This window comes from Monodon monoceros, unplaced genomic scaffold (genome assembly GCF_005190385.1).
Source record: "Monodon monoceros isolate NGI ecotype Baffin Bay Population unplaced genomic scaffold, NGI_Narwhal_1 Super_Scaffold_2, whole genome shotgun sequence".
NCBI lineage: Eukaryota > Metazoa > Chordata > Mammalia > Artiodactyla > Monodontidae > Monodon > Monodon monoceros.
This window is the reverse complement of record NW_021703776.1, coordinates 11865100-11937188: the sequence shown is the minus strand read 5'-3', so window position 1 is coordinate 11937188 and position 72089 is coordinate 11865100.

Sequence of the window (72089 nt, the reverse complement as noted above, 5' to 3'; positions counted from 1 at the left end):
AATCTCAGGTAAGAAGCAAGAAGATTGGTGCCTGGTGGTCAACAAGGGAGGACCCAGGAGGGAAAGCAAGTTAGGAAGTGGGGTAGAGGGGTGGGTGCAGAGAGAGATTTATGACCGCCCACCCAGAGGCCTTAACACCTGTCCTCAGAGCTGACATTCATTGATCATGGACTCTGTGCTGAGCACCGTGGTAAGTGCTTTTCTGCAATAGCTTATCTAATGTTCATAGTAACCTGTTAGACTGGCCCCCTGATGATCCCCATTTCACAAATGAGAGTGGTTAAGAAACGTGTTCTTTAATGTGAACTGGTGCAGCCACTGGGCAGAACAGTGTGGAGGTTGCTTAGAAAACTGAAAATAGAGCTCCCATACGATCCAGCAATCCCACTCCTGGGCACACAGCCAGAGAGAACCATAAATCGAAGGGATGCATGCACCCCAATGTTCATTGCAGCACTATTTACAATGGCCAGGTCATGGGCAACTTAGGGGTCCCTCAACAGAGGAATGGACCGAGAGGATGTGGTACATATGTGTGGTGGAATATTAGCCATAAAGGGCAACGATTTAGTGCCATTTGCAGCAACATGGATGGACCTGGAGACTGTCATACTGAGTGAAGTCAGTCGGGCAGAGAAGGACAAGTATATGATATTGCTTATATGTGGAATCTAAAAAAATGGTTCAAATAAACTTATTTACAAAACAGAAATAGAGTCACAGATATAGAAAACAATCTATAGTTACCCAGGGGGGAAAGGCAGGGGGTGGATAAATTGGGAGATTGGGATTGACATATACACACTACTATATATAAAATAGATAACTAACAAAGACCTACTATATAGCACAGGGGACTCTACTCAATACTCTGTAATGACTTGTATGGGAAAAGAATCTAAAAAGGGTGGATATATGTATAACTGATTCACTTTGCTGTACAGCAGAAAGTAACACAACATTGTAAGTTAACTCTAATAAAAGTTTAAAAAAGAAAAAAGAAAAAAAAGAAAGAAATGTGTTCTTGGTCATTAAGTGGCAAGGCCACGATTCAGATTCAAGCAGTCAAACTCTGGAGCCCAACCTTGTACCACTGTATTATCTGGGTGTCACTTCCGTCAACCTACTTTTTTTTATTAGACTGAACCAGTGACAGCTCTCTACTGCTCTCCTCCCGCCCTCCTTCTCCTTTTCTCTCCATCTGTTAGGATGCCCTAGTAAAGGAAAGTCTACTCACCTAACCCAAGGCCCTTTTCCAGGAGGAGCCAGGACACTGGCATGTCCCCTGCTAAGCCTATATTTCTGATCGAGGTGGAGAGTAAGACCTTTCCATACACAAGGCAAGATGTACCTCATCTCTCCAAGTGTGGTTACCTGGGGACCACTCTCGTTTACAAGTAGCACTAGCTTTGCAAACAATTCTGCCCATTGGCACCTACAGCCTCGGCTACCAGCTGCCATGACCATTGGAAGACCTGCCCCCTAAGCAGCCACCCTCCCCCTCTATACCCCTTAGAAAACAGCAGACACGTGGAGGGAGGTTCTGTGAAAATCAGAGAGCCATCGCCAGGCTGGAACCCGAGGACCAGCCCCACCACTATGCCTGGCTTTCTTCTTAGGGGACAAAATGTCCCCACCTTCCCAACACCCACCAAGATGTATCTTGGCAAAGCTTGTGGTTGGCTATCCAAAGGCCCCGTAAGAGAACATTTTCCTTATTGAAGTCACTACAGTTTGATGTTTGTTCCTTAGCTTTCTTGGCTCTTCAGGGAAATACATTTTTGAAAATTACTATTTGTCTTTATTTTTATTGTTTGGTAAGTACCTTCAGGATGGATGCATGTTACCTAATCTCAGAGACTGATGCATATATAAAACAAAATAGAAATATACCGTTTTACATTTAAATGTGTCATGGCCAACAGGTCATTACATCTAGAATGGACTTGCCAAGGTAGAGCCCATGGATTCCTGTCTCCCTGACTCACCTGGTTCTGATTCATATTTTTTCTCTTATTTTTCCTTTAAACTCAACTTTGCTTTTTTTCTAATTACAAAAATATGGTAGAAGAATCTAAGAAACATATATTAGTGGGAAAAAATGAGGAAGAAAATAGTGATCTTTTATAATCCCACCATCCTGCAATAACCACAGTTAACATCTTCCAGACATTTTAATATGTACACTTGTATGCGTAAGCCAGGTGTCAGCAGGGTCTCTCTGCTCCTTGTGATCTAGATAAGAGGCCTTGGTCCTTCATTTCATTGCTTTCCTCGGGATTTTGGCAACTTCCCGGGGTCTCACATTCTAATGATCACCTGTGACTCTAACTTCCTGCTTCTTCTCAATTCCATTCTCCACTCTTTAGCTTACAGCTATTCCTTTATTTTGCTTTGCCCATAGACCCAAATGTGGAAATAAGGCTCTTTCCTTGACTGGTGAGTAACAACAAATTATCCAAACAAGGATTTGTTTGATGCGTAGCTGACTTCAAGTTCAGGATGTGAAGGCCATTACACTTGAATATTAGACATGCTTTTCCTTAGGGATCATCGGTTTTTAAGCCATGTTACTCAGCCATGCACTTTCTCCCCTCTTCCCAATCTCTTTTTGCTTTCTCCCTCTCACAAACAGAAATCATATTCTTCACTTTTTTTTTTCCCTCTAACAAAACAGTTCAGTTGACTAAAGACCTTTCCCACAAACTTAACTTCAGGAATTCCCTTTCTATACACAAAGTCTCCCCCAAAGCTTCGACACTGACATTATCAAAGGGGCTGGAGTTATTGGATAAGGGCCGTTCACATCCCCAGATGTGGCATGAAGTTTCCACTGAGATACAGATATGCAACGCATGGCAAAGACAAGGGAGTGAAAATAAGACATTCCACATGGTGGGGGTTTCAAAGGGGATGTTAAAAAAATGAGTTTCATAGTTCTTAGGCCCCTTCCTCACATCAAGTATATAAAGAGACAAGCATGGAGATCGAGAATGGTTTTAGAAGGACTTCAATGAATAGAGCAGTTAGGGAGCTATAAGAATCCACATCCCAATATGGGGCCTGGGATGCTTTCCATTCCACGTCAAGTTCTTGATTAAAAGAGAAAAGCTTCTGGGGCTTCCCTGGTGGCACAGTGGTTGGGAGTCCGCCTGCCAATGCAGGGGACACGGGTTCGTGCCCTGGTCCGGGAAGATCCCACATGCCGCGGAGCGGCTGAGCCCGTGAGCCATGGCCACTGAGCCTGTGCGACCGGAGCCTGTGCTCCACAACGGGAGAGGCCACAACAGTGAGAGGCCCGCGTACCGCAAAAAAATTTAAAAAAAACAAAAAAGAGAAAAGCTTCAAGGACCACTCAGAATTGATTTGATATATGTTCTCCTCTGTGGGGGGAGATGCACTAGGCTGATGTCTGACTTTTGCTTGGAAAACTGAAAAGCGGAGCTGGGCACTTGGCTGAGCCTACCCGCCCTCAGAGAAAAGGAAGGTGGATGTTTCTTATGGACCAGATGTGGCCTCATAGTCAGGGAAAGCTGGTCAGACCATCTTTAATGCAGCCCAAGAGGATTTCCTGGGGGCCTTGGGACTTGATAAAGTCTCTGTCTAGGGGGCTGCTGTGAAGAGAGTGGCTAAGTGGTAGGAACACATGACAGAATCAAGAGAAATGCAATTAAGCAAGTCCAGTGGTGGGTCTCAAGAAAGGCCAGCAAAGGGCCAACCAGAGAAAGACAGCTTCGACCTCCAAACAGGCTCCAGGAGAAGGGCTCCTCTCATTACAGAACCAGTCAAAAGCTTTCCTGTTCCCTCCTCCTGCCCTCCCTGACCAAAACCCTGAACAGTTCAGGAAGATGGGGGGAAAGTGAGGAGACAGAGTGGAGAATGAGTAAGAACCACCAGCCCTTTCAGACTTTTTGCCTGCAGAGGGTCCGAGTTAGATAGAGAAGTTTTATATTAAAACCAGGTGCTAAAACAAAAACAAAAACCAGGTGTTAAGATTTGAGAATTACGTGCTAAGAATGGTTAAAACAAAACATGGGGGGGGGGGGCTTCCGGACTTCTCTGGTGGCACAGTGGTTGAGAGTCCGCCTGCCGATGCACGGGACGCGGGTTCGTGCCCTGCTCTGGGAAGATCCCACATGCCGCGGAGCGGCTGGCCCCGTGAGCCATGGCCGCTGAGCCTGCGCGTCCGGAGCCTGTGCTCCGCAACGGGAGAGGCCACAACAGTGAGAGGCCCACATACCGTAAAAAAAACCAACCAAACAAACAAAAACCATGGGGCTCCCTAAGTTTCCATCTGGAGAATTCCCCCTACCTAATAAAGTCGGAAGAAGCTGTGGAAGACAAAAATAAAGATGCTAACTGAAGAATTTCCCTGGGTTTCATGCACTATATTGTAACATGATTTTGAAATTACTAACAATTACAAATAATTGTGAACAAGTATTAACAATTCTTTAACCAGCATCATTGACCTTTGGTTATTTTTTATTTTTCTCCATAAACAACACTGATGTGATTACTTTGTATATCTTTAAGGATCTCTTTAGCACAACGTGCCAGGTTACTGGATCGAGGTTAAGATCCATGATGAAAACTTTAGCAATAAATTGCCGAATCACAACAATTTACATGTCATCCACGCATGCACCTGTCATAGATACATTGGAACCTTCAAGTTCTGCCGTCTTAAAGTGACTTTGCTCTCCTGACCCTGATCCCTTGTGGGTTGATTTACAATGTGACTCTCAAAGGACTAAATTGTCACCCAGTTTTTGAGCTGGTCTTCCCTTCATTCTTGTTCCTATACTTACGAATGCATTTCAGAGATCCAACCTGTTCATGTATTAGCAGCTGCCTTAACGCTGTTTTTGTAGTTTTCAGGATTACAAGAGAGAACTGAAAACGCACCATTATTTGTATATCTTGGATAGATCCCCTATACTTGGGGTGGGAAAACAAATTCTGCAGATCAAATTTTCCAACCTCATGTTTTCCTCTGAGAAAGATGTGACTGCTTCTCTTGACCTCACAACCTCAGCTAAAGCTGTAATTAGGGTTGATTCAGTAAATATAGCTTCTGACTGAGGGGGTGTTATTGGTAATGGTTCTTGTCTTGAACGGTGCAAGGAATAGAACTGCTATGGGTTTTCTGGGGGCTTTGGCTATAGGAAAACAAACACATCTCTTAACAATCTGAAGGAATATTTCAAAACAGGATTTCAATGAGCAGTAATCTCCTCTGTCTATATTTGGCTATGAAGTACCTTCCCATGAAATATAATTCCTAGCTGGCTGTCACTTGTCATTCTCCCTGTGTTCAATATTCACCAACATAAGAGTCCTATTTTGCCAACTCCCAGCACTTAATTTTCATTCTCATTCGTTTTACCATTTCTCTTAGAGTGAAAATAACACTCAATTGTCAAGGGGATTGAATGGATTGTAAATAACAAATGTTATCTTACTCCCTGGAACTTATCTCAGGTTATGTTATGGATTTACCAGGTCCCACAGAATATCAAATATATGAGTCTTAAAGGGGAAAAGTCTCCATACTAGTATATGAAAAAATTCCTAAATTCCAGAAGGGTGAATGAACAGATGGACACTTTTGGGACATGTGTGTGTGTCATTTTTGTTTTACATTTCTTTGGCTCTGCAAGAGAACGCATTTTCTACAAAGTATGGTAGCTGAAGTGAAGGATAATATTAAACTAAACCTGGAAACAAGAAATGAGAAGTAAATAGTTTAGCAAAAGTGTGGTTCCATATGTTAATTTTGAAAAGTTTCGTTATCGAAACACAGGTTTAAAACAACGTGGCCTTGGATTAACACACAAAAGGTAAAAGTGACTGATGCAATGGAGAACACTTTTCTTACCTGGAGGTGTAGATGCCATTCTGACACACTCACATATGTATTTCGAGGTTTTCGTCATTATGAAAATTCAATGTTTTAATAAGCTTCTATAAAAGTAATTATAGGTTGGCGATTTTTTTCCCTGAGCAGTGATTTCTCACTTAGAAAATAGAGCACCGAGTGGTTCTAGCAACGTGGGGCACTGAACTATTGCACCTTTCGCCACAACATAAGAATTCTGGATAAGTTATAACAACACAGCAGTTTCTAAAACATATCAAGGGGAGCAAATAAATATTAAAATGAATCTCTAGTTGCCAGAAATGAAAAGAGAACTCCCGGCCAGCACAGACCTAACGTAGAGGCAGCCTGATGTGGTAGTGGGGTAATAAGATTTAGAAAGGTGTCCTACCATTCATGGGCGGAAATACTGGTGCTCATACCCTGACAGGAAACGTGGACTTTGGCCCCATGAGGCATGGTGCTTGAATTGAGATTGGCATTGAACCCTAGAAGGTTACTGACTCTGTGAAAGACCTTCACAGAAAAACCACCAGGACCAACCTGGCATGCTGCACCTAGCTTGCTCTGCCCAGGGCTCAGGGAAGAACAGAAAAAGAAATAAGTGTCCAGCCTGCCACATGCACAGTGACAATCAAATGAACTTGTAGCTGGTGCAGAATCTCAACTCAGAAATTAACGTGAAAGCTGCTCTCGCCCAGGTGAAGTGCTTGGGTATCTTAAAAACACAAAACCATTAAGGACTCAGGGCTAAAGAGACTTACAGAGAAAAAAAGAGATGCCCTCTATTCTTCCCCCTCAGATAGGTTTTTAAAACTGTGCTGTTGTTATAGTTTATCCAAAATTTTTGTATGTTTGTAGTTGAAGGTGAGTCTGCAATAGTTTGGGTCTACACGTTGCTAGAATCAGACAACGAGTTACTTTCTATGTAAGAAATCACCATTCAGGAGGAAACATGCCAATCTGAAAAATGTCAAGATGCACTTGGAAGAAAAACATTGCACATAATACAAATAATTACTCACCACAGGAAGGTCAACAGGGACAGTCAAAAGAGGATGAATGTCTCCTGTCCCTCCAAGAACCAGAAGAAATAGAACAATCTGAAAGAAACCAGAAAACAAGATTATCTAAAATTATTAGATATTTTATTTAAAAGAAATAGAAAACATGATGAAAGACATGACGCTGTGTAAAAGAACAATCTAATTAAACAAAAGAACTAACTGAGCTTCTTTCTACAAAGAGAAAAAAATACAATAAAAAAATTCGAAGGATAGACTAAAGACCACATTAAATATAGTAGAAAAGAGAATCAACAAACAAAAATATAAAATATGGGAAATTACTTGTAATGCAGCATCTGGAAATACCTGAAAGGTAAAAGAGAAGTTAAGCAATAAGCAGGATAGATGTAGGCAGTCTAAAATATGTCAAATTAAAATTTCAGAATGGAGGACTTCCCTGGCAGTCCAGTGGTTAAGACTCCATGCTTCTAATGCAGGGGTTGTGGGTCTGATCCCACAGTTGGGGAACTAAGATCCCACATGCCATGCGACATGGTCAAAAATTAAAAATAAAAATAAAATAAAATACTAGAATGTGGAAAATTTTTTTTAAATTTCAGAAAGAAAAAATAGAGTGAAGAGAGGCAACATTCAAAAGGATGGCAGAGGATTTCCCAGAATTTGTGAAACACATCAATTCTCACATGTAGGAATCCCAGTGAATCCTAAACAGCACAGATTAAAAGAAAATCCTCCCTTAGACACATTGTAGTGGAGCTATGGAGCAGCAAAGACAAGGAGAAGGTCTGAAGAATAGCTAGAAAGTAAAAATGAGGGCTTCCCTGGTGGCGCAGTGGTTGAGAGTCCGCCTGCCGATGCAGGGGACACGGGTTCGTGCCCCGGTCCGGGAAGATCCCACATGCCGCGGAGCGGCTGGGCCCGTGAGCCATGGCCGCTAAGCCTGCGCGCCCGGAGCCTGTGCTCCGCAACGGGAGGGGCCGCGGCAGTGAGAGGCCCACGTACCGCAAAAAAAAAAAAAAAAAGTAACGGTAAGGGAAATAAATAGAAAACACAAATCATCCCATATATCAGCATTCATAGTAAATATAAAATAAACTTACCAATTGATACAGACTCTCAAACTGAATTTTATTTTAACAATTCAAATACAACTTATGATAGTTACTAATGCTGTTCACTAAATATTTCTTACTCTCCTTCTGAACTCATGGTTTGGATTTCACTTGCCTGCTCCCTAGGAATGAGAGGAAGGTGCTGGTTACGACCTGTAAAGCATACGCTGGAGGGATGTGTGCCACACTGGGGTGGAAACCTTCACATCCAGTGCGTGATGTTATCACTTTCCCCCCTTCTTCTGCTACAACCATTAGCATTGATTAGGAGAGTGACTGCTCTGAACCCCAGGGGAAGGATGAAATGGAACAGAGCTCCCCATGGTGCCTTGTGAGACTTGCAGCTTGAAAGAGAGAGATACATCTTTGTTGTTTTAAGCTGTTGTAATGTTAGAACTGTTTATTACCACGGCATAACATAACCCATCCTCACTGATATATGTGAGAGAAAGGTGTAAAATGTAAAGAAATATAATTTGAAAGGAAAGAGATGAGACAAGAGATAGAGGAAAGCATTAATCAAAAGAAAACCAGCATATTGATATTACTGTTAGGTAAAACAGTCTTTAAGACAACAAACAATTATTAAGGGGAAAGAAGAAAAATAGAAAATATATTCTTATATCAGAATAAAAGGAACAATCTGCCGGGAAGATAATCATCCTGAATCTTTAAAGTTCTAACAGCGCAGCCCCAAAACATATGAAGTCAAAATGGACAACAGAATTACAAGGAGAGATGGACAAAGCCACAATAATATGTCGATCATTGCAATCTTATTTCTCTTTGCCAGGTACAGGTGGATGGCTGTCTATTTCACCTGCAACTGAGCAATGGCATGTAAAGAGCAATCCCTACCAGGGCTTCTGGGAAAGGATAGGTTTTTCCTAATAAAAATCAAGGGATGCCTTTTAAGTCTCCACCCCTCGTTCTGTCTTTGAATGGGACTTCATGAGAAAGTGATGGTTGGAAGTAGAACTAGCCGTTTTCCTTCAGACTTATTATTATATGGCATTTTATAAAACCCCATTTCTTCTGTCAGTATCAGTGCAGCCCAAAACATCCTAACAATACAAAGATGAACTTGCCTTATTTGGTATCGGTAACCATGATCAAGTTATGACAATTAAAACAGCAGCGTATTAGTGAAGAAACACACAAGCTGACCAATGAAAGACAACCTACACATACGTGAAATTGATATATGACAGAAATGGCATTACAAGTAAGTGGAGGCAGAATGTGCGATTAAATAGATAATCCTGAGAAAACTCCATTTGGAAAAAAAAATGTTAGAAATACTAACTCAGAAATATTACATCCTACCTAACAGAAATATTACCTATTTCTGTAATACAGAAAATTACACTCCAGGAGGATTAAAGACATAAATATGGAGAGTAAATTTTGAAATATTTCAAAGACTATATTGGAGAGATGCTAAATTTTCTCTTATGTGTACTTTACCACAATTTAAAAAAAAATACATGCTTATGGACAAATACTTAATAATCCATATAAAATTATGAAGTTAAGTTTAAACAAAAGAACACATTGGAGAGTATCTTTATACACATGAATTAGAGAAGAATTCCCAAAACAAGAAACATAAACCACAAATGGTAAAAGCAAAGAATGATACATTTAGTGACATTCAAATTAAAATCCTCTGTGTAACACAAGGCAATCCAAAGTGAAAAAGCAAACCACAGACCATGAAAAGATATTTGCTACACTTACAACCAACAAAGAATCCATATTCAGCATATAAAGAACTCCCTCACAGTAGTAAAAGAGAGAAAACAATCCACTTTTTACAAAAGTGACAAAGGATACAAATAAGTGTTTAGCAGAAGAGAAAACCCTAGTGACCAATAAATATATGGAAATACATATCAATCCCATCAGTGGCAGGGAAATGGAGACTCAGTCAGCAATGAAGTGTCTCTTCACACCCACTGGCTGGACCAAAAAATAATGTCTCATCATAACAAGTGTGGGTGAGGATGTGAGGCTTGGGAACTCTCAGATCTGATGTGGGGAGTAAATGGGAACAGCCTCTGATGGATATCACCAAGCTGCTCCCAACTTGCCGATGTTCAGACTCTACCACTAGATACAGATCCTTGAGAAATGTACCTGCTCGCACGAAGACCCAAAGAGCAGGACCCTCACTGCACATTGTTCACAATAACAAAAAATCGGAAGGAAACAGAAAGACTCACACATGAGGCATCAATAAATTTTCCTTCATATGTATAGGGGCTTACTAAACAGCAGTTAGAATGAATACTCCTTGATCTACTGTATCAACATAGATCTATTCTACGTTGAGGGAATAACAAAACAACTTGCAAATATATGATTTTGGTAAATTAAACAGAAAAAGAAAATAATAGTATACATCTACTTAAGTGTCCAAACATAAAACTTTTTTTTTTTTTTTTTTTTGTGGTACACGGGCCTCTCACTGTTGTGGCCTCTCCCGTTGAGGAGCACAGGCTCCGGACGCACAGGCTCAGCGGCCATGGCTCACGGGCCCAGCCGCTCTGAGGCATGTGGGATGTTCCCGGACCGGGGCACGAACCCATGTCCCCTGCATTGGCAGGCGGACTCTCAACCACTGCGCCACCAGGGAAGCCCAAAACATAAAACTTTTGATGGGAAAGTTATAAAAACTTCAAGACTGTGGTTAATTCTGGGTAAAAGAGAAAGGAGTATATGGAATATTTCAAATATATCTGCAAGATCTCCTTCTTAAAACAAAGATATGGATCTGAAAGAAATAGGTCAGATGCCATCATTTATTCAATCTAAGGTTAAATATACTTGGAGGTCTGTATATTCTATTTGAAATGTAATTCTTTTGCATGTTTAAGAGAATCAACGCATAAAAATTTTTAAATGAAACATTAATAACAAATTATAAAATAAACAAAAAGTTAAATATACAATGAGGTATAAAAAAAGGTGAAAACATTTAATACTATGGTTGTAAGACATCCATTCTGTTTTAGAATGGAAGGACGAGAAAGGAAGATGTATTAGGTCTCTACCCTGAGTCTACCTATGTGCCCGCAGCTTCTGGAAAAGTTCCTTGCCAGGTTATCAGAGACTCAGGTGCAGCTGAGCTCAGGCTCTCTGAACAGGTGTGCATTTGTAAGTCTGGAAGCAGGTGGTAGCGGTGGAGGGTGGACCCCAAGAAAGGCAGCAGAGGACGGGGCCCTTCAGTGCTGACCCCTCAGCAGGCCAGGCCACCTCCTACAACATCCAGGCTGGGCCTTCATCTGGGTTTAAAGGTCTCAAGAAGCGAACAAGCTCTAGTCTCTGTGCGCTGCTTTTGTCAACTTGGCCTGACATACCCATGTGGCCAGGGCTGGCTTCCTGGGCCCCCTGACCTGCATGGTCACACTCTGTCCCGCACTGAGAAGGGCCCCGTGCTTGGTTTCATGCTCTGCCGTTGCCGTCTTAACAAAGGCCCCTGCATTTTCATTTTGCACTGAGCCCTTCGTATCACGTAGCCGAGGCTGCTCGTGGCACCAACAGAGTGGTGACGGCCTGTGTCTAAAGGCCTTCGTTCCTCTCCTGGTCACCACTGCTACTGACACTCACATGGCATCTCCCGTTTACATTACTTGCCAGGTCTCTGCGGGTCTCTGCACTGGCTGCCTCTATGTTACAGCTTTGATCTTTCAGATCCATCTCTGTAGCACTAAAGAGGGTTTGGAGAAAAGCTGCCCTTCAGCCACGGAGCTCTGGGAAACTTTGGTGTCTGGGGCAAAAGACCACATTCAGTTTGATTTTGACATGCTAATTCTGTCTATCTTCAGTGAAACTCACGACAAGAACTTAAAGTAAAAGTCGAAGAAGAGATACAGTTATGGTATCTCAGAAGTGATTATTTGGGGTGCATTTAGGTAAATACGATCTGATTGTATTTACACAGCATTAACACACACACCTAGGTGGAAAGTCACATACCATCCGTATCCACGTCAAAGGCACCTTCCTAATGCTGGCTTTCAAAGATACTGAGTATCTGATTCTTAGGTTTTATACTTGAAAAGTGTTTTTATTTTTAAAAGATCAATATTATTTCCAGAACCCAGCAGAGGTTCACTTTTGGAGCTGAAGCAATTCTGGAAAAAGAAGTTCAGGCCTTCCACCTAGGGCCTTAAAGGGCTGGTCCTCTAAAAATCTCCGGGCTTCATCCTTTGCCACTGCCTTCCGTAGACTTCTCGGGGAATTTTAAGGCAAGAATCCCAGGGAAAGGAGGAAAGGATGGCTCTGGGTGCCATGAGTGGAGGAACCAGTTCTAGAAGGAAGACCTCTCCTGGGGCCGGGCTGAGGATGGGCCCAGGGCTTTGGTGCTCCCAGTCTTGGTGGCTCTGTCGTGCTCGTGAGCAGAAAAATGCTTATCCTGCCTTGTGGCTGCCTAGGTTTGAAGCTTGTATTATATTGGGGGGAGGGGGAGTTCCCCTTTGCAGATTCATTAATTCCTGGGTACATATAACATTCTGTGGTATAAGAAGCATGCCTGGAATGGAAGGGACAAATATACAGGAAGTTTGTCTGTGCATTTTGCACACACTGTGCTCTGTGGTTATGAGGGAATCGGGGGCATTCAGGGCAATGGCAACGTCACTCTTGACATGCCGCAGGGCACCTGGGGAATATAACGCAGTTGTCTCCCGTGGAGACGTCTCGAACTCCCACTGGGAAAACATTAGAAGAAAATAGACATAACAGGGACATATTTGATTTTTTTAATGTCATCTAAAGACCACAGAGAGTCTGCGATATGAAAGACTGACATTCCTCCTTGGTCTGCTTACGCTGAGTAGATACACATTATCACATGTGGAACTCAAGCATCTGGAACATGTATATGTTATCACTGAATCACGTTGCTGTACACCTGAAACTAACATGACATTGTGAATCAACTGTACTCCAATAGAAAATAAAAAGTTAAAAAAAAGGCAGATTGAAAAAAAAAAGAGTCTGGAACAGCACAGTTGTCATCACAGTGCTGCCACGCCTTCTGCCCCTTTGCAAGGCAATTCACCTCTCCAAGTCTCACTTTCCACATCTGTGGACACGGGGGTGATATTGGGATCTTCATCATAAGGTTTCGGGGATGAGATGAGAACCTGCATGAAAAACGCTTAGCTCTGAACCTGGCACTCGGGAAGCCTTTGGTGGATGACTAGGGCACAGGCTGTCAGGCAGGGGCCTCGCATGTCTGGACCCTTTCTCCTGCCCCTAAATTCAGTGTGGAGGGTACCTATGTTACAGCAGTAGACCTAGAAGCCAAGAGAAAGGAGGTAAGCTTTAGTTCCTCTGAGGCTGAGAGCCTAGATATGTGGGGAAAACTAGCATGGAACAAAGGAAGCAGGGGAGGTCTAAGAAAGGCCTCAAGAAAAGAAAAGCATTAGGATTTCCTGTTTCTGTTGAACACTAAATAATCCCCGAGAGGACTAAACTCATCACGGGCCATCCTGGGTTACTAATGTGGAAATCAATATGTCTAATCCACTCAGCTCTCCAGCTTTGGAGACAGGCACCCACAGTGTGCTCTGGCTGGGTGCCTTAGGCCTGTCCCTTCACCTCCTGTAAGCCCAGGTCTTCTCACGTATAGCATCGTGTTCACTCGTGCGTCACTTGTGGGCTTATTGAAGTGCTGAATGTTCAGTCCTCGGTAGTGGTAGCCTGTATTCTCCTTAGCTTGTCCCCAGAGAAGCTCTATGCTCAGAGGACACAGCAGCACCACAGTCACACTTTCGGCGCGTCTCTCAGACGATGGATCAAAGGGTTAGCTTTTCTGATTGTTCGCAGCCCGTTTCTGTCAGCCTTTCCTCTTGCCCTCCTCCCCTGGGGTCCCCAGAGACGTGGGAGCCCCCATGAAGACTCCTCAGCCAGCCAGCCAGCCTCCATGCCGTGTCATGACCTGAAAACCCAGTCATCTGAAGACTCTGACGTGAGCATGAGTCACCTCTCTCAAAATGTTACACTTATGAGGACAGTGCTATTTGTTAGCACAGACAATGGGGTCATGTCTCCTTGAAAATTCCTAGTCACATGTTAGAACACCCCCAAGTCAGAGGGGAGAGCTTGCATCCAGATTCTGCAGGGGACTTATCGACCCTTACTCGACCCTTATCGAGTAAGCAGTGTTAGGCTGACACTGAGTGAATGGACGTCCATGAAACTGTCCCTTAGCTTGTGAAGCCCCTGCCTCTGCCAGGTCCACCACGAGCATCTGAAGCTGCTTACCTCCTCAGTATCCAGGTGTCTTTTCTTCCTTACTAAAGCTTCCCAATGTTATTCAAGGAGACAGTGTTCCAGATTTTTAAAACAAGAGCTACCTTTATCACATTCCCTTGCAACTGAGGCGGCTATTACAGGCAGTTCTCACCAGTGAGAAGCAGAGGATTTCTGGGGATTCAGGGGAAGTTGCGTTTTCCTGACAGAAGTGGCACCTTTCCTCCTTGTGCTTTCCCTTTTCCTCTTTTGGCCTGGAATACAGAGGGAAGGTGAGGATACAACCCCCGTAAGGACGAGGCTGCATTCTAAGGAGGGCAGGTCAGAAAGACAGAAGGAGCCTTGGATTTTAAAAAGGTGGCAGCCCCTACCTGCAGCTGTGTCATTGGATGAGGAAGAGAAACTGGTTAAGCCACAGCAGACTTTGTGTTCCATGAGGAGCTCAATTTCTAAATGACCCAGGGCTTCATCTCCAGGCTTCTGAAGTGAGTGCGTTTGAATGGGGGAGCGTCTAGTCATTCAATATTCCAGGCCCACTTAATCCCACCACGGTGGGGACATCCTACTAATACATGTTCGGAAGTTGCAGGAACTCAGATCAACAAGTACAGACCTTTCCCCCCTCACCCTTCCTGTCGCATCTGCCTTTGCCAGCATTCCTTCCCCCATTCACTCTTACCAGACTAGCTCCCTCTTTTGGCCTTTGGGTGATGAGGTATGGCCACTTGAACTTCTCCAGTTGGCCTTTTGTGGAGAACTGGATGTGAGAAGCTCACATACAGAGCAGCAACTCTATCATCCACACACGTGCGTACATCTCCCAGCTGAGACCAACTCGTAGAGCATTCCTTGTCCTGGAATTGCCAAGTCTGTATGATTTACAAACTTCTTGTATAGCCCTGTGAGGCCAAATGCTGTATCTTAGCAGGTTTTTTCGTGTGTGTGTGTGTGTGTGTGTGTGTGTATGTGTGTGTGTGTGTGTGTGTGTACACAGAGGAATAACCTGGGAAACAATTAAAATGCTTATTTCGATTTCCCACTCCTGGAAATTTTGATTCAGTGAGTGGAGCCCAGGATTTAAACTGTTGACACGCACCACGTGTTTCAGCTGCAGGCGGTCCCTGGATCAGACTTTAGGGAACTCTGACCCATGGTGGGCCTGTGATGGCTCTGTGTGAATAAGCTGGTCCTCGCCTGAGAACAAGGTTTTAGGAACAGGAAACTGAAATCGAGCCAGGGCGGGGGCACGGCTGGGGGTTGCGAATAAGGAATGTGGGAAAAGAAAATGGGCAGGAGGGAGGGGAATGAGAATACTAAAATGAAAGGATGAAACTGTCAGAAGACAAAGTGTCCATCCCCACAGAGGTTTGGACCTGTCATTCCTGTCCTTGTACCTTCCAGGGCAGGATGTTAGTACCGAATTGTCTGCTTAGCTTAAGGGCTGCAGACTTATCATCATAGGTGTTAAACCAATAGAACACAAGAGACAGAAGCAATTTAATGATACTATTCATTTTGCTTAAAGCATTTACATTAGGCTATATTGACAGGGTCCAGCTTCTCACTCAGAATCAAATCACGTGCATTCAGGAGACTGAGTGTAAGTGTATGCAAGGGAGAGGGGGTGTGGCGTGTCTTGATTCGTGTCATATTTGTGCAGTCGACAGAATTCTTATTTTAGAGAAAGATGAGACAGACTTAGAACAGTTCATTACCTCTGGGCCACAGGCTCTTTTTTCTTGGGTCAAACCAGCAAGAGTTTTAAGCCAAGTGTGAGCTCTGAGAAAACAAGGTTCACAGCAGGGTGCTTGGACCCAGGACCACAACCCGGGCTGGAGCTGGAGGAGCCAGAGAGCTCAGAGCCCCACCAAAGCCGAGCTAATGAGGATTAATTGGACCTTCCTGGGCACCAAGCGGAGGGTAATTGGGTCCCTGGACGAGCTGACCTTTTTGTTGACTCACCATTTAACGGGAGCTTAAACGGTGCCACATTTGGAGCAGCAGACACATTCTTCTGTGTGTCCATCGATCCTTCTTCCCTGTTTTTCTTTCTTCCCTCTTCCTTCCGTCTGCCCTTCTTCTGGCCTTTTTGGGGGAGGCAGAGTGGCCGGTTAGTGGACTTGTTCTGCCAGCGGAAGACAAGCATTACTTGTTGTCTGGCCCTCTCTCTGTGGATGCTGGGGGGCATCCCTTAATGGGGCCCCGGCCACAGCAATGGAGCTAAGAGACTGAATAGCGTGGCTCTGCCCCTGGTTGGTGGCTGCAGTTTCCCTCTCCCCCGCTCTCAGCTTGGCTTGCCAAGTGCCTACCTCCCTGCTCGTGCCTGGGGGCAGTGGCCCTGCTTCTGCACCTCGGTGGCTTTTTTTTTTTTTGCCACGAGCTGCCTGCTGGGCTATCTCAGTCTTTCCCTTCAGCCAGTAGAGGGCTGAAGTCCCCACCTACGCAGGCCGAGGCTGATTTTGCATTTTTTTTTTTTTAATTGGGGTATAGCTGCTTTACAATGTTGTGTTAGTTTCTGCTGTACAACGAAGTGAATCAGCTACACGTATACATATCTCCCCTCCCTCTTGCACCTCCCTCCTCCCCCATCCCATCCATCGAAGTCACCACAGAGCACGGAGCTGGGAACCCTGCACTCTACAGCAGTTTTGCCTGGACCTCTTAAGGCTGCCGTTTTCCTGTTGCTGAGAGGACAAAGTTTCTGAAATGATACCTCTGGCTATTGAGTGCAACCAGGTGGCCTCCGGGGATCCAAATAAGAGGAAGAGCAGGTGGATTCAGCTTTGCTCTTTCAGGCTTTAACACGACCATTCATATTGCATCCCGCCTACTCCTACAGCAGGGTACCCCGACCTCTCATCCAGGAACCACTGCCCCCCTCCCTTCTTCTTTTTTTTCTTTAAGATTTTTTTTTGTGTGTGTGGACCATTTTTAAAGTCTTTATTGAATTTCTTGCAATATTGCTTGTTTTATGTTTTGGTCTTTGAACTGCAAGTCATGTGGGATCTTAGCTCCCCGACCAGGTATCAAACTCGCACCCCCTGCATTGATTGGAAGGCAAAGTCTTAACCACTGGACCTCCAGGGAAGTCCCCCGCTAGTTTCTTAAATAACATGCAAAATACCACACGGGGTGTGTGCTAGTACCCACAGGGTGACATAGAGAGGCTCCATCGTTTTCATTATACTCTCCAAGTGCTGTATGAGACCCGAAAGTTTAAGACCCCCCCAATCTGGACTCTAATCTCTGTGCTCTCAAAGGGGGTTCATACTTTATTATGCACACGACAGGTGATTTGTAAGATATACCAATGGATATTTTTTTACTTTAACATCTTACAAAAGAATAAATAACCACTGACCAAAACAGCAATTTTGTGGATTTTTTAAATTTGAAGCTAGATTATTTTTAAAGAGTTGGCATAAATAAATATAGCCCTCAGATAATTATGCAGGTGCATGCTGGTATATCAAAAAATCAGGAAGAGGGCAGCTTCTTGATGCTTGAGAACTCACTCTAGCCCACTTGGGCTTTTTGTGGCTCCACATGCTACACTGTTCCTGGCCCTAAGCCTCCCCTCACAGGACTGCCCCTGCCTGCGGTCCCAGCCCCAAGGGCAGTCCACACAACACCGACTCACCACTGACACTCAGATCCGGCCACTTCCTCTCTGAATCTTTTCTGACCTTCAGGAAGGGCAACCTTTTGCCCTCGGTGCCCCTGGGTACAAACACCGTCTTCCCGCACGCCGCCTACCACAGAGAAGTGGACATCTTTGTGGTACATGTTTGCTCTGAGGCTGAAAGCTCCTCCAGGGAGGAATCAGGTCTCCTTCACATAGGGATCTTTGCTGACTTGCCTGATGTCAGGCTCATTATAGATGCTCGAAGAAATACATGTCTGTGGAATGAATGAACGAATGAATGAATGAGTGCGTGGGTGAACAAGTGATGGATGAACAGCTCATGTCCACCTCATCAGGAGGGTAATCACATTAAAGCCCCTTTCTAGAAAGTTTTTGTAAATATCAAACCTTTTGTGACAATTTATGTTAGCAATCTCTCTACATCAGGAAAAAAGTAATATTTAAGAGCGTGCTGTTATGAGACAGACAGACCTGGGTTCTAAATCTGGTTCTGACAAACCAGTTTGATGATATGAGGCAAGTTTCTTAACAAACCCTCAGTTTCCTTATTTGTAAACTGGAGGTAACATCCACAACAATTCATACTGGGAAAATTTAAACAGCCCATATATATAAAGCTATTAACACAGTACTGGGCACACAGAATGTGTTTGAAAAAATTATCTACTTAAATTGTTTTTCTTAGCATGCCCATTCCTGTCTTCATCCACGGAATGGCTGCTGTCATCCCGTGTAAGCTCTTGGCAGCATTTATGGCATTGGCTGGCCCTGTTCATTCCTGAAGACTCTCCTCTGTCTTGGTTTCCATGGCTTTGCCTCTCTTTTTACTGCTTCAGCCACTCTCCCGTTTTCTCTGTCCGTCTTCGGGCTCTTCCTGTGGCCCCGGGGTTCTATCTACAGCTGCTTTTCTCACCACATGCCTGCCCAGGACAATCTCACTCACTCTCACACATACCCCAGCTGTCACCAACCTGCCCATGCTCCTGAATCTCGCCCCCAGCTCTCTTCCAATCCCAGGTCCTTATTTCTAGCTAATCTATTCCCACGTGTACCTCGAGCTTGCCGTATTCAGAGCAGAATTCATTCCTTTCACCTCTGACCAAAGCCTGTTGGCCTCCATCTAGATCTAACTCCCAGACTGTGACTTAGATGCCTGTGCAAACCGTGCTTTACGGTTTTGTAACCCTGGACACGTAACTGTCTCTCGTTGCCTCGGTTTCCTCACTCATAACGTGGAAAGACTAATTCTGTAAGACCTGAAACCCACCTGTTGTGTGTGGATGAACAGAGGTAAAGTATGTAAAATTGGAGGCACAAAGGAAGCCCCTTCACTTGGGAATGACTTCTTCCCCTTGCCAGCCAAGGGCATTCATCTTTATCCTTTTTCTCCAGTCTGTCCTGACTCCCTGAAGCAGACTCATTTTTCCCCACAGAGACACCCCCTTCCTTGAAGCATGGATTCCGTACCTTCACAGATCTCCCTGTGCAGGCTGCCTTCCCCTCTACATCGTGAGCTCCTGAATTCACACTGAATCTCTGAATTTTCACATCAGGCGTTCAACAAACCGGACACACTTAGGCATTCGAAAAACGTTAGGTGAAATGCATTGGGTAGAATGCAGCTTTTTAAAAATGACAAAATAGGGGAAAGGGAGGTGGTGAGATGAATTGAGAGATTGGGATTGACATATATACACTATTGATACTATGTATGAAATAGATAAGTAATGAGAACAGACTGTATAGCACAGGGGACTCTACTTAATCCTCGGTGCTGACCTAAATGGGAAGGAAATCCAAAGGTGAGGGGATATATGTATACATATAGCAGATTCCCTTTGCAGCACAGTAGAAACTAACACAACATTGTAAAGCAACTAGACTCCAATAAAAATTAATTAAAAATGACAAAATACACATTTTCAATAAGATTCTAGAAAGAAGACAATACAGTCCATGTTCTTAGATCTTTTTTTTTTTTTTTTTGCTTCAAAGTGCTGAATTCCAAAAAATTGAGTTTGCTGACAGGGGAACAGTGCAAATTTCTTAACCAACCTGGGAAAGTTCACTAATTAAGAGGGCTATTTCAACTGCAATCCCAGGAAGCTTTCTGGAGTTGGCTTCGGTGTTCTTGGCAAATCTCTAGGCAGGCCCTCCCATCCAATGCGGAATTGGTGGAAATGCCTTTGTTATCCGTTCACTGCCGTGTGTGCACTTTTTTTTTTTTTTTGGAAAGATAGGTTGGAGGCTCCCTCCAACTTTTCTTGAGAAAAGCTGAAAAGATGGAAACTTCTTAAGTAATTGATTTAGCTTCCCTGAAGCTCCTGGTTCTTGGCAGGTCAGATATTGGAAACTGCAATAAGATTCCTTTTTCTGTTGTGTTTTCAACATTTGGTTCTTAATCCATATAAAAGTGCAGTTGCTATGAAGGAATGTTGTCGGGTCACTCAGAACACAGGAAAGGAAAAGAATTATCTTATAATCCATACACACCCTGCAAGGGAGGCGAACGGTTCTTCTTATCCTTGTATTTTTCTTCCCAAGAAATCCTGAACTGGGGGGCGAGAGGGAAGGGTTGGGAGAAGACCTTGAGAATTATACAGCCCAGGTCACCAGGATGCCAGCCCGTTGCTGGGACAGGAGGAAAGGGAGGTGGAGGTGAGGGAAGAATAAGGGACAAGCAACACGCAGAAGGCATCGGGGGGAAGTCCCCAGGAGTCCCTCTTCCCTCCCTTCGTCCCCTTCTGTGGTTCCTGGGTGAGAGCAAAGGGTTGCTGCAGGGCTGTTTGGGGGTGTTGAGGGACTCCTGGAGACTTCCCCCTGATGCCTTCTCCTCCGCCATGCTGCAGACAGTAAACTGAGGCCCTGAGAAGTTAACCCTCAAAAATGGCACCTTGGCCAAAAGCCCAGGTGAGGCTTCTTGTCTCTGACCCCTCAGGGTACGCCCCTCACACCTATTCGTACGTGGGATACGAATGACGCTGCTCTGAATAGACCAAGCAGGCATATTTTACTCAGTAGTTGTGGACTCACCCCTTCTGTGCTCAATAAGGGTTTCAGAAAGAAGAGGGAGAGGAGTCGCCTCTCTCAACAGACCTGTGCAGTGTGACTGTGCTTTAATAAACCCAGGCTGAACTCCCCCAAAGCTGGGTCTATCCACAGAAGGAGAACAGGTTAATCAAAGGAGGCCAGATCTCTGCCGGTCAGACCCGACCTCATAGTTTCCATAAAAGAGAGCATATGGGTCTCCTCTCTCTCCTCTTCAGTTTCATCAGCAGCAAACTGAAGACGGTGGCATTTACCGTGCAGTGCAGTTATCAGAATTAAACGACCTGGTACACAGGGCCCGTGTGCGGTAGAGCAGGGAAATACAAACTGCTCTTTAAAGCATAATTATCAAGTCCTTTTAAATAGGTTTTATTGTTTTACTTTACCTCTCTTATTTTGCTCACTTCTTCGTTGGCAACTTTTTCTCTACAGAGACCCCTGTTCTTTTCTTTTTCACTTTTTATTTTATATTGGGGCAGAGCCCATTAACAGTGTTGTGATAGCTTCAGGTGCACAGCAAAGCGCCTCAGCCAAACATATGCGTGTATCCATTCCCCCCCAGACTCCCCTCCCATCCAGGCTGCCACATATATTGAGCAGAGTCAGAGATCCCTGTTCTAATTCCAAGTCCCCCATGCCTCTCTGGCTTATCCAAGTGAAGGTATCCTGAGGCCACCTGTCAATCAAGTGTTTGCCATTAACAGCCAATTTTTCAGCATCCCCTGGGTGAGCAACACCCGGGGAGCAGGTGCTTGTGAGACCAGGCTCAAGACAGGAAAAAGGGAGACTCATGTGTGTATGTGTGTGCGTTTATGTGTGTGTGTGTGTATGTGTGTGCACACGTGTCTAGGGTTTGTTAGGCGTTGAGGTGGGGGGAGGAGAGGGTTTATTTAGAAGCCAAGGATATCTTGGAAGGAGAGACCACAGTGATGATGAACTGGGAATACTTGGGAAGGAGAGAGCTTCCGGGGGTGGGAGAGTTATGGAGCAGAGTAATGCTCCACCGTTTGCCTCAGACTACCTTAGGAAGCCTGCTGGTGCCTTAGGACAATACTTAAGGTTAGCGCTGGGACCCTGAGACATCTCTGTAACCACCACCTGGGTTTCTTTTATTCCCATCACTGCTGTTCTTGTCTTTTTGCTCACGTTTCCTCAGCTCTGGCATTACAACTGGTCTCCAGGCTCCCATGGACTCTCTTCCACCACTCTCTTCCAATGCGCTAACATAGTATTGTCTTTTCTCATATTTCTTTAATTGTATTTTTTTTAAGGAAGGAGAAAAGGTTTCCATCTCCACTCCACATATCCAGCCACAGTACCTTGGACTGAAACAGGTATTTCCTACGGAATTTGGTGTTTTTATTCAGTCAGGCTTTAACCCTCTGCCTCTAAACTGAAAACTGGAGAGGGAACTCCATTTTTTTTGAACTGCCCCAACCCTCTATGGAGCTTCCACAAATCTCCTGTTTACTACTGATATCCTCTGCCCTGCTGCTCCTGGACTCCCAATTTTGAGGCTGGGAATATAGTACAACTTCCATCCAGAGCAGCTCAACTAACAAGAAACTCAGCCAGGACCCTGAGTAGGGATAAGACAGGGGAACAAGGCAGGGCTAATTCTAAAGTCAGCTGACCTAACTTATGAAGGAGGGGACAACATTTTCAAATTCTTATGAAACATGATCCTCTCAAACTGAAAGATGGTTCTGACATCTATACTCACTGATCCTAAGCAAGCGAAATAGTTTGTATGTTTAAGAACTCCATTCCCTTTCTGGATTTTTAATAATAAAGTCATTATTATTATTATCTCTTCAAAACAGGTTTTTTGATAGACAAAGCAACCTTCACCAAGAACAAAATTGGAGGTCTCACACTTCTTGACTTTCAAAACTCATTACAAAGTTACAGTGATCAAAATAGTGTGGTACTGGAATAAAGACAGACGTATAGACCAATGGAATAGAAGAGGGACCCCAGAAAAAAACCTTTGCATATATGGTCAAATAATTTTCTATAAGGATGCCAAGACCATCCAGTAGGGAAAGGACAATGCTGGGAAAACTGGATAGGCACATGAAAAAGAATGGAGTTGGACCCTTACTTTACACCATATACAAAAAGTAACTGAAAATGGATCAAAGACCTAAACATAAGACCTAAAACTATAAAACTCTTAGAGGAAACATGGGGAAAAGATTCATGACATTGGATTTGACAATGATTTCTTGGATACGACATCAAAAGCACAATAATAAAAGAAAAAATAAACTGGACTATATTCAAATTAAAAACTTTGGTGTATCAAAGGACACAACCAACAGAGTGAAAAACAGCCTATGGAATGAGAGAAAATATTTGCAAATAATATCTCTGATAAGGGTTTGATATCCAGAATATATAAACAACTTCTAAAATGAAACAACAACAAATAAAACGCATAACCTGATTTAAAAATAGGCAACAAGGGCTTCCCTGGTGGCGCAGTGGTTGAGAGTCTGCCTGCCGATGCAGGGGACACGGGCTCGTGCCCCGGTCCGGGAAGATCCCACATGCCGCGGAGCGGCTGGGCCCGTGAGCCATGGCCACTGAGCCTGCGCGTCCGGAGCCTGTGCTCCGCAACGGGAGAGGCCCCAACAGCGAGCGGCCCGCGTACCGCAAAATAAATAAATAAATAAATAAAATAAAAATAAAAATAGGCAACGAATTTTAATAGACATTACTCCAAAGAAGATATACAACAATCATATGAAAAGATGCTTAGCATCACTAATTATTAAGGAAATGCAAATCAAAACCACAAGATAACGCCTCACACCCATTAGAAAATAACAAGCATTGGCAAAGACATGGACAAATTGGAACCTTTGTGCACTATTGGTGAGAATGTGAAATGGGGCCGCCTCTATGAAAAACAGTACTGCAGTTCCTCAAAAAATTAAAAATAGAATCATCAAATGATCCAGAAATTCCACTTCTGGATATATATCCAGAAAAAAATTAGAGCAGGGTCTGGAAAAGCTATTTTCACACAGATGTTTACAGAAGCATTATTCACGATAGCCAAAAGAAAGAAGCAATCCAAGTGTCCATTCATAGATGAATAAACAAAATGTGATATGCACATATAATAGAATATTATTCAGCCTTAAGAAGGAAGGAAATCCTGACACATGCTACAACGTGGATGAAATCTGCAGACATTACGTGCAGTGAAATAAGCCCATCACAAAAAGATAATTATTGTATGACTTCACTTATATGAAGTCCCTAGAGTAGTCAAAATCCTAGAGACAAAGAGTAGAATGGTGGTTGCCAGGGGATGTGGGGAGGGAGAATGGGGAGTTGTTGTTTAGTGGGTAGAACATTTCAGTTTTGCAAAATTAAAAAGTTCTGGAGACTGATTACCCAACAATGTGAATATACTTAACACTACTGAACACTTAAACATGGCCGAGATGGTAAATTTTATATTATGTGTATTTTAACATAATTTTTTAAAAAACAACCGAAGAGACAGGTCTTTTGTTGAAAGCAATGGCTGGATGCTGTTCTGCCTCAAGCAGGTCCAGGATTGAATCTTATCACATCACTAATGTTCAGTAGGTGGCTCGACCTTGGTTAGGCCTATGCTTCATCTGTTAATGTAGGACATTCCTTACAGGGTTGGAGTGAGGATTAAATAAGATATCACTATGTGTAAGGTACTTAGCACAAAGTCTAGTACGTCAAAGGTGCTCAATAAATGTTTGTTCCTTTACTTAATATTCATGAACACACACCAGTGAGGGCCAACTGGAAATGAGGTCTATGTGGAAGGTCTCATGTCAGGAAGGAGTGTACCTTGTGGACCATCCCTGGCAATTACTGTACTTGAGAGAGAGGCCAGTGATGTTTCGAAGCTGTGTATCTTGTGCTTCCATGGGGCTCTCCTAACTGACTTGGCTCCTGACGTGTGTTCAGAAGAAGGCAGACACTCTCCCACACAGATGTGCTTATTTTCCCCTGGAGATGATGGCTGGTGGGGGAGGGGGGGCAGGAAATTATTTACATGTATGGTCAACATACTGCCATTTCTTTCCATAGCTGGTATTTCCTAGTTTTACTCAGAAGTTCTCACTATGCTGTGGCTTTTGCTGGAATACTGGTGGTTTCCCAGAAAAAAAATCTCAGCTTCTTTTCTAAACCTCCGCTCGGCAATCGCAGGATCCTTGAGTGACAGACTGGGGTTAGGGTTTTCTGTTCTTAAACCTTAATATTTAGACATTCAAGAGGAAGCATAAGATTTTGAGGAATGTATTTGACCTACCACCAGTGCCAACTTGTCCATGCTGGGTTGGATATCATGATAACTGATGCTTTGTCTATTGCAAAAGGGTCAGTCAAAGCTGTTCTGGAGTGCCCAGGTCAGTACTCTCCTAGGTGGGGAGGGTAGGGGGAGGGGGAAAGAAGAACAGATGAAAAAGGGACTTGAATTCTGCGGTATTCATGGGCCAGGTGAAGGCAGTGATCTTTTTGCTACGTAGGAATATTGACTACATCAGACTTCCAGTCATCTCACCTATAAGAGAGGTATGATTTCAAAAGCATTATCAATCCTTCCTTCCTCCAAATCCTTTTCCACTTCATGACCGAAAGTGCCTGAAATAAGTTCTACCATTGGATTTTCCTCATTTATATTAAGTAATAGGTAGTAAATTAATGGCTTGTCTGAAACTTTTCCCTGGATGAGTTTATGAACTCCCTCTCTCTGAGTCTACAGTTGCAGAAGGAAGTAAAGGCTCAGAGTGGGTGTGTCAAGTGACACAGCACAGAAAGGCAGTGTGGCCCAGTGTGGGTGTCCCCGCGGAGCAGTCCTCGGGCCAGCAGCATTGCCCAAGGATGCTAACGTCCTGGCCTTCTCCAGACCTACAGAATCAGAAACTCCCGGGGAGGGCAGAAATCTGTTTTAAGAAGCCTCCAGGTGATCCTGATGCACCGGTGAAGCTAGAAACACTCCTTTACTGTCCACAATCCACAATTCCTGTGCTCCAAGTACAGACTGGGCTCCCGGCTTTGTCCCAGACTCATATATTTTATCTACTATTTACAGCAGTCCTTTGAGGTTGGGAAATCTGGTTGTATACCCGTCCTGTCCCGGGATGGAAAGACAGCCCTGTGCTGAGCCAGTGGTTCAGACTTTTCTCCCAGGACCAAATAGATATGATGAAGGATCTCTTATCGGCCGTGACTGTCATAACCTCTGTTTCCTAAAAATGTCACTTATTTTCTTTAAGGTCCTAAAGTATGAATATATGAGCATACTGTCTGCCTGACCCTTGTACTGACTGACACCACATGTGATTAAGAGATGATTTAGTTAATTAATGCCCAGGATGCACTTAGCATGGTGCATATTCTGGACACATTATACTCTTCCCTGTAATCCCCCCCATGCCTCAAATTTTTATTCTTAGACTTCTTTTTCAGGCTACTTTTTCCTCCCTAAAAGGTCATCTCTCTAACAATTCCTTCCTGTGTAAACCTGACCCGTGTTTTCAAGTGCAGCTCGATTTTACGTCCTCTGGAGCAGTCTTCAGTGCTCATGCTGGAAGGTTCACATCTTTCCCTCTGCATTTCCATAGTGCTTCATCCTTACAACTCCACCAACCTCATCTTACCCTCGGACAGCCCAGGACCCCACAGACAATCCAAATCATTTGTTCAGTGTAGAAACAAACATCACAGTGAAAAAAAGTATAGACATTCTAGAACTGTTTCTCTTATTCTTGTCACTATATACGAGATGTGAGCGCTATGCAGACGTTCTAGCTCATATTCTCCAGGTATATTCAAAGGCTCTTTATGAAGAAATTAGTCTCATCTCTAATGCTATGTATGTATGTATTTTACTCTTCCTTGTCAAGTGCCTCCTATGAATAGCCTACAAAGGCAAATGGCAAATAGGTTCCACTTTGTGCACCAGTCAAGCGCTCTGTTGTGCAGAGCTGAGTCCTTTGCCGTCTAAACACAACCAGAAAACCCCTCTGATCATGGATGGTATCCGCCGTGGACGAGGACTCCAGGGGCAGCTATTCACGTGCCATGTGTTCGCTGGGCCTTGTCTGTAGTTGCCTCCACTTTCTTTGATTTACTACATCTTTATCAGCTTCTTTAACTACCCATCGTCAGGAATTTATTCATCAATTCCCCAGTGGGCATACAGTAGCTGCCTACTATGTGCCAGCAGTTTCCTTAATGCTGGGTTAGGGGATTCTAGGCAGAAAAAGCCCCAGGAGTAAGGGCAGAGGCACAAAACAGCTCCAAGGGTTCCCACTGTCTGCTTAACCTTTGCCCACATTCATGCCCAGAAATCCCTGCTCGTTCAGTCTTGGGAGCCTTCCTGATGCCTGAAGGTGGTACTGACCACCTGCACTATGTCACTGCCCTGTGCTTCAGAAGATCCAGATCGTGATGCCAACATAATTGTGCATGTTTGCTTGCCCATCTCTATCTACCACCCGGCCAACCCATCAGCGACGGGGACTGTGTCTTCATGTCTGTGCCCTGGGTCTCACTGTTTCCGGCAGATCCCGCACTTAACGTGTTTTCCAATGAATGGGTAGATGGTTGGAGAGACAAGTGAGTAAAGAAATCTAAGTTTTGGCCAATGAAGGATGGTGTATCATGATTATACAATTCCAACTTAATCTATCTGTTTGCTTGAAAACAACAGAGCTGAAGTACTGTGAGTTGGGGAAAATGTGTGATTCTCATTTGCTATCGATGTACTAAATCTACCTTATTTCAACAACGGACATTCTAAGGGTTATCAAGAAAGTGAGTGGGTGGGAAAGCTGTTTCTGTCCACTTTTCGTACAATCCAAGAATGGCAGGGTGTACACACATACCATTAGGGCAGGGCCTTCCTCTGCAAAGCAGGGAGCACGGGTGCTGTTAGAGGCAGGACTTGATTTCAAGTAGCAGCTGAACCTCGGCGACGGCCCCTGGCTCTCTGTGCCAGGAGAGAGTCTCAGGAATTACAGAGAGCAATGGGCTCGGAGAGTGAGTCATTTCCTCCTTCTTGTTCTCTGCGGGGTTGGCCTGCAAGACTGATTTGGAATGGATTTGGAGTGACCCCTGATGTATTCTTACCCGCCACAAAGTAGCCTTAACAAATATCTCTGTGTCTAACCGGATGTAAGTTAAACTAAGAAATGACTCTGTGCTCGCCAGTAATGTAGGTCATCAAGCCAAGGGGCGGGGGCACAGTGGGTGAGGGTGTTTGTGTTGTCTCACCAAAAGTGACTCTTGGGGAGGGGAGGAATGTCCGGGGGCACACCCTCGGAAGAGGGGCAAGCTTAGCCCTTGGCCAGAGTTTCTTAGAACAGCTACTGAGGCCGTGTCACTTCGACTCCTGCACTAGTGGGACCCATGGGAAATGTGGAACCTTGTGGGAGAGTGGGACACACAGGTGCACGCACACAGGCTCACACGCACGGACACCCCCAGGGTTGGTGTGTTTTGTAAAGGGATGCCTTCTCTGTCAGCACCTGACAACTGCTGAACCTGAAGATTAGCAGGGTCAGCAGGGCTGAAGGTGTGCGGAGGGGTGGATGGAAAGCACCTGCCCCAACACATTTCCTTGGTGACAACAGGTCTTGGTGACAATGCACAGGCTTCCTAATCGGCTGAGCGTATCTGTGGGGTAGGCACTGAGAGCCCACTGGGGAGAAAAAGCCAGAGGGAGAGAAGGAGCCAGCTCCAGTTTGCTAAAAGAGAGATTAAATTTCAGCCCCTGGAGGAAATCAAAAAGTGGAAACGAAAACCGAGTAACACTAAACGCCAGGTTGATTTTTCACGCATATTTTGTTTTTTTAAATGCATCCCTGTCTTTTGACCACTCATGAATGACAGACATTGTGTTTTGACCGCACCCAGCCACCAGGATGCTGCCAGACACGGTGGGCATCTCCCTGACCTTTCTTTCTGGACAGAGTGGTGACAGGAGAGGGAAGCCTGACCCTCTACCTTCTGTCTGATCCAGCACAGATACATTTTCTCATTCCTGAGAACCAGACGAGTTTCCTGAGCCCTGGGTTGATATTCTGTACCATCTTTGGTGCAGCTGTAATTTTTAACAGGGGGAGCCGACTTGAACCTCTCAAATCCTTACTCCAGACCCCTCTGGTGTGCATGAGTGTGTGCGTTTTTAAGGGGTTTTCAGCTGTGCTTCTGAGAAAGTGGCTCCAAAAACAGTTTAAAAACAAAAACAGTAAAGAAAAAGAGGGGAGGGTGTTAGTGGCACATCTCCCCTGAGTCTAACCACAAATTATTTCTGTAGCTTTAACATTTACAACAGCAAAACTAATATTATGCTATGCTCACCTACATATGTCTTTGAATTCCTCTTTCCTTTTCTGGGATCGAATGATGGATACCCTGCCCCTCTTTCCGCTTTGAACCATGGAAGAATTAACCCAGAATTAAAAGTATAAGATGACTGCAGGGCTGGGGATGGTGGAGGGGGGTGAGGTCTGGAAATCAATTGCAACTAGTCTCAGAGTTGCACATCCAACTTTGAATTTTTTTTCTCAAGACTTATATTTGGGGATTGGAAGGGAGCTGTTTTATGAATGGATATAGGCCTGACACATGAAACGCGTGGGATCTGTCTGAGGCCTCGTCTGGGTCAGCTGTGACATCTGGCTCTTATGAATCTGGTATATTGTGATTCATGGATACGCAAATAGTAATCCCTGATAGCGGCCACTTGTGATGCTGACAAACAATGTCAAAGGCCAGGGAACCGCAGTGGCCGCCTTGGCTGAGCTGCTCGGGCCACTGCGGCCCCTGCTGCTGTCCGGGAGAGTCACCAGGCTCCAGGGCTTGTGTCCCACTAGGACCCCAGGAAGCCAGCCCCGAGTCAGTGGCTGGACAGTTTACAGCCTGGCTGACTCCGAGCTTACCCCGCAGGAGAGCCAGGTTGAGGGCATGCGACTCTGATGGCAGATGGTCTGCATTTGAACCTGGCTCAGCCACACCTCCGCTGAGAATGTAATAAGTTATTTAACTTCTCTGAGTCTCAGTTTCTTCATCTGTTTACAAAAATATATCGAAAGGTAAAACTTCAAGTAATTAAAGGAGCTAACATCGACTGAAACTTCCTTTGGGCCAGGTGCTGTTCTAAGCATGATACAGAAATTATTTCAGTTAAATTTTTAGAAATATGTGGTGTGTACATTTGCCAATGAGGAAACTAACCCACAGCCATACCAGTAGTGTTGGAGCTAGGATTCTTCGTGCTTTTTCTGAGAGTCTAGAGCCATGATCCTTCACCAGGGGTAACTTTGCTCCCCAGGGGACATTTGACAATGTCTAGAGACATTTTTGGCTGTGACGACTGGGACAGGGGAGGGATATTACTGGTATTTACAGGGTTGAGTAAGGGACGTTGCTTAACATCCTACAATGTACAGGACAGTCCCCACAACCAGGAATTACCCAGCTCCAAATGTCAACAGTGCTGAGGTTGAGAAACCCCACCCCAGAGCCTGTCCTCTTAGCCACCACTAAGAGACATCTACACTAGATGTTGTCTCTCACTAGATAACATCTACAGGAGGGGTTTGGGAGGATAAAATGGGATGATGCATATAAAGCACTAAACACAATGGCTGGCACATAGTAAGTGTTCAATAAATCAAGCTGCCATTGTTGCTGCTGCAGCCACTACTAAGTTTTGCATCCCCAGCCTCTTGCCTCTGTTATCAGCAATGTCTCCAAGGCTACCTGGACCATCATTTCCCTTTCCCAGAAGGGCCTGTGAGTTATAGTAAGAAAAGACAGATTTCCTTTTCCTTCCTAGGGCTTGCTGATGTGGGTGCCTTCCCACCAAATGTGGGAAGGATCCCCACGGGGATCATATGCCTGGGTTCACTGGGGACCTGCAGCTTGGGAGCTCTGTTGGAGGGTGGCTCTCACCTATGCTTCTTGTGAAGATCACCTGGGACAGCTGGATTCGGTCCTCTCCAGTGATGGAGAGAGAGCAGTTTCATACAAGAATGGGTGACGCCAGTTGTCTGAGGGGTTAAGAAACTGGTGTAAATGAAGAAAGTTTCACAAATTAAGACTCGTAAACGAAGGCCACATGTCTTCCTGTTATGTGTCTCGCCCCTGCTCAATCCTACAACATCTCTGAAATTCTCTTTTCCCCTGGAAGTTGAGTGGGTCAGGAGCGAGTAAATTAAAAACTCGAAGGATCAGCAAACACTGTACAATAGAAGATAATTTGAGGGGAACAATGATTTGAATTTCCTCTTCTTTGCACCTCCTTTCAGTCAGGAGAGCAATTCCGAACCCCAAGTGAACATTTGTCTTTACTGAGAGCTGCCCGAGAACCTGTGGCTAAAGTGTGCATTGTGCCGTTGGCGGCCGGCAGCGAGGCCAGCTGACACCCAGTCCCAGGCTCCGCAGGGCTCCTCCATCGGCCACTCCATGGGGTCAGAAATGGGGAGCTATAGGCCCAGAAGCTTAGAGCACTAGGTAATAACCACAACTCCGCAACTACAGTGCCTCTAGTGACTGTCTGCCATGTGCTTGGCACTCTTCCAGCCGCCTAACATGTATTAACTAATTTAACCTTCATAATAACCAGAAGAGACGTTCTATTTTTAGCCCCATTTTAGATCCGGGGAAACCAGGGCACAGAGAGGCTAGGCAATTTGCCCACAGCACAAAGATAGGAGGTGGCAGAACTAGGAAGTCAGCCCAGGCAGTGCCAGAGGTCACATTCTCCACCACTGGGATGAGCTGCTTCTACCTAGAAGGGGTCAGAGGTCATCTAGCAAAGGTGGGCAAAGGTCCCAAAGCTCAACAGATCAAGGAGGTCAAGAGACAAAACTAGTAACTGAAACACACACTTAAGTCACCTGTATTTTTATGAGCTTTTTTATAGTCCCTATGAGGGGCAGAAATTGGTGAGTGGGTACATCTAGCCATGGATGAAGGAGACTTACACAAGTGTGGTTTCAGATGGGAGGAGAACCAACCAGAAGCTGTCATCCTGACTGGGGTATGGGGAGGGAATCTGGGGTTACAGAGAAGGTCTGAAGTGTTGATCTACAGCTGTGGACTACATCTCACCCTAGCCAGGTATTTAGAAATGCACACTTTCCACGAACCACCCGACACATTTTCTAAGTGCCTGCTGTGTACCCAGGGAACCAGCCAGCCCACATGGGTATATCAACACACAGGCATCACAACTGCTACAGGAAGCACTGACCACATACTCTCTGAAAATAAAGGTCAGCCTGTTCAGAGAGGTGTTTTGAAATACGGAGTTGCTCTGTAATTCTGTCATATGTTAGAACTGCTTAATCTACATTTTAAAGGATCCAAGGATTTGTAGAGACTGAGTTTGGTAGAGAAACTGAGTTGAATCGATATCCCTGCAAAATCTCTTGCACACGAGTGAGGCTCTGGAGTTCTAGCCATCTCTGAATATCACATCTCATGCCTCTTAACTGTAAATAAAGGATTCCTGACCATTCGATTACATCATCTGTCACCTGAAAATGCTGGTATTAGTCATCTACCAACCTGCTATCCGACACCAGAAAAGGGGTGGAGAGAGCTTTGTAAATACATTGATGTTCCTAGGATCATCAATGTGTATTGATCTTTAAAATTCTTACCATTCTACATTGAAAAGAATCTGAGTCCTTTCACGTTCTTGGGGCACACATATCTGGCCGTGTACGTGTGTCTTTGACAGAGACAGGTTTAAGATGAAACCAGAGACTAGAATGATGCTCTACACTCAGTGCGTTTCCTGGGCATTCACGTGGATCTGCCTTTACACAGAGAGCGTCCCAAGCTTTTCTAATCCCTTTTGTAACTAAAGGCCATGCAGTTGCAGAACAAATGCCAAGATTACTGTGATGATCTGTGTGGCTACAGTCATGGCCATTTGCCTAACAGCCTTCTACCAACTCCCAAACTCTCTGCTGTCTACTTTCTCAACATGTCACAGCAGGTGCCTGGGGAGAACCACCATTTTGCCAAATCTAGTGGATGTGTCCCAATCCCTGTCTACAGGATACCCACGCTGCTCGACATAGTTGTCCACTCACCCTTCCTTAATCCTTGCTCTGTTGTTGACTTACATGACCCTCTCCAATGGGTCATTCTTCTACTTCCCAGCAGGGATTTCTCCTTTCAGCTTCAGACTCCTCCACATATATGAGGGCTGGCTGCATATATATACTTGGAATTCCCGTGGTAATTTCAAATGTAATTTGTCCCACACTTAATTCGTTCTGTTTCCACCCCATACCTGTTCCAGTCCATGAGCTCTGTATCTCCATGAACATCAATGCCAACTTCCTAACAATCTGGTCAGATAAAAGGGAGTGAACGGAGACTCAAAACTTTGCTTATCCCCCCCAATCCATGGAACTACCAAGTCCTACAAATTTATCTTTGACTATATCTTGACTCCATTCCCTTCCCACAATCATTTTCTTGTTTAGGTCATTGTCATTTCACTCTTGCACAACTGCAGCAGTGTCCTTTGCTACTCTTCCTGCGTCCAGCATTTACCCCTTTGAAATCATCTTCACCATGGTCAGTTACCTCTGGGCTACATGTGGTCTTGAGGTCAAAGGCCCTTTCATTCTAGATTCCAAAAAATGTTGTTACTGTTTAAAGTAAAGCATGATCACAGCATAGACTGGTATTGGCATAAAAAACAGACACATAGGGCTTCCCTGGTGGCGCAGTGGTTGAGAGTCCGCCTGCCGATGCAGGGGACACAGGTTCATGCCCCGGTCCGGGAAGATCCCACATGCCGTGGAGCGGCTGGGCCTGTGAGCCATGGCCGCTGAGCCTGCACGTCCGGAGCCTGTGCTCCGCAACGGGAGAGGCCACAGCAGTGAGAGGCCCGCGTACCGCAAAAAAAAAAAACAAAAAAAAACAGACACATAGATCAATGGAACAGAACAGAGAGCCCAGAAATAAACCCATGAATATATGGCTAATTAATTTACAACAAAGGAGCCAAGTATATAATGGGGAAAAGACGTTCTTTTCAATAAATGGTGTTAGGGAAACTGAACAGTCGTGCAAAAGACTGAAACTGGATCACTATCTTATACCATATACAAAAATTAACTCAAAATGTATGAAAGACTTGAATGTAAGATTTGAAACCACAGAACTTCTAGAAGAAAACATAGGCAGTATGGTCTTGGCAATGATTTTTTTTTTTTTAACGTGACACCAAAAGTGAAAGCAATAAAAGCAAAAATAAATAAGTGGGGCTACATCATACTAAAAAGCGTCTGCACAACAAAGGAACCCATCAACAAAATGAAAATGCAACTTACTGAGTGGGAGAAAATTTTTGCAAATCATTTATATGTTAAGGGGCTAATATCCAAAATATATAAATAACTCATACAACTCAGTAGCAAAAAGAAGAAAAAAACATCCAATTAAAAAATAGACAGAAGATTGGAATAGACATTTTTCAGAAAAAGACATACAGATGGCCAACAGGTACATGAAAATATGCTCAACATCGTCAGTCACCTGGAATGCAAATCAAAACCACAATGAGATATTACCTTATACTGGTTAGAATGACTATTATCAAAAAGATGAGAATTAACAAATGTTGGTTAGGATGTGGAGAAAAGGAAGCCGTTATGCACTGTTGGTGGGAATGTAAAACGGTACAGTCGCTATCAAAAACAGTATTGAGATTCCTCAAAAAATTGAAAATAGATCTACCATATGACCTAGCAATTTCACTTTTGGGTATTTATCCGAAAAAAAGAGAAAACACTAACTTGAAAAGATAAAATGCACCCCCGTGTTTATCGCAGCATTATTTACAATAGCCAGGATATAGAAACAACCTAAGTATCCATTGATAAATGAATGGATAAAGAAAATGTGTGTGTGTGTGTGTGTATATATATATATATATATACATATATATATATACACACACACACAGTAGAATATTATTCAGCCATAAAAAGGAGTGAAATCTTGACATTTGTGACAATGTGGATGGACCTTGAGCCCATTATGCTAAGTGAAGTAAGTCAGACAGAGAAAGACAAATACTGTGTGCTCTTTGTTATGTCTGGAATCTTAAAAAAAAAACAAAAAAACGAACAAACCTTAAAAAACAAACAAACACACAAAAGCCAAGCTCACAGGTATGGAGAACAGATTGGTGGTTGCCAGGGGTGGGGGGCAGGGTCAGAGAAATAGGTGAAGGAGGTATAAAAAAAAAGACACAACCTATGTCATTCATTTGGTTAACTGCAAAGTACCATTTCAAGGAAAGTGATGCTCAGCATTTCCTAGCTAAAAAAATTATTTTTTTAAATTAAAAATTAAGTAAAGCATGGTTACAACATAGAATCTGAGGTTGTTACTCTGGATATCTGTGCATCTTTGTGTGTGTGTGAGTGCGCACATATGCACATAGACGCGTGTATTCCCCACCTTCCCCAACTACACAAGAGTTAAAGTGTCAGTTTGCAAGTTTCTAGAAGCATTTGGTGTTTTTTTGTTTTTTTTTTTCTTTTTTGGAGGGGGTACTCTACGGTAGAAATTGAGAAAATCAGACAGGCAGTTACATGGAAATTAAATTAAAGTTAAATTACATTAAATTAAAATGTAAGCTCCTTTAAGACAGCTGTTCGTGATCCCTTGTTACGCCTCAGAACACTTAGCAAAGTACCTTGTTTAATGTGATTGGGTTCAGACCCAGGAAAGAGGGAACTTGCATTAATCAAAAGCAGATGAGGGCGGTTGAACCTCTACAGGTTAAAATATGCCAGTCGTCAAGGAGAAAATGGAGTGGATTTCAGAAGCAAAATATTTGTGTGTGATGAGTTGAAGTATGGGGAGTTTTGATTTTTTTGATTTTTTTTTTTGAATGGAAAGAAAGAAGCCCAAAGGAGCCAAGAAGACGCTAACGGATGAAATGCTTTGCACATATGGGATGGAAAATTGTGCTCGAATAAGTCAAAAAGCAGCTCCTGAAGAATGTATTATGGCTGCGGCTTCACAGGTGCCTGACCCGCTGGCCCTGCTACATCACTGCTCCATGTGTGTGACCCTGGTCCTCCACTCCAGCCGCCATGCGGGAAGATCATATTCAGGGAGGCAGAAGCTTCTAGAACTGCTTGGAACCGCTGCTGGGGCCAAAGAAGATCCCCTCCTTCTCACCCTTTTATCCACACACAGGAGCATTAAAGAACTAAACAGTTCTCATCTCAACTTCCTCCCAACCTCACTCTTTTGGCTCATCCGCCTCTGAAGAGCAGCTGTTTTTCAGCTGATGTTCAAGCTCACATACTCTGAGTTCAATTACCCGATTTCTTTACAAAGGAACGTGCTCCTTCTCTCTGGTTTGCTTTAATTTCTCCTAAATATCGTTCCTACAGGGGTACCTCACTTTACACGTTTTTAAACCTCCTCAGGAACATATGGTTTACGCACTGCAGTCTAAATCCAATATTTGCAAATTGAATCAGGGTTGAAATTCACCAAGAAAGGATACCATTTAAACAGACCATGTGGGGAATCCTTTTCAATTTTATTTTTTACTTTTTCTTTTCTTTTCTTTCTTTCTTTGTGGTTTCTTTTCCCCGTGAAGCAAAGAATCCTTTGATAATGCAAATGTTGATTCTCTTCACTCTTTTTCCAGAAAACTACACTCCTTTTTTTTTTTTTTTTTACAAGATTAGCAGCTTTTTGATTGATGTGTATTGGGATTTCTCAAAATGGGACACCCATGTTCACAGGCAAGCAGCAACTCTTAGGCCTGGGGCTAGCTTCATGTGTCTCTTCTTCTTCCCATCTTGTTCTTAACTGTTTAAAAAGTGGTGACGGGGTAGGAATGTAATATTTAATAAATATATTTGAGAAAAGAATGTATATATATGTATAACTGAATGTCTTCACACAACATTAATCACATTAACACAACATTGTAGATCAACTATACTTCAATTAAAAAGAGAAATTTGAATTCATAGATCCAAAGGAATGCCAACCCCTCCAAGTCATCATGCTGAGACAACCTAAAACGTTCTGGCAGGGTACTTTGGGAGTTGTTTCTAGTTCCAGTTTGGAAACGACACTAGAAGGACAGCCTACCAAGCCTATAGTCACAACACGCCAGTTCCAGGGACAGCTAGAGTACTGCTGTGTCCTCAGGCCTAGTCATCAGAAAAGCTGATCTTCAATGACAGGACCAATGACACCTTCCCTCACACCAGTCCCCTTGTCTCTGCCTTTCCTCTACTTTAGAAGTATCAGCAGCTAAACTTAAGTATCAGTAGTACCTATTAGACGCCAGGCACCATTCACACCACTTTACACAATTTCATGCTCACAGTAAGTCGATGCAGAAGGTGCGTGGTCAGCATATCCATTTTGCACAAAGGGAAGCTCAGGCACAGAGGGGTACAGGCCACGCAGGGGCGGAGCTGGAACTGCAGGCTTCTCCAGCACACAGCATGGCCTGGGGTGAGAAGGCGCCCTGTCCGACCCCACCCCTGACCGTGAGCCGTGTCAGTTTGTCAGCATCCTGTCACAACGATAACAGCTTACGTTTACTTTGCACTTAGCAGACGTGAGGCTTTGCTGCCTTATTTTATTCAATCCTTACAATACTTCTTACAACCCTTGCAGTTATCATCATTTGCACGTGAGGAAGCCAGGTACGGTACGTAACCCGCTCAAGGTCACAGAGCTGTCTTGTTGAGAGGGAGGGTGTTCTACCCACAGACGTTCCCCACTGTGGTGCGTATGGCTACGCTGAACAGAAAGAAAGAATTGAGTCGCCATTCACGAGATTCCAGAGCAGTGGGATGGGTAAGAGGATGGGGTTAGAAGCCCACGACACTTTATCAGGCAAATTCGACTCTTCTTATTGGACCCACCCCCTCCCCTCACACACACATACACATGCATGTGCACCCATGCACACCTGTGTTCTGGCACACACACATACACACGTGCACATATACCAGAAGAAGCTGCTTCATGAAATAAGACTGTCCATTATAAAATGCAGGACTCTTACAGCAAGCTAGAATAAGCTGAGCAAACTTCCATGCCTAAGAAGAGTCTGTTAGGATTCCCTCCCTTCGTGAGGCAGTGCTTGGCTGGCTCCCTTGGGAGGTGGGTGGAATCTCAGGGCTCACACCTGCCGCTGGGGGGAGAAGTGGCTTGTTCAAGTACAGCTGCAGGGAAGGCCCTGCTCTCTGCCTTTGAGCACCTCAGGAATCCCCCACAGTGACCAAGAACACCATGTCAGCCCCCAGGGGAGTCTCACTGCTACTCACGTCGTCCCCCTGTGTCCTCTAAGCCAGCAGGGGGGTCTCCCTCCTCCCACGTGCCAGGACCCTGAGCCTCACGGTCTGCTTCCGTTTGAACTTCTCGCTCACCCCCTCGGCCCTCTGGTCACTGCCCTGTCCACTTGTCTTCATTCTGCTGCCCTGGGTCAGACTCCGCCTTGACTTACCCGGCAGGAGTCTCCCCGTGCTTTTGCCATTTTAGTCTTCCGAACTGCCTGCTCCTACAGTTTTTCAAAATATGAATTTATTTAGGTTATTTTCTTAGAAACTTACCAAGGCTTCCCATTCCTTATAAGAACACATCCCAATTCCTCGGTTTATCACTCGGGGTCTTTTCTAATCTATTCCAAACTTAAATCCTCTGCTCACTCTAGCTCACTTTCCTGCCTCCATGCACCCAACTCTCTTGTCCCCTGGGTGACAATTAACTTCGAACATACTGAGAACTCTTATTCCTTCATCACTATGTCCATGTGTTTTCCGCGGCCTCCAGTTTCTCTTCTACTCTTGAGTTCATTTGTCTGAGGCATGGCTTACACATGCTTCTTCTCTGCGGCCTTCCCGGTACCTGCACCCAGACACCATCACACGAAATCCCTTTCAGATATGAGACGCAGCACAATAGCAACATGTATACTTCACTGAGTGTGGCCAGGGCCTGTTCTAAACACTGCGTGCCTATCAACTCCTTTAATCCTCTCAACAGTGCTATCCTCATCTTATAAATGAGGAAACTGAGGCACCAGCAGGTCATGGACCTCAAGGTCACACGTGGAAAGCGGCAGAGCCAGGCAGACTGATTCTGATTCAACCTCCTTTTTCAAGTGCTTACCCCTGGGACTTCCCTGGTGGTCCAATGTTTAAGACTCCTTACTTCCCCTGCAGGGGGCACGGGTTTGATCCCCGGTCAGGGAAATAAGATCCCACATGCCGTATGGCCTAAAAGAAAAATAAAATAAAGTTCTTGCCCCAGTATCAGGCAGCATGAAGTCTGAGGAGGGCAGGAAACGGTCCACATTAAATATTGTATCTCGGAGCTCCTCATACGAGGTGCTTGGGTGCCTGCTTATGACCGAGGGAGGATGTGCCGATGCCTAATACAAATTTAGGAAATAATGAAGAAAGCTTTCTTGATGAGTCAGATCATTCCAGTTCCTGCTGCCTCGGGATGGCAGTGAAAAACCAGAGAGGGAAACATGTTCTTGATGATAGCTTTTGTCTGACATTTACTTTAAACCAAAGAATGCTGATGGAAGAAATTATGACTCTTGGAATCTCTATCAAAACAGATCTAAGCGTCATCCCGAGCTACATGGGGTATCTTTAAGCCTCATTCCTTAACTTCAACGTAGACTTCACTCTCAAAGCCCTGCACGATCCAAGCGACTCATCAATTTTCCCTGAACGCACCATATTCACCTTGGCATTTCCAGGTGGCCAGGGTCACGGCAGAAGCTCCGAGGTTCACCTGGGCCTTCCTGGGAGGTGATAGCCTGCGCTACGCTGCGTAGGTGTGCTCTGTGTGGGGCTGAAGTGACGGTGGGCCCCAAGGGGAATTCATCGGTCTTCATTTCATTGCATAGAGATAATCAAGCCAGAATATTAATATTGTGGTAATTGCTTCCCCCCCTTCATGTTTACAGAGAGAGAGAAACAGCTGGGGCGGTTGACACCTGAAACAGGAGCGGCTGATGGTTACTTGCGCAGCAGATGGGCTTGGGTTATGAATAAGCAGCAAATGTGAAAAAGAGATTCACAGGGTTGAGCCAGGCTTGCTTCGTGCAAAACCGGTTAACCCTTGCTGCTTGCCACTGCGCCAAGGTTTGGGTCACCGGGCTGCTTCTTCTCATGGTCAGAGATCTGATAGCACCGGGTGTGACAAGCCCTGGAGCAAAACTGCGCTGGGGAGAGTGCAGGAGAAGAGCCAATGTGTGTTTGAAGAGTGAGTTCAAGGCAAACACAGACCCTACCATGCATGGCTGGAAAGGAAGCTGGAGGCCTGTATTCAAGCTCCTGGCAGGTGCGTAAATCCACACCTCCCAGGTGGGGCAGCCTCGTGAGGAACAGGGAGTTCGTCAGATGGGGATCCTCGACATGATGTGATTTGAGGGATGTCAGAACGTTCCCGTTTTCCACCAATACGTCCCCGGCTAACTTCTCACTTATGCCTGCAATTTTATATTTGGGAAAGTATTCCTTCACGTTATATAACCGAATGAAGCTCATTAAAATGCAATGTCCTTGAGAGGGGTGACATGTTGAAACTTATCAGCATTGAATGTTAGCATATGTAGATTAGTTCGTCAGATCCTTTTCAAATTTCATGTTCCCAGCGCTCAGAGAGCAGCTCTCTCCGGAGCTGGGCAAATGATGGGGAAGACGTTAAACTATGGAAGGACTCTGAGCACCGTGAATGCCTCGAGCATCTGTTCTTTTCCAGCTCTGCCACTTACTAGCCGTGTGCTCTTGGGCCAAGTCGTGACCCTGGGACATGTAACCTTCAGGATCTTCACTTGGAAAAAGAGTAGTAACAGGTACTATGAATAGGTCATAGGAGGTTGTGCAGATCAAACAGGGTAGAGATTGTGAAAGTACCTTGAAAACTGTGAAGTAATATAGTATAAGTATATACTTATAAGTATAAGGTAGCAAAGTTGTGGTGATGATGGCTGGAGCGGTGGCGTAGGCAGCAGTAGTCCTTATAATGGGAGGTATGTATGGAACATTTCAGTAACTACGTATAATATTGGGGGATGCGGGTGGTAGTAGAAGACCTTGAACCTCTTTAAAGCTCAAATAACTAACACCTTCACTAAAGGAGGTATAAAGTGGCTCAACATAAACAATTCCCAAGTTGCAGTTATTGAGGGGATTCCTGCCAGCATTACACGAAAAGGGGCATCAAGTTCGTATTTCTGTTTAGTATCAGGGATGCTCTGACCTAACCCAAGGGGCAGAATTTAACTCCTTCCTTGGCCACCAGCGGCAGAGAATACAAAGCAGGAAACTCAGGGCTAATGTGGAAGCACACAGAAAGAGGAAGAGCTGGAGGGGAAATGGAGAGAATGCCAATCCCTGGGGCCCCAAGCAGAGTAGACTGTCAATATTTCCAGATGGGATTGGCAGGAAGAAAAAGTATTAGCCATTCCTGATGAAGACTGTCCTGAAAGTTAACTTGGAGCAACTTCGTCAGCAGGAATTACGAGGAAAAGCCCTGACACAATAAAACGGAGTCTTGATTAAAGATCTACTTGTTAAGAAGAGCACCGCCTAGGTGGAGGAAAGTCAGCAGAGCTTGAGAGCAGACCACCCCCAGCGTATGAGCTCCCAACAGCTCCTAAGTGAAGAAAAACTGCAAATTTATACTAGAGTCACTTTTACCACTTTTTTTTTTTTTTTTTTTTGCGGTACGCGGGCCTCTCACTGTTGTGGCCTCTCCCGTTGCGGAGCACAGGCTCCAGACGCGCAGGCTCAGCAGCCATGGCTCACGGGCCCAGCCGCTCCGCAGCATGTGGGATCTTCCCGGACCGGGGCATGAACCCATGTCCCCTGTATTGGCCGGCGGACTCTCAACCACTGCGCCACCAGGGAAGCCCTAGGGCCACTTTTAAAAAATCATTGAATGATTTATAGTATATATTAATTGCATTGACTAGTATATTAAAATATAATTCAACAAATCTCTTCTTTTATTGTCATAAGACCTCAAGTTAAGGAACACTTGCAGGTATTTTTACAGGCAAACACATGGCCTGGTGGGTTGGCATGGCGATTATAGTCAAGACGTCAATGTCTAGAGTGCACAATTGCAGGCCAGCAGCTCATATAATGGAATATGATTTCAACTGGGCTGGCAAGTCGGTTTGCTCCACAAGACACAGGATTACAACACGAGTTCTCTGCCAATTCCAGCTCTAAAGCTCTCACCATTTTTAGCCCCAAGCCTTCACTTTATGGCACTTTCCTTATAACTTCACTCACGCTGCTCCCCACCTGGCATGATGTATACATGACCTCTTGGGTCTCTTCACTGCTCTAAGAGTGACAGTAATTGCTCTTGGGTTGGGCTTTATTTTGGATCTCTTTCTAAACTCCTGAGTGAATGAAATCTCAGAATGCCTGCTGATTCCTACACGGTACAAAGCTGAAGTTCTTACCCCTTAGTTCATTTTTCTTTCTTTCCCTACTCCTTTTCTTTGGACTTTTTCTTGTCCTTTTCCTTATCATAGCGCATGTTTTAGTGGCTCCTCTTACACCTGCCGGTTTAGGGCCCCAGCCTTTCCCAAAAGGCTGCACAATCAAGTCTTAGAGTCATTGTAGGGTTTCCATATGTTCTTACAGTCCATTCTCTTCAGGCTTCAACCACCCAGTATCCTAGCCCTCTCCTGCTTTGGCTCATCCAGTGTCACCTCTTTCACTCCCTCTGATCCCTCATATGGGCCACATTCACTATGAGGCACTGACATCCTTGGGGTGCTAAAGCTTAGCTCTGTGGTAAATTCCCCATATGCCAAAGCTTCTCACCTTACTTTCGTGTGACCATGAGAGGAGAACCAAAGCCAAACTTTTGGTGCCTCAAATTATTTAGAGTATTTAGCAAACAACCACCCTTTCCCACACCACCACCACCTCAACGCTGCCTCTGCAGAACTGGACAAAATATGATACCGACTGTTTGCCACACTTATGGCCCCCATCCAAGGCCATGAGCCATGGCAATCCCTCATGCATAAATGAAGCATACCATGTGGTCCCACTAGCTGGTCTCACCTGTGGGCCAGGGATGGGCATCGGGGCCAAAGGCAGCCATCTAGATAGAGGTCAGCCAACTGGCAGACGAGGGAGAAGCTCTGGTCAACAGGACACTCTATACTAGATGGTGACTAACGAGATCATTCCTTGGGGAGTTAGAACCCAAGCTACATAGTAACTTGATGACTTGACTGCAGAGATAGGGAGATGACACAGCACCCTGATGGCAGAGCCCTGGAGTAGAGAAAATCACAGGCAGCCAGGTCTGTGCTTTGTCCTACATGGCATTTCAAACCCTGGTAAAGAATGGTCCCTTCCCACATCTTCTTTATCCATTCATCTGTTGGTAGGCAAATATACAGTGGAATATTACTCAGCCATGCAAAAGAATGGGAAAATGCCATTTGCAGCAACATGGATGGACCTAGAGATTATCATACTAAGTGAAGTATGTCAGAAAGAGAAATACCATATGATATCACTTATATGTGGAATCTAAAAAAATGATACAAATGAACTTATTTACGAAACAGAAGCAGACTCACCAACTTCTCAAACAAGCTTACAGTTACCAAAAGGGAAAGGTGGGGGGAAGGGATAAATTAGGAGTTTTGGATTAACAGATACACACTACTATATTTATAATAGATAACCAACAAGGACCTACTGTAATAGCCCAGGGAACTCCACTCAATACACAGTAAAAACCTATACGGGAAAAGAATTTGAAAAAGAATAGGTATCTGTATATGTATGACTGACTCACTTTGCTGTACACCTGAAACTAACACAACATTGTAAATCAACTATACTTCAGTATAAAAAAATAAAAAAAAATTTTAAATTAAAAAAAAAACCCAAACAGTCCCTTCCTTTCTCATCCTATAAGAAGTAGCTCCCAACTAAAGGGACTGGACTACATCTGTTCTCACCTGAAAGGTTCAAAAGACTCTGCCTCTTGTTCCATTATCAAGGGAGGAGAGTCAATGTCCCCCTCTCCACCCTCCTGCTCGAGTGACACAGGAACCTATGTGTCCTCAACTGGGCTGCTTCTGGAAAAGAGAACTCCTTGCTTCCTTCATTCCTTTGATGCCAGAAATTAGAGCTCACAGAGGAAAATGAGAGCCTCAGACGCACCTAATGCAAAGCCAGTCCTAGCCAGGGTGCTGTCCCTACCCTCTCTGTGTGGGCAAACTCCCCACCAAAGCCAGGGAACCAGGAGCTTTGGGTTTAAGTAATGACAGCAGAATTGGGCCCAAGCTGAGTCAGCCACAGCCCTTGGCATGTCCCCCAATGAAAGGAACAGCAGGTTGAGGGTTAGTCAAGATAGGAACTTTTTAAACCGTCTCCTGTTGGGATGCTTTGACAAGCCAGCCAAAGTGCCTCCCTTCCCTTGCCCCGCCTCATCCCAACAAACGACAAAGTACAGGCTGTTGCGTCCAGGTGAGCACAGTTCTGGGGAAACAAGGGAAGCAAACAAATACTCAGTGTGGCTGACGGGTTCCCAGGCTCCATTTCAAAGGCAGTCCCTTATGGCTTTGTTTGTTCCTGTTCTTCCCAGCATAGGTGTTTGATATCACACAGAACTATTCTGAGGTTTCCAAGGAGAGAAGTATTTAGTTTACAGTGAGTAGCCAAGAGTATCTGAGTTTGAAAAAGGGAATAAGTTACCTATCCACCGGGTATATTTAAAAGCCCCCAACTGTGCTGGTATCAAGGTGCTGATGGGACATGAGAAAGTTCAAAAAAGCACCTACTGTAATGGCCATTTCCTGGACAACTTAGCAGCAATGGACGTTGGCTAAAGGGCAGCCTCTTCTCTGGGAAGTCACTCCCCTTGCCCAGCCTCCAGTGTGGCAGGAGAAGGTCAGGCCATGAGGTGATCGTCTATGCTGGTAAATCTGGAAAAGATTAAACAAATTTTAGAGAAAACAGAAAGTGAGATTACTATAGTACTGGGACTTGCCGATGTTGGGCACTCTCAACACTCTTCCCCACTTTGCCTCTGACCCAGATGTGATGAAAGGGTAAGAGGACCTTTTATTTTGCTTCCTTAACTCTAGCTTAGGCAGGGACCAAGATGTGCAAGCGTCCGGTTTTATGAAGGAAATAAGAAAATGTCTTCAACCATGAGGAAGAACATACAAACATCCCTAGGGCCTGCCATGGGTCACAGAGGGACAGGGATGAAAGGGGTGGAGCCCCCGAGAGGGGATGCATGCAGAGGGGGCTACACCCCTGTGCCCTGTGCTGCAAGGTGTGGCCTGGAGCAGCCATGGGAGATAAAGGGCAAGGTCTTCAGCCCCCTCCCAATGTCCCTCCCCAGCAGTGGGCTACATCCTCACCATTTCCTCTTGTCCGGAGACTAGCACCACTTGCCCCAGTAAGCCTGCTCTCAGAAACTGTCCTCAGGAAGGTAGGAACAATAGGCAGGGTATACTATGTCTTTTGCCCACCCCATGTGTATTTGGATTTTAACAGAGGAAGTGGTTTTAGTCTCTAACTTATTGAAAACAGTGCTTCAGTTGGAGGTCTTAAAAAGGGACTTGGGGCTTCCCTGGTGGCGCAGTGGTTGGGAGTCCGCCTGCCGATGCAGGGGACGCGGGTTCATGCCCCGGTCTGGGAAGATCCCACATGGGCGGAGTGGCTGGGCCTGTGAGCCACGGCCGCTGAGCCTGTGGGTCCGGAGCCTGTGCTCCGCAACGGGAGAGGCCACAACAGTGAGAGGCCCGCGTACCGCAAAAAAAAAAAAAAAAAGGGACTTGTAGGAAAGTAAACACACCATGGGCAATGGCACCTGCCTAAAGATTACCTTAATACTGGCACTTGTTCCTGGAATATAAGGTAGCATTGTTAGCAAAAACTTTCTTTAAAAATCGAATCACTTAGAAAACAATAAAGTCCTTCCTTCTGTCCATCAGAACCCCCCAGTCCAAAGCCCAGCCCCAGGCCACATGCAGGAAAGGGCCCAAGGCAGTATGCCTGTACGCTTGGGCAGGTAGTTTGCTAGCAGTTAATACAGCACATTCTCAACTTCAGATTATTCTAAACTTTAGGCCATTATGAAGCATGAACGACAATGGCAACCAGGGTGTGAATTGTCTTCACGTACACTGGCCTTGTGTTTGAGTGACAGACAATACCTGCGCAACAAGCGTGGGAATTCCTTACCTACTACTGCTATCAGTAAATGATTTACAAGGCCTACAAAAGAATGCATTTCTAACCGTGGGGCCAACCATCAGAGCCACTTGGACAGATGCCTCTGCCCTGAGCGTGTCCAGGTCATGTTCTTCTGAAATGAAACACAGCCTGGGCAGAAGAAGATCTGGGACATGGGCCCAGCCACAGAGCTGGCACCATGCTGCTCTACTTCTGTGACCTGCCGTGTGGCATTGCTATCGGCCAGGGATGCCAGTGAGAGTCAGCAGAGCTGGAGTCCACAGTGCTTGCTGTGACCAGGCACTCTTTTAGACATTGATAGTGTCACATAATTCCCATTTTACAGATGATGAAACTGAGGCTTAGAAAGGTTAAAGCATTTGCTTAGCTAATACACCTACAGATTAACAGAATGAATAAATACCCAATAGGATACCACATATTATGAGAGAGTTAAACACCTAAGAAAGACACTTAATTTCAAAGTTTAAATCTTTAATCTTTTACCCCATAGATGTTGTCTAAGCACAGGTATCAGGAGACCTCTGGAAGAAGAGTGATTCCTTCCCTCTCTCCTTTATAGTTAAGGTGACAGAAATTATCCACATAAACAATTCATGCACAACTGACCTTGGTGATCCTATCTCAAATTATGTCTCTAAAAAAGACATTTTTAAGTTGAGGTTAACTTTAAATAAAATATATAAAAGTATGACTGTATGTTAATAAATCCAATTTATGAAAAGTAAAAATGCATGCCATAAAAAATTCACACATTTATGTATAATCAATGTACAATTTGATTAAGGAAACAAAAACTCCTGACACTTTCAGGTTGTTATATTAATAGGAGACAATCTAAAATGACTAACTACAGTTTTGCCTTTTATTTTCCTTCCTGATCTTCCTTTAATAAAAAAAAAAAAACTAAAATATTTTGAGTTGAGTTATAATTAACATACAATATTACATTGATTTCAGGTGTACAGAATAGGGATTCGATATTTTTGTACATTATGAAATGATCACTGCAATAAAAACCGTTACTATCTGTCACCATACAAAGTTGTATCAACTATATTCCCTATGAGTACAGTACATCCCTGTGACTTATTTCTTTTGTAGCCGGGAGTTTGTACAAAACTCTTAATCCTCTTCACCTATTTTGTCCATCCCCCTACCACCCCTCCCCTCTGGCAACCACCAGTTTGTTCTCTATCTAGGTGTCTGTTTCTGTTTTGTCTGTTCGTTTGCACAGCGAAGAAAACCAGCAGCAAAATGAAAAGGTAACCTACTGAATAGAAGATATTTGCAAATCACATATCTGATAAGTGGTTGATATCCAAAATATATAAAGAATTCACACAACTCAATTGAAAATAAAAACCCCTAAAGGGCTTCCCTGGTGGTGCAGTGGTTGAGAGTCCGCCTGCCGATGCAGGGCACACGGGTTCGTGCCCCGGTCCGGGAAGAGCCCACATGCCACGGAGCGACTGGACCCGTGAGCCATGGCCGCTGAGCCTGCGCATCCGGAGCCTGTGCTCCGCAACGGGAGAGGCCACAACAGTGAGAGGCCCACGTACCGCCACACTAACAAACGTAGTAAGGTAGATAGCTAGTGGGAAGCAGCCGCATGGCACAGGGATATTAGCTCGGTGCTTTGTGACAGCCTGGAGGGGTGGGATAGGGAGAGTGGGAGGGAGGGAGACGCAAGAGGGAGGACATATGGGACCGTATGTATGTGTATAGCTGATTCACTTTGTTATAGAGCAGAAACTAACACACCATTGTAAAGCAATTGTACCCCAATAAAGATGTTAAAAATAAATAAATAAATAAATAAATAGGAAAAAAGAAGAAGAAGAAGAAAAAAAAAAACACCCTAAAAACCCAATTAAAAACTGGGCAGAGGAAATGAATAGCATTTTTTTTCAAAGAAGACACACAAATGGCCAACAGGTACGTGTGCAGCATCACCAATCATCAGGGAAACGCAACTCAGAGCCACAGTGAGATATCCCCTCACACCAGTTGGACGGATATCATCAAAAAGACAGGAGAGAACAAGCGTGGGTGAGGATATGGAGAAAAGAGAACCCTGTGCTCTGTTGGTGGGAATGTGAATTGGTGCAGCCACTAGGGAAAACAGTAGGGAGGTTCCCAAAAAATTAAAAATAGAACTATCATATGGTCCAGCAATCTCACTTCTGAGTATATACCCAAAGGAAGTGAAAACAGGATATTGAAGAGATATCTGCACCCCCATGTTCACTGCAGTATTATTTACAATAGAAAACAACCTAGTGAATGGATAAAGAAGTGGGTGTGTGTGTATACATAAAATGGAATATTATTCAGCCATGAGAAAGAAGGAAATCCTGCCATTTGCAATATGGATAGAACTTGAGGGCATTATGCTAAGTGAAATAAGCCAGACAGAGAAAGACAAATGCTGCGCACTATCACTTATATGTGAATTCTAAAAACAAAGACAAAAAAAGTCAAACATAGAAATAGAGAGTAGAAAAGTAGTTGCTAGGGGTGGGAGGTGGTGGAAATAAGGAGAGGTTGGTAAAAGGGTAAAAATTTTCAGCTATAAAATGAATGAAGTCAGAGGATCAAGTGTTGGTGAAGATATAGAGAAAAGGAAAGCCTCATGTACTGCTGGTAGGAATGTAAATTGGTGCAGCCACTAGGGAAAACAGTATGGCGATTCTTCAGAAAATTAAAAATAGAACTACCATAAGATATAGCAATTCCACTCCTGGGTTTTTATCCAAAGAAAACAAAAACACTAATTAGAAAAGAAATATGCAGCCCTATGTTCACTGCAGCATTATTTTCAATAGCCAAGATATGGAAAAAACCAAGTGCCCATCAACAGATGAATGGATAAAGAAGATGTGGTACATATATACAATGGAATATTACTCAGCCATAAAGAAGAATGAAATAATGCCATTTGCAACAACATGGATGGACCTCAAGGGCATTATGCTAAGTAAATAAGACAGAGAAAAACAAATACCATATGATTTCACTTATATGTAGGATCTGAAAAAAACTTTCATAGTAATGAAAATAACCTATATCACCTACATTTAATAAATAATATTCTTTATAATGTTACAAATTATATAACTTTCAAAAATTGTTAGAAAATATCTTTGTGATTTTTAAAAAATTGAAATGGATGTATTAAAATTTATTTATTCAGTTGGGTCCATTTTTGTTGTTCTACGTAAAGCCACCCTGAACTATCCTGTTCTTACTGGTGTGTTTAGACCTCTGATTGTATCCTCAGGACGCATCCTACAGCAGAGTCACTGGGTCAAAAAGTCTGAACTCTTTAACGTCTTGACACTCATGACCTAATTGCTTTCCAGGAAGGTTTAAACAGTTTTCTTTCCCTTTAGCAGATTGCAGGAGTTCCCATTTCCTGTATTGATCATTTGCAATTTACCTCTTGCCCTGAGAATGATCATCTCATCTCCTTTCGTTAGGACTGTTAGTAAATACATATTTTCTTTATTGAATTGGAAAAAAAAAGTTTATATATGAAGAATATTAAGCTTCAGATATTTGTTGTAATTCTTTTCTCCAGTTTGATGTTTATCTGTGTTTTCCTAGAATGTGCTGTATATAGCCCAGGTAACTTACTAATCATTTCCTGTGCAATACCTTCCTGTACATTCTTGTCTTTCCTATTTTTCTATCTTTTAATTTTAGAAAGTTTGTACTTATTGCAAGTTCAGCTAAATATTAAATATTTAATAAATAAAAGTTAACTTCATTTCTGGCCAAATCATCAATTTCATAAACCAAATTTATTGAACAATCCCATTGATTTATTTTACAGTCATTTTTATACCGTAATATACCATTTGTATTGTTGTTGTACTAAAATATATTTTAATATCTTTTAGAGTAAGTCTTAGCGGTTCTCATCTGCTTTTTTTCCCCATGAACTTTAAAACCATTTGGTAAAGTTCCAAGAACAAAAGAAGAAAAATAATCATTTCAGGAATTTGTGCAAATATCAAATCTATAAATTGTTGTTCTATCTATCTACCTCGTTTTGTGGCTAATTTTAATTAGAATGCCTTTACTGTTTCATCACTAAGTATGATGTTTAAAGTAGATGTTCCTGATTATGATAAGGAAGTAGTCATCCATTTCTCCTTGAGGCTTTTGTTTAAAAAAATCACATATGGTGTTGGAGTCTGTCCAATGCATTTTCAGCATCTATTGAGACGATCATATGGTTTTCTCATTACTCTCCTATATGGACCCTCACTCTAGTTAAATTAATCTGCTTGCTCATTTTTTAATTTTATGCTTTTGTACTAGTCCCCCCGCTCTTTTTTTTTTTAACTTGATGCTGTTCTGTATTAGGATCTCTAGGTGCAAGTGATGGAAAACCAGACTGAACCCAGCTGAAACAGAAAAGGAACTATTTCTGATTGCTTAACTGGAGAGTCCAGGAGCCGAGTTGATTCAGGAACCCAAAGGGTGTCAGGAGGATTCAGTTTTACCTTGCCTAGTCCCTGGAACTTCAGACTTTCAGCCTCACAGGTACAAGTCCAAGGGAAACAGAGCTTTTCTTTACTAACAGCTGACACAATCTTAAGCAATTCTCTCTTTGATCCCAAATCGTTCACATGCTCCAGCCTTTACCAATCACTGTTGCCCAGCAGCATGAATTGACTGAGGCTGGGGTACCTGTCTACACTGAGACGGAGAGTGGGGTGGGCTGAGAATGGGGGAGAGTTTCCACAGGTAAAATAAAGGTGCTATTACCAAAAGAGAAAGGATGGGGTCCAGATGGACATACACATCAAGTGTCTGCTTTAATAGCTTGAAACCTCCCAGGACTGAAGAGCTGAAATGACTGGTTTTCTTCTGACCAAGAAGGGTGTTGTTTCTCCACGCTCCACAAACCACTGGGCTTTTACCTCCTTTCCGTGTGATGGCAACTCTGCACCACTCACACTATAAAACTGAGGGCCCTAGAACCCCACAGCTCAGTCTGCTTTTAGCCTGAGTTGCTTCTCTGGCTCAGGGCTCACTTGGCATTCCTCTTAGAAATTGTCCGCTTTTTAAAAAAAAAAAAATTAATTTAATTTTTTTTTATACAGCAGGTTCTTATTAGTTATCCATTTTATACATATTAGTGTATACATGTCAATCCCAGTGATGAATTGGGATATTGTCCGCTTTGAGGAGAACCTCGGCGAGCTGTGGCTCAACATAGGGCTGTGGGCTGTGGTGTGGTCTCCCCAGCTTCCCCACTTGGTGCTGGGTCTCCTGCAGGACAAGGATTCAATTGCTGATCCCAATACAAGCACAAGGGGCATAAAACCAAAGTTGCGTGGGTTCCCAGGTTTTCTAAAATCTTTCCCATCGTGGTTCTTGATTGATGGCGCTATTTCCTTGTTGAGCTAGTAGGTTGCAGCTCCCCCGTTTTCTCCTAAGAGCTCCCCAGACCTTATTCCTTCTGCCACTACTTCTCCACCCCCAGCATTCTCCACAAAGGCCCCTCTTCTCTGGTAATCCTCGAAAAGGAACTAGAGCCGACACTAAATGTACTGCCTCACAGTTTCGAATGGCACTTGGCCTTAACAGGAGCCTCTCTCCAGGGAAATCCACCTCAGTTGAGGGGAGACATCCCACCTCATTCAATCATAATATATTTGGGGCATTTCTGAGTATTAAAAAGGGAAACCCACACAAGGTTGAATGGAAACCACTTCTAACCACCTTTAACACGTGAAAAATTCAATTAGAGGGAAATACCTTGGATCTCCCTACCTCACAGATGTGTTGCAAAAATTAGAAAATTCAATTTTAGAAGCTGAAACTGCCCTTTGAAAGACACCGGAGTGTGACCGCCAACCGTGATGCCACCGCCGCACTGTGAAGGGTTTACTGGTGACATGGCGATGTGCAGATGGCGGCTTTGTGTGGCTCAGGGTAGGGCGGAGCTCAGCTGCTCAGAAGCAGTTTAATGCCTGGAGGCTGTGGGTGGAGAAGGAGGTAGATAGGGCTGGTGAAGTAACCCAGGTAAGTTGGCCAAGGTTCTGAGCGGGGGTTTGGCTGTGCACGCTAAGGCTGCCTCAGTCCGCTGCTAAGTACAATTCCTTCCTTGTGAATCTGTTTGTCTTGCATTGGAACCAGGAAAGGGATTTGGTGGCTCTCACCAGCTAGGAAACCAGTCAACATTCTTTACTTACTTGGTTTCTCTTCTCCCTTTCATCTTTTGTCTCTGCTTTCCTTTTCTTGAGAGCTTGTTATACCTCAGCAAATCACCACACCCACCAGGAAGGATTTAGGGTTGTAGGCAAAGCACCGTTTCCGTGTTGGCCCCTCGAAGATTCTCTACCAGGGTTTCTGACTGTAAAAGTGCACAGGGGAGGAAAATGAGCCTCATCTGATACACGCTCTGCCTGAGGACAAGAACAATGTGAGTTGATTCTGTGTTTTTTGTTTTTTGTTTTTTAGCGGTACGCGGGCCTCTCACTGTTGTGGCCTCTCCTGTTGCGGAGCACAGGCTCAGGACGCGCAGGCCCAGCGGCCATGGCTCAGGGGCCCAGCCGCTCCGCGGCATGTGGGATCTTCCCGGACCGGGGCACGAACCCGTGTTCCCTGAATTGGCAGGCGTACTCTCAACCACTGCGCCACCAGGGAAGCCCAATTCTGTGTTGTTTTGAACCTGTTTTCTTGCTCCAGCTTGAAAATAAAAGATGCATAGTCCTGGGACTTCCCTGGCGGTCCAGTGGTAAATACTTTGCCTTCCAACGCAGTGGGTGCAGGTTCGATCCCTGGTCAGGGAGCTAAGATCCCACATGCCTCACAGATAAAAAACCAAAACATAAAACAGAAGCAATATTGTAACAGATTCAAATATATGTGGTACATATATACAATGGAATATTACTCAGCCATAAAAAGGAATGAAATTAGGTCATTTGTAGAGACGTGGATGGACCTAGAGACTGTCATACAGAGTGAAGTAAGTCACAAAGAGAAAAACAAATATCGTATATTAACACATATATGTGGAACCTAGAAAAATGGTACAGATGAACCAGTCTGCAGGACAGAAATAGGGACACAGATGTAGAGAACAAACGTATGGACACCAAGCAGGGGGGACGTGGTGGTGGTGTGATGAATTGGGAGACTGGGATTGACATATATACACTAATATGTATAAAATGAATAAGTAATAAGAACGTGCTGTATAAAAAACAAATAAAATAAAATTCAAAACAAACAAAAAAACACAAATTCAATAAAGACTTTAAAAACGGTTCACATAGGGCCTCCCTGGTGGCGCAGCAGTTAAGAGTCCACCTGCCGTGCAGGGGACACAGGTTTGTGCCCAGGTCCGGGAGGATCCCACATGCCGCGGAGCGGCTGCGCCCGTGAGCCATGGCCACTGGGCCTGCGCGTCTGGAGCCTGTGCTCCGCAACGGGAGAGGCCACAACTGTGAGAGGCCCGCGTACCACACACACACACAAAAATGGTTCACATAAAAAAAAAAATCTTAAAAAAAAAAGATGTATAGTCCTTTCTTGTGAAAGGGGAAATGTGCAGTGTTGTTCTTTTGTACAAGGCAAAAATCTCTGGACATTTGGCCTAAGACGCTATGCATTTTAAAAGATAGTTATATAATATTTTACATTAATATCTAGTTGCCCAATCTGATTATTATTCATCTATGTCATCAGACTTTCTAACCAACAGACGTCATAATTGTTGTTACACTGTCTTAGGTAAGAAATGCTCAGGGAATGTGGCCTATGAGAACATTAACGCAGGCCAACTTAACTCTGCACTGCAGGGCTTTGTCCATCATGGCACGACTGTCCATCCTCACTGAAAAGTGAGAATTCAGCGTGCGTGAATCTGGGAATCCCATCTGACATATCACCCTGCACTATTCTCTCCCCTTTCACTTTCTATAATATGAGAATGTGAAGATAACAACCCTGCCAAAGGCTTCTCTACTACCTGAAGTGTATTTGGTTATTAGATGCCCTCGGATCCTTTGAGGTATTAGGTGCCATTGGCACAAGAAATTTGAACTGATTTGGAAATAGGCCATAAATTCCCTTTCTTTATTTTTGAAAACTCTGAACAGAGATGTTATAGCACAGACAATATTAAAATCACATATTGCTCCGAAATACAGTTTTTGTTTAAAAGTACATAGAAGCTGGTCATCTTGAATCTTATCACATTTTAATATTTAGGGAAAAAAACGAATGGGGAGGGACTGTGATACTATTCTCACTGAGCCACTCTCCTTTGCATTATTCTGAGCAGTGACCACACAAGGATTCTTAGCCTGCAGGGCACAGCCCCCTAGGGAGCTGTAAAATCATCTCAGAGCAAGGGAGATTTAGTTTGGAAGAAAGCATATTCAATGATATAATATCATTTTATATTGGGGAAAGTAAAGTTGGTCAAAATTATCTGACCAAATAGAAATACACGGAAGGTAAAAGGGTTCTTTTAGCCTGTGGCCTGGCAGAGCCCCAGTCTTATGTAATGACAGAGACAGAGACAGAAAGCAAGAGACATAAAGTGAGATACACAGAGAAAAGAGTCTGCGAGGACTTTAAAAGCTGCTAAAATAGGTAGATCCCTCTATTTCCTTCTTAGAGTCGTTAACTTTTCTGGAACTGATGATGAGAAAGACCACGTGTTGTGATATTTCTCTGGGAAAGGGCATATATCTATTGTATGTGTACTTGTATGTGCCCCATGCAGTCATAAGTGGTTTATTTTACCATGACAGTGTTGGAGGGTAAATTACTGCTCTAAGATTATTTATAGATAGTGGTTTGAACCAGAGGGTTTCTTTTCCTTGTTTGGGTGATGGACCCTTGTATATCAAGTTTCCTCTTTCTGCACTATTGTCCCATGAAACTACTTGATTCTGGTGAACACAGAGCTTGGCAGTACTTGATGAAGCATATTTATGAGTTAAGTCCAAATGAATCCAAAACATATGGATTAAATTTCCCTTGAAATATCTAAATTAAAGGTGGAAAGCACTTCGAAGAAGGCACCAGGGATCTGCTGTTCCTCAGGCCAATTGGATCTGCTGTTCCAATAGCCAAGTTTCAGCTATTTTTTTCCCAATCAAGAGAGTTGCAAGTTTGCCCATGTGGCCCAGTACTTGAAGGTCTCCATCTTGGCTCTCCTATGGCTCCTGCTATCCCAGTACAGACAGACCCTGATATTCCAACAGTGACCCCACCAAGATCCAGAAGGCCATGCATCAGGCTGAACAGAGAATGCTTTATTGGGTGATACAACTTAATGTCCCTCTGGGTTCCTGCTTCATCCAAAACCTTAAGCACAATTAATGCCAAATGTATAGGAGTAAAGAAGGAGTTAGGAAGTCATCCAAAAGGCATTTTGAGGCAGAACAAGGATCACATCGGCTTTCCCTCCCACAAGCCAAAGCTATACTGCATGTAGCTCAGTAATGTTTTAAAAGAAAAACAAAACAAAACAAAACAAGAAAAGCTATACAGTCCTCACGGTTTCTTCATTTACAGATAAGCCAATCTCTCTTAACATTTGGGACAACTACATGATAGCTGAACTTTATGTTGAATTTATGTCTTTTGGCATTTGACATCTTGAATTGTAATAGTAATAACTTCAAATAAAGGTGCTTCAAATAGCTCCTGAAGTTGTATTTCCTCCCTGTTTGTTTAGTTATTTTTGTACATACTAAGGATCACCCAAGGATCTCAAACCATCATGAATCTGAATAAGGTTACTTCTAAAATCACCATACCTTTTCTATATATCTGTTTGCCTAGGCTTGAAAAAAAAAATGCTTCTTGTATATTTTCTTATCATTACAAGGACTGTATTTGTTTGTTGTTTGTTTTCAGGAGATTTCCCCCTGGTCTTTGGCCTCAACAGAATATTCCAATGAAGTTCAGGCCGGTCTACAAATAAGTTGAAATTTGGAAATCAACCTCTGGTTATTTGCTCTATCAGTGACCAAAGAGATTGATTATGTTTTCACTGGAAAGAGTCTGATAGTCCTCAGGCTAATGCCCACTTCATTGAGGCTAGTGGATTGTCAGAATTCAATATTCTTAAAACCTGACCATGTGCACATTTTATCAGAATCTTAGGTTGTAATAGTGTCTTTGGAATCCATCAGAATCAGGCATTTTGGGCACCAAAAATGCTCTTTCTGATCAGCAGCTGGTCCATGAGATTGCAACTGGATCAAGGCAAGTGGCCATAATTTTAACATACCTAAAGGAAAATAGTTTTCTCCCTCTCACCTGAAGGAAATGAGAGAAAATGCCTGCACTTAATGACATTTTAATACCCATTACAAATGAGATTGAATTTTATTCTTTTATAATTAGCACTCATCACAAGTAAATATCCTCATCAAAATACACCTGTGCTGAATAAGTTCCAGTTGTCAGGAACTAGAAAGTTGTCATCGTTTTAATGGTTTTCAAAATTTTACACCAATCTTAACACTCAAAGTCCTTGTAAATCTACATAGATGAACTTGGAGGTGAATTTTTCATAAACCGACATTTTAGGGAAAACAAATTTAGAAAATTTAGATCAGAAGGCATGTTTTGTGGCCAGAAATCACTGATACTGTTGTTTATATCCAGTCAATGAGCAAGGTAATAGCTAACTTGTTCCCTTCTCTATGTGGTCATTACCTTTATGTCTAGATTTTATCCCAGTCAACCTTGCATAGGGGGAAAATTATGAAAACACTGGAACAGATGACACCCTTGTGATGTATTCTCAATGACCCTCAAGTAACAGTTCAGACTTCGGTCTAGAACAAAGCAATAGCTCTCCTGAGTCTATGAGCTTCCCTGGAGAGCCTGAATGTTTTAATAAGAGATCATCCTAAATAGAGACGCTAAATGTATGATGACTGTATTAGGGTGTATCTGTTCTGCACAGATATTTCCTCCATCCTGTGATCATCCTCCAGGCTCTTTGGGCCAGACCTCCCTGTGCCTTGACCCCCTGGCTCTCTCCCTCAGGCTTTAAATCTGGCTCAGTCTTGCTCTCTGACTGGAGGGAGCAGTGGGATTCCCCATTAAGTATTCAAGACTCCACATCTGGCTTTTCCTCCATGTTTCTCTAATCAAGTTATTGGAAGCCAAATTTTCATGGCAACCCACTCTCAGAATACTGATATTTCTGTTTCTCCTTGTCACACACTGAGCATCATCCTTTTAGAGAGAGGAGGCAAGATAAAAATCAATTCTCTTCAAACAACAGAAGGACAATTTTCCTGTATTTTTACATGTAGAGGTGATCCTGGAGAACAGTGAAATGTCATTCTCACCTCGTGTCCTTTGTTCCAAAGTACCTGGTAGGTGCACATGCTTGTTATGGACACAACTTTCTTTTTTGCACCAATAGACCAAAATTAACTTAATTTGACTAACATCTGAATAATTCATTTATTGAAAGCAGTAAATTTTATGAACAAAATCAGCTATATCGAATGGAGAGTAGTATAGAGGTAAAATAATACAATGAAGGGTTTGTTTCTTTCCTTTTTACACCTACTTCTTAAGTCTGGCACTTGACCTAAATAGTCATATATGATTCTTGTGTGAACTTTCATGACATTACCTGCATGACGGAGAAGTATGCATGCTTCAGACACTGACAAAATGTACAAAGTTTCTGTTTTCGTTAGTTTGGCTGCCTTTGTAAAGATTCAGTGAGTCTAGGAAAACAAGGTTATAAGGCCAATTGTCCTTGTCCCTTGTCATTAACTCTTGCTGACTACTTTTTATCTCCCTCATAGCCTCCAGACAGCGTCTAAATAACAAGTCCTACCAACTACAGTGGCCATAAGTCTGACACTCTGTGGCCACAGAGACAAGAACTAAGTAATTCATTTTTTTTTTTTTTTGCCGTACGTGGGCCTCTCACTGTTGTGGCCTCTCCCGTTGTGGAGCACAGGCTCCGGACGCGCAGGCCCAGCGGCCATGGCTCACGGGCCCAGCCGCTCTGCGGCATGTGGGATCTTCCCGGACCGGGGCACGAACCCGTGTCCCCTGCATCGGCAGGCGGGCTCTCAACCACTGCGCCACCAGGGAAGCCCCAGTAATTCATTCCTGAGAGTAATTGCAGTTTCCAAGGATGGAATGTTCTTGACGGCTTGGGGAAGCATTATAGAACAACCAAAAGGGTTCAGACTTAAACCAAAAGTCTGCCAACACCGCTTATTTGCCCTGTGATCTACAGTAAGTTCCACCAAAAGTCTGCCAACACCCCTTATTAGCCCTGTGATCTACAGTAAGTTCCACCACTTCTCTGGGCCTCCATTTCCATACTGTCGAATGCGGATCCTAACACCTGCACCTCAGAGTTGTCATGACAATTAAATGATACAAGATATGTAGAGCGTGGTCGAAAGTAGGTCCCAGCAAATGTTGATCAAACTTCTCAGTGTTGGTGGACTAATTTCAAATCCCTCTGCTTATCATTTTATTCTCTTCCAGTATAAGACAGAGAGTTCAGTGCAAAATTTCTGTTGTTGCAGAATTTGTTTGAACTGCCCAATTTCACTAGGTACCAAAGATTATTTAGGGCAATGCTTACAGGTCTTGCCTGCCTTGATAGCAATAGAAACTAGCATCTTTAGGTTTTCTGATCCTTACAGAACTTGCAAACTTGGTCAAGAGAAATGGAATGGGCAGAACTGTTACAAGTGTTTACCTATATCTTGTAAATACATAATTGTACTTTTGACATAAAAATCACCTGATCTAAATATGTGCATTTCAAGGTAGGATAGTGGATACTAGATTGGTAGCTTTTCGTGTTGTCTAAAATAACTAAATGTAATTCCTAATATCTTATCATACACAGTTAATGAACTATTGTTTTCCCCACAGAACAATTCCAATCCAATCTGAATTTCATAGTCACTTGAAAGGCTTTTATGAATTAAAACCAGTCAATATGCATTTAACCGGAAGCCACATTTTTTCTTGAACTTGAATCAGCCCTATTTGAGTAAATGGAGAATGGTAAGAAAAATGCTCATCCATTTCTATATGACACACTCAATAACATTATTAATATCATATCTTATTTTTCTTTGACAAGTATAATCAAAAAATGGGGCCAGAAGGAAGAGATTTCAGGCAGGAAACATGGTAAAGAGAAAAAAGATCATATAATATCTATTTACTAAAATGTAACAAAATGAACTCAAAGTGAGTATACAGCATCAAACATACACAAAACCTTACAGAAAAAAAAAAAGGCACAACTTTAGATCATAATCTTTGCAAAGTTATGAATGAGGAAAGAGAAAAACAGATAAGCAGTTTTGGAAATTGATATGCTTCTTAGTCATGACCCTCAGAGTTAGTCTTGGGAAAAGATTTGAAAAAACCCAGAATAAAACTTCATGAATATCGCCCAAGCAAGAGAGACTTAGACAAGAGGGATTGTGTAGGTATTTAGGCAGGAGATGGGGAGAAAGAGGAAAGCTATGAAAAATTAGAAGACCCTCTTTAACACTCCAAAATCTCACCTGAGATCAAAAAGCAAAAAGCTGGGCAAGACCCCTCAGTTTGCTAGGAGGGGGAGGGGAAAGCTGCTGGAGATCTGTGGGTAAAGTGGAGGAGGGGAACATTGAGAGCAGATTACATACCTCTCTAAGGATCCACCTTGAAGGGGTGTGGAAGAAGGGATTTCTGTACTGGGAGGGAGATGAGGAGAGGCCCCAGGCCAGGGGAAGTGAACCCTATCGCACACCCCTTAACCAAGCTGGTGGAGGCGTAGCAAAGATCAGGCTTCCAGGCACAGTGGCTTATTGAGGGAGAAAAGCGCCACCTTCTCTTACTCCCTCCAAACTCTTGGGGAAGAGAAGTAAAGTTCAAGAAAACACACACTATCCTGACTCCAAACTGAAGCTCTAAGGACAAAGTCAAGAAAAGGTGACAGAATGTCCAGGAGAATTCATCTGCATGTTATCACCTTGCTCGTAATAAATGAGGTGAAAAGAAATATTATGGTAACTGGTTACATGGTATTAATGTCTATATTATGGTAACTAGGATCATGCTGGTAAATGTTTTAACAATACGCTTTCTGGGGGGAAAAAAACCCAATATGTAACATTTGCCAATTGCCATGGGGTAAATACTCCCACCAGAGCCAATTCAACCTGCCAAAGTGACATCACTGAATGTGAAGTTGGGAAGAGATGTGAAGATTTGACACTTGTGAATCAGCTTCACACACCACTGATGGTAACTACGCAAAAATTCTGCTGCGATAAGTATGGAGGAAAGGAAAAGTAGGCCTAAGACAGGTAATGATTGCATTCTGTAAGATGATACCAGCCAGGAACTGGCTGGAAATTCCCTGCAATGAGTGTTTTTCTTTTTGGAACTTAAACAGGACAAAAAGTTTTAAAAAAGAAAGACATCAAGAACAAAACATTAAAACAACAGAATACAATTTCAAAGCTAAGGAAACAAATACAGGATCAAAAAAAAAAAAGCAATTACAGAATCACTAAATAAATCAGAAATATCAAGAACCAAATGGACACCATTGAAAATTAGTGAACAAGGAAAAAGGCTTTATATCAATGAAAGAATGCAGAAAAAAATGGGATTAAAACAATTTTACAAAGCAATAACTAATATAAAGATAAGTGATATATTTGAAATCGAAAACCCAATAAATGGTAGAGAAAATATACTCTAGGGATCAATTTCATTTATAAATATGAATTCAAGGATCTTAAAACATTAGCAAATAAAATTCGACACCACCTTGAAAGAAAAATACAGCATAATCGAATAGCTTTTCCTCAAGAATGAATCATATAATTCATCATATAAATAGATTAAAAGGTAAAAACATAATTATTTCAAATATATCAAAATATAATTTAATAAAATTCAACATTAATTGCTAATTAAAAAAAAGGAGCACTGACAGAACTCAATGGATACTCCTGTGACATTCTCTGTGTGTATATGTATGTGGGTATTTTATATGTATATGTATAAATACCTGCAACAAAAAGCCACCACCATGTTAAAGATGAAATACCTAGAAGCATTCTTATTAAGAATCAAGACAGGGATGCCCTCTGTAACTACTATATTTAACATTTTCTGTAAATAGTAGCTAAGGCAATTAAGGAACACATATAAATCAGGTATAATAATTGGAGTGCAGATGCAAAAATTATCATTATTTGCATAATATACTATTGATACCTAGAAAACACAAGAGAATGAATTGAAAAATGATTAGAATGATATCATTTAATAAGGAGCTATTTACAAAATTAAAACTCAAAAAAATCAATAGCCTTTCCGGGTGCAAATGATACCCACTTAAAAATAGATTGGAAAAAATGTTTCCTGTACAATAGAAAAATAGGAATTATATATTTTTATGTAAGTACAGGACTTGAAAGAAAACTCAAGTGTTAAACCACCTCATGTCTTGAATAGGGACACTGAATTTTGAAAAGATTCATTCATTTATTCATTCACTCGCTCAAAAAGTATTTATTTAGGATCTGGTATACATCAAGCACTGTTCTAGGCCTAGGAGAGACAGCAGTGAACAAAACAGACAAAAGTCCCTGACCTCATGGAGGGGGATCTAGCGAGCGGAGACAGACAGTATACCATAAGTGATGCGGATGAGTGCTGTGAAGAGATGTAAAGCAGCGGAAGGAGATAGAGTGCTGAAGATTTGCCTAAAAGTGTGTTCTTTCAAACAGCATGGCCGGATGGTCAGGGAAGGCCTCACTGACCAGTGGCATCTAAAGCTGTGACCAAAGGAAGCAAGGATGCAAGTCATGTGCAAAGTCCTTGAAGTGAGAGAGGATTCAGGTGTTTAAATACAGCAAGCAGGCCCAAATGGTTGGTGTGGAGTAAGAGGGAAAGTAACCAGAGATGGGTTGAGAGAGACAGCCAGGAGTGAACCACATCAGGTCCCTTGGCCAAGTACAACTCTGGCTTGCAGCCTGAGTGAGACGGGGGCCCTAGAAGGGTTGTGAGTAGAGAAGAGACATGCTCAGACTATATTTTATAGGGATCACACACTTTAATAATCTTAATACCCAGCCTATACAATTTGATTTGTTTAAATGACTCACACTTTGATACCTGTTTATTTTTTTTTTCTGCTAGGGAAATTAAGAAAATGATATTAAACTGCATCTGGAAAAATCCAATGTGCAAGAGTAGTTACCAAAATTATGCAGAAAAACAGAAAGAAGGTAATATCCATCAAACCAGATATTAATCATATTGTGGAGCTCTCATAATGAATTCATTTTGATACTGGAGATCATGTAAACATGTGGATTTCAGTATTTGATAATTCTGGAATTCCAAATCAGTATTAAGAAGACAAAATAGTCAACAAACAATGTTAAGAACAGGCTGGACATTTCAAACACAAACAAAATGCTTGTGAAGAAGACCTGTGAGGTCTTATACCAAAAGAAATTTCAGTTCCTTAAAAATTGGTACACACAAAAATAAATTCACAAAAGATCTAGAAGACAATTTGTGAGAGATATATACATCTATAATGTGTGTGTGTAAAGGAGTGCAAACAATCTTTATAAGCAGAAATCCCAATCATGACCCTATCAAGGAAAATACTAAACATTATATAAAATACTAATGTATAATAAAAATATAAAAAGTGAAATTAAAAGATAAATTTTTAAAATACTAAAACACATTGTTGACTAAAAGCTAATTTACTGAAATAGAAAGAACATTTAAAAATAAATATGAAGAATACTAACAACCTGATAGAAACCAAGATACAAATAAAAATTTGTAAAAAAAAAAGTAGTTCATGCTACTTTTGAATTATTCAAATAAAAAATACTATTTTCCAACTAGCAGATTCACAAAAATAATTAAAAATCGATTGATAATATCCAGAGTTGGGCATGTGTGGGAAAATGGGAGTTGTGCATTGATTCAGCATTTCCATAAGCCACATTGGCATAACTTATAACCTTTTTAAATGTATTTACCATCTAATGAAAATGGTATATAAGAATAACAAGACAGATCATTGAAATAGAATAAAGATTAAAAACAGACCCGGATATTCAACATCACTAATTATTAGGGAAATGTGAATCAGAACCACAGTGAGATATCATCTCACACCTGTTAGAATGGCTATTATTGAAAAGACAAGAAATAACAAACGTTGAAAAGCATGTGGATAAAAGGGAACACTCATACCCTGTTGGTGGGATTGTAAATTGGTGAAGCCACTATGGAAAACAGTATGGAGAGTCCTCAAAAAATTAAGAATAAAACTACCATATGACCCAGCTATTTCACTTCTTCATATTTATCTGAAGAACACAACACACTGATTCAAAAAGATACGTGCACCCCCATGTTCATTGCAGCATTACTTACAATAGCTAAGATATGGAAACAACCTAAGTGTCCACTGATGGATGAATGGATAAAGGAGATGTGGTATATATACAATAATGGAATACAGCTCAGCCATAAAAAAGAACGAAATCATGCCTTTTGCAACAACATGGATGGACCTTGAAGGTATCATGTTAAGTGAAGTAAGTCAGAAGGGAAAAGACAAATACTATATGATTTCACTCTTATGTGGAATCTAAAAAACAAAACAAACAAACAAAACAAACTCATAGATACAGAAATCATATTAGTGAGGGGAAGGGGATGGGGTGTGGGTGAAATGGGTGAAGGAGGTGAACTGTGTGGTGACGGATGGTAACTAGGTTTGTGACGATGATCCTTTGTAGTGTATACGGATGTCAAGTTATAATGCTATACATCTGAAACATATAATTTTCAAAAAAGATCCAGAATTTAATATATAACAAATAAGCTTTCAATTCAGTGAGGAAAGGATGTTTTATTTAATAAAATTTGCATGATTGGTCATCAATCTGGAAGAAAACAAGACTGAATCCCTACCTCACAGCTTACTAAAAGTGAATTCCAAATAGATTAAAATTTCAAATGCTAAAAATGAAAAAGTAATTTAAAAAATACATTTATTCTTTGACCATATCATTCCACTGCTAGAAATTTACCACTGAGATACGTTAATAATTTTCCAAACATTGTCTAAATAGAAAAAACTGGAAACGCCCAAATGCCAGTTAATAGAAGTCTAATTAAATTTCTGAAGTGTATATGCATACAATAAAAGGCTATTTCAAGAGAATAAAGTAGATCTGTGCTTACATGGAAATATCTTGTAGCTATTTCATTTTGATGAAAAAATAAAGCAAAGTTAAAAGTATCAATGTTTAGTATGTGTCAAGTTTTTAAAAGGAGTTATATGTAAATCATAATTATATTAATTATATTAATAATAAAAAGTATTAATGCCCAGCACTTATTTAATTATGACTGTGTGCCAGGTACTATTTTAAGCCCTTTACACGCTTAAACAACTCTAAAAGGTAGGCCATCTGTGAGTCAGAATGCCAAGGTAAATTACCCAGGGTCTTAGCAAATGATGGAGCCAGTATTCAAAACCAGGCAGTGCAAGTCTAAATCCTGCACTGTGGACTGTTAATCACTGTGCTGTGGGGAGACACACACACACACACACACACACACACACACACACACACACACTGTTATTTCCTAGGTACAAAAAATTATTAGTTGTAGCCACCAGGGGTAGAAAAAAAAAGTTGGGTACTGGAATATGGGATACTTACAATCATTTTATAACTTTCTGTACTTGTTTGATTTTTTAAAAACCATATGCAGATTTTTTATTTTTCTTGATGAAACAAATAAGAAAATTTAAAAGAAAGAAGGAAAAAAAAAAGGAAGGGATCCCAAGCGTCCTCAGGAACTCCAGGGAAAAACGACCCAGGCTGGCATAAATCTCTCGCTATGGCACGGAGTGATGAAACTTGAAGTGACTTAACCCCCGAGAGCAGGAGGCCCTTTCCTTTGCGCCCCCTTTCCTGAGCTGGCCTACGGGACTGACTTGCTGGAGCAGAACGTGGGCGCCACTGTGTTGCTTCTCCTATCTGCAGAGAGATCAGAGAAGGATGCTGCCCTCTCTATCATGTCTCTCCTATCAATCGATCGAATTCTCTCCTTTTCTGTGTGCCTGACACGGTGATACCCGGGAGCCCAGAGAGGGCTGCTGGACTCCGAACAAACAACAATGCCGGGGGGTGCTCACTTATCGTCCCCTGGGAAGGTTGGCTAAGTCCCTGGCACAGGGGCTTGGTTTCTTTGGCAGGGAAGAAGTCACCATATGTCTCCAGGCACCAGTGAGTTGGCCACCTCCAAAGGAGGAGTTACTGTATCCATCACTAGAGGACTCAGGTGTCAAGCATGTTGGCAAGCTCTAGCTGCTACCTGACACCTCCAGAATGCTGCATTGTTCTCTCCCAGGTTCTGAGAAAGAGGGTAAGAGAGGCGAGCAGGCCATTACTGCTGGGTCACAGAGAAAGAAAATCAGCCCTTCTGCAAGTCCACAGTTGGTGTGAACTCACAGTGTCTGGTGCAAATGGCAAAAATAAAAGGATTTTGTGGTGTTCCAAATCCCTTCCTCTACGCACTGTTCAATAGTGGGTTTTTTTTCCCCTGAATCTTGCCTTATTTTCTCCAGTGGTATAAGGAATGGGTGCAAATCAAGTCCTAACAGTGAACCCTTGACCTACAAAGCTGAGTGGTGAGAAAAGTTACAAGAGGAAAGTAGAGAATTATGTTTATAAGGGTGTGTGTGTGTGTGTGTGTGTGTGTGTGTGTGTGTGTGTGTGTAAAAAGAAATTACTTTCTTCCAACAGTGAGGAATCAGAGCGAATGTATTTATTTACAAGGATGGGGTTTAGGAAAGAGTGTGCAAAAGCAGTTTGCTTACACTCAGGAGGAAGTATTTGGAAGGTAGCAGTGGAGACAGGAGTAGTTTTTCCAGATATCATTGTTCTGGCTGCTTCATCCAGTAAGATTTCTAAAAAAAGTTAATCAGACTCATATCAGGTTTTTGGCTTCTTCCTTGACAAGAAATTATTTACCTTGGTCTAAGATCAGTGGTTCTCAAACTCTCTGGTCTCAGGACCACTTTGCACTCTTAAAAAGAGCTTTTGTTTATATGAATTATATAGTTACCATATTAGAAATTAAAGCTGAAGAAATTCTAAAATGTTTAATAATTTATTAAAATAACAATAATAAACCTATCCCATGTTAACATAAATAACATATTAAGAAACTATATGTTCCAGAACAAAAATAGATTTTACATTTTTCAAAATCTCTTCAATGTCTTCCTTAATAGAAGACCACTAGGTTCTTATATCTGCTTCTGTATTCAATCTGTTTTGCTATTGGTGTTATAGCAGCCTCTAGAAAACTCCACTGTACACTCTTCAGAAAATGAGAATTTGAAAAGACAAATAATGCCTTATTATTATTAAGAAAATAGTTTTGACTGCAAGGATCTTCTATAGAATTTCAGGGACCCACAGCTACCCCCAGGCCACACTTGGAGAGAAGCTAGTCTGATTAACAAGCAGACAATTGAGTAATTGAGGTGATGTATGGAAAAATCACTGGGATTATTGGAGTGAATAAAGTATTACTAGCACTATTATTTCCACTGCAAAAAAGCTACGCACTGGAGGATGAGTGCTTTGGGTTTGAGGAAGGCCAATAATGATTTTGAAAAGCAAGCCATGTCAGGTTGTGATTTGAGAAAAGCATGTGGAAAAAACACATGTCCAGTTATCAACAACAACCCAGCTTCCCTCACGCCCAAGGCCATGGTTTCAGGGCTGGGCAGTTTGGGGCTTCTGATGAACTCAGTAATTGAGAGTTTGGGAATGTTCAGAAATTAGAAATCAGTGGGGTTTTTTTCCCCTTAAAATGTGTTGTATTTGGAACTCTGTGCCAAGTTCATTCTGCATAAGTGGCACGCTAATTATACTTCAACCGCAGGTTAAAAGGTCTTTGTCATTTGATTGGAAGCTCATATTTATCTCTCAAGAATTTGTGGGGAGCTGATGAGAAAATAGGTGGGAAAGCCCGCTGAGGAGTTAGTGCAGTAAAATGTAAGATTTATTTGTTTGTTTCTATGTTTGTTTTTTGGAAGGGTCTGTGAGGGATAGCTGCCATATGAAAGTCCAAAATCTGACCATCAGGGAATATATGGACCACACAGAAATCTGACCTTCATGGAATATATGCACCACACAGATAGTTAAAAATGGGAATACACAGTAAGAAGTTTAACACATTCAAATTCAATAATAATTACTCACAAAGGTCAGGACTCCTGAAAAACACAAATTGGCTTATGGCAAATAGACCCAAATAAGCTTTCTGAAATATTGGATTACTTGCTAAAGAAATTTCTTCCCCAAGTGACTAAAGAGACTTGTATATATTAAGAAAACTTGTGGGTTTGCAGCACAAGAATCCCAAAGAATAAGAACACACATGCACACACACACACAAGAAGGTATCCTGGGTTTGGGTGTCCCTGTTTTGCGGGGTTGTTCAACTCTAGCCTTGCTTCTAGATTCAGAATTGTGAGATAACATCATAAACATTTCTGATCTTTACTGATGAGCATATTCTTTCTAGCTGTAAAATCTTTGGCAAGTTAATCAACCTATAAAGGATCCATTATATCATAAAATAAGTATAATGATATATTCTTTGCAGAGCTGTGAGGATTCAATGAGATAAAATATGTACTGAGCCTAATTCATTGCCTGGTACTTAGAAAACACTCAGAAAATTCTCTCTAGCCCCACCCACTCCCTCCTAGTTCAAAAAGACAGGGCAATCCACAGTCTTAAGGCCCTCGGAATGTTGTATTTTGGCCTGCTAGAGAAATAACTTATCAGGAGAAGTGTGAAAGTGTCCTGTAGTTTAGGGGTGGGCAGGATGCTGCAATTGTGAGTAACCATTTGTAATTGGTGTGAAATGTGATAAGGTTAACGATGTGAAAGCAAACTAGACTAGAGTTATTATTCAGTGTCATCAGTTAAGCAAAAGTCTGCTTTTCTGAGTCTCAATAACCTGCAAAGAGAAGTTTGGAAAACACAGCACGGAAATGTATCAGGTGAATTAAATCTTGGGATGACACAAGTTCACAGATAACAGCCCCATCTCCAGTTGCACCAACTACAGGGGGATGACATTACTGGGTCTAGCGGACCCTACACTGCCCAGACTGCAGACCATGCAGTCTGGGGTTGGTCAGAACACAGTGCTTCCCATGGTTCAGCACAGTGTATGGGAATAACAACAACAACAACAAGGGATGTGGCAGCACTTTAACTTGAGGTCCAGAAATGGAGACTCTCCTGGTGACAAGGCAAAAATACCCATGTGTAATCTGCTGAATTTTCTCTTTGTGTGCCATAGAGTACAGGCAATAGTTGTTATCCTTGACTAGCCAGGGTATACATACTGCAAAAGGAATTTTCTTTTCATCTTTTGGAGGCTGAGATTTCTTTCCTACACGGAAGGACAGACTGTCATTTGGGTAAAACTGCTAACTTTTTTTGTGTGTGTGGTACGCGGGCCTCTCACAGTTGTGGCCTCTCCCATTGCGGAGCACAGGCTCCGGACGCGCAGGCTCAGCGGCCATGGCTCACGGGCCCAGCCGCCCCGCGGCATGTGGGATCCTCCCAGACCTGGGCACGAACCCGCGTCCCCTGCATCGGCAGGTGGACTCTCAACCACTGCGCCACCAGAGAAGCCCCAAAACTGCTAACTTTTGAGTCTGTTTAGTATTTGATGAGGAACCTGTGATTGAGGAGCCAGACTTGACCTTCAGACTTGTTTTTTCTGCCATGGTCACCTCTGCTTCAGGGCAGACAAGAATGACTCTCCTAGAGGCTGTGGTGTTTACATGGTTATATCAGGCAGAGGAGAGACTCGAGTTGAAGAGGAGAGCCGTCCGAGAGCCATGCCTAACCAGTCATTAATAGATGCTTTACATGGCCAAGGACCTCATGTCCAGCACAGCACCAGGGCAGGGCCTCGAATGCTAATCTTAAATTCCCAGAGGCTCTCCTTTATCTCAGCCTCGTCTGTCTCATTGTTCAGTTTTCTCTATTCCTCTAGAGTCTTTCTCTCCCTACTACTATCCAGTTTTTATTTCATATTATTATCCTTTTCTGTATTTCCTCTGTTCTCCTCTCTTCCCCTTATCATCTCTATTTTTTATATTAACTGGTCATAGCATGAACAAATCTTTAAAGTATCTCTACCTTAATAGGGCAAGTATGGCATTTCCCCTCAACCTAACTTTACACCAGTATGTTTGAATACAGCCTCTGTACAACCTGTGTACTTTCCAAATTGCAGTTTTCTCTTCCTTGAACATTGAGTACATATTCCTACATTTGAATATTTTGCCAGAAATTTCCTTTCTGACCTCTCTGCCTACTGATATATTATCAGTATTTCACGTCTAAATTCATATGTCACTTCCTACATGAAGCCTCTTGCAATCCTCATAGGTACTCTTCCTTATTTTTTTTGGTACTCTTTTTAGATGGTCTCCATATTTTCTCATTTGGTGATCTAATCCAATCCTATAACTTTATTTACTATCTACTATTACTAACTTTATCTACTACAATACTAGATCTAACTTTGATTCTGATACGTCTATCAACTATTCATTGAATATCTCCTCATGAGTGACCAGTTTATCCTGGAGGACAATAAATTTCCAATACTATATTAATAACACCTAAATTCATACATCCACGCACGTGCACGCACCTGCACGCACACACACACACACACACACACACCCCGCAGGATGTTAATGAACACATTTTCCCATTCAATCCTCAAAAGCAGATTGGGTAATCTATTTTAAAAATCTCCATGTTATTTGTGCAAATTGCTGTTTTCTGAGCTTTTCCTCATTCGCTGCTTTGTGTGATGTAATTACCCTCTGACTAAGGCATACTTGATCCATGGTGCCGTTGTCTGACCAATCCCTGAGGCCCCTGTCCTCTCAGGCTCTGAGGAACCTCTGTCGGACATTCACGAGAGCCCTGTGCCATACCTCTTTTGAAGGACCTGGCCCTTGGTGAGGGACTGTGAAGAAGTGTGGGATGCTCTAGTATTCTTCTAATGCTCTAAAAGTCTGTCTGGAGGGAAGCCTGCAGCCCACTTTAAAAATGTACCTCATAAGGGCTTCCCTGGTGGCGCAGTGGTTGAGAGTCCACCTGCCGATGCAGGGGACACGGGTTCGTGCCCCGGTTTGGGAAGATCCCACATGCCACGGAGCGGCTGGGCCCATGAGCCATGGCCATTGAGCCTGCGCGTCCAGAGCCTGTGCTCCGCAACGGGAGAGGCCACAACAGTGAGAGGCCCACGTACCGAAAAAAAAAAAAAAATGTACCTCATAAGCCAAACTATTACAAGTACTACAGCCATAACACAGATGGGGATTTGTTCCAAGCCCAACTATGTAGGAGACTAGAGAAAGAGGTCAGACTGACACGTATTGCTAGTACCTTCCAGATACAACAGAGCAAATATGTCTCTGTTTGCTAGAAATTGCCATGGTAGTTTCCACAAAGAGGGTTTGTGCATTCCTATGTTGTCTGTCTGTCAGTAAGGCTGCTTATGTTTTAAGAGGAGGATTCACAAGCCAGAAGGAACTCTATTATGTAATTTTCCTTTGTCAAATAGACTAGAGTGAACTGTAAATGGATTACTTATTGATCATTTAACAAAGGCATTCAATTATATAATTAAACTTGAAGCCCTAGTAGAAGATTTAAATTTTCTATATTGTGTCCATGCCCTGTAAATTTAAAGCTACCTATGAGTGGATTATTTTCTTCAATTATATTAAAAATCAAACAAATGCATCCTGAGCGCACAGATAACCAAAAATAAATAAAAGCAATTATTTACAGATCTATTAATTGGACCCGTGGGTATCATACTTGTAATGCAACAACTTATTCGGAAGGAAGAAAAATTTTAAGAGCTAGCCCTCGATGGATTTGCATTATTAAAGTACGTGGGGGAAACAGCATCAGGGAGGTTCAGGATGAGAAGTTCGTTTCATCAGTGCTTGTCAAAGGTCCTCACTACTACCTTCAACCTACTTTCTGGATTTCTGAAAGATTCATCTCTTTCTTTTGCTAACTCCCTATATAAACTGAACCCTGACTGAGACCCACTAGATACAACTTATTCTCTTAAATGAAAATTTTAAAGCCACCAGTACGTAAAAAATTATAGCTACATAATAAAATAAAGGTTCTATTCTCGGTTTCCTTTCCTTTACAGAGTAGAGAAGCCAGCTTTATGAGTAACTCCTAGCAATGCCCAAGTTAAACTCTTCTGGTGTGCTGGAAGCTAAAACCACTGATGAATCATCTTATTGATGAATGGCCACACAAAGTCAGACCACACAAGACTTCAAACAGGGCCTAAAGGAACTGAATTGTCAAGCATTTCAATTTCCTTGTGAAAAAAATTGATTGTTGAATTAATATTTTAAACCTACAATCTGGAAGAATTGACCTGACATAAATGTCTCTTCACGGTCCTTTTCCTCTCTTTGATTCAATTAATAGTTTCAGTTAAATGACTGGTATTAGTTACTACAGAGTTGCTTTAAAAGTAAATTGCTATATAAATTAATTCAACTTTTTTTCTTTCCTCAAAGAACGTTTGTTTAAAAATGTTGTTTGACTTTTGTATTTGCTATGTTTCATGTTTTTCATTAAATGGTTTACAGACTTT